General features: G+C 37.0%; 2 protein-coding genes across 2 annotated transcripts; both read right to left on the bottom strand.

Annotated features, from left to right (window-relative positions):
- Window positions 1–2,990: 2,990 nt before the first annotated feature.
- Window positions 2,991–17,610, bottom strand: LOC130681339 (bromodomain adjacent to zinc finger domain protein 2B-like). Its single transcript, XM_057494128.1, has 6 exons — window positions 17,445–17,610; window positions 12,886–13,196; window positions 12,363–12,498; window positions 4,299–4,435; window positions 3,881–4,024; window positions 2,991–3,610 (listed from the first exon to the last, which is right to left on the bottom strand). Exons 1-6 carry the CDS (start codon window positions 17,520–17,522, stop codon window positions 3,484–3,486), a joined length of 933 nt encoding a protein of 310 aa, XP_057350111.1. The 5' UTR covers window positions 17,523–17,610; the 3' UTR covers window positions 2,991–3,483.
- Window positions 17,611–17,692: 82 nt separating this feature from the next.
- LOC130681338 (bromodomain adjacent to zinc finger domain protein 2B-like) lies at window positions 17,693–50,793 on the bottom strand. Its single transcript, XM_057494127.1, has 12 exons — window positions 50,728–50,793; window positions 41,016–41,081; window positions 39,324–39,389; window positions 35,458–35,598; window positions 32,938–33,192; window positions 31,779–31,993; window positions 30,835–30,909; window positions 29,820–30,033; window positions 24,828–24,890; window positions 22,958–23,102; window positions 18,323–18,907; window positions 17,693–18,146 (listed from the first exon to the last, which is right to left on the bottom strand). The coding sequence occupies exons 1-12, from the start codon at window positions 50,761–50,763 to the stop codon at window positions 17,950–17,952; spliced, it is 2,058 nt and encodes a 685-aa protein (XP_057350110.1). The 5' UTR covers window positions 50,764–50,793; the 3' UTR covers window positions 17,693–17,949.
- Between the last annotated feature and the right edge of the window lie 12,931 nt (window positions 50,794–63,724).

The following is a 63,724-nucleotide window of genomic DNA, read 5'->3' as shown; positions in this document are numbered from 1 at the left end:
GCCATATTATGCCGGTCATCCTGGCTAACCGTGATACAGTGTGGAAAAGGATTACACCAGGGCATGAATACCAGAAGGTGAGAATCATTTGGGACCATTTTGATAACTGGCTTCTACCCATGAGTCCACATATGACATGTATGAGAAGTCATTGCAGTGACAAGGAGCTGCAGAAAACTTAAGTTTGCATTCCTAGAGAAATCTGGATGTTACATGTGATATATCCCTGTGATGGAGTACCTTGCAGCATCAAAGTCATTAACTAGATTTATATATTTTATTCAACTTGAAACAAAAACAGAACGAGGTTTCTAGTATAATGCAACTGATAAGTCTAAAAACATTGCATGTACATATATCCTTCACACTATTTTTTTTTAATTTTAAGGTTATTGATATACTCATAAAGGTTTCCAATGAAAACAATGTGGTTACTACATTCACTCATATCAAGTCCCCACCCATACCCCAATGCAGTCACTGTCCATTAGGGTAGTAAGATGCCACAGATTCACTATATGCCTTCTGTGCTACACTATTTTCCCCGTGACACCCCACACCATGTGTACTAAACATAATACCCCCTCGATCCCCCTCCTCTCTCTCTCCCCACCACCCCGCCCCCACCCCTTCCCCCTCTGGTAACCACTAGTTCCTTCTTGGAGTCTGATGGTCTTTTGTTCCTTCAGTTTTGCTTCGTTGTTATACTCCACAAATGAGGGAAATCATTTGGTACTGACACTATTTATTTTTTTTTTTGAGAGGGCATCTCTCATTTATTGATCAAATGGTTGTTAACAATAAAATTCTGTATAGGGGACTCAATGCACAATCATTGATTAACCCCAAGCCTAATTCTCAAAAGTCTCCAATCTTCTGAAGCATAACGAACAAGTTCTTACATGGTGAACAAGTTCTTACATAGTGAATAAGTTCTTACATGGTGAACAGTGTGCAAGGGCAGTCATATCACACAAACTTTCAGTTTTCATCACGCATCATGAACTATAAACAATCAAGTCAGATATGATTATTCGATTGATTTTTATACTTCATTTATATGTGAATCCCACATTTCTCCCTTCTTCTTTTTTTAATAAAATGCTGAAGTGGTAGGTAGATGCAAGATAAAGGTGGAAAACACAGTTCAGTGCTGTAAGAGGGCAAATGTAGATGATCAGGTCTGTGCCTATAGACTAAATATTAATCCAAGCTAGACAAGGGCAACAAAACATCCACGGATGCAGATTTCTCTCAAAACGGGGGGTGAGGTTCTAAGCCTCACCTCTGTTGATCCCCAATTTCTCACCTGATGGCCCCCCGGCGACTGTGCCTGTCTTAGGTTGTTCCTCCCTTGAGGAATCTTACCCGTCTCTGGCTAACCAGTCATCTTCCGGGGCCATACAGGGAAATGTAAAGTTGGTAAGTGAGAGAGAAGCAATATTCCTTGAAAAGGTTAGCTTTTTACTTCTTTACAGATTTATGCCCTGTGACTTCTATGCCCAGCATTTCACACTACATATTTTTAAAGATACATGTGGCTAAACAAATATATAAAAGGTTGACTGGGAAGACATTAAAGTTATCTATATATGGGGGAAGGAAATTGAAGGGCTCAAGGAAATTAGGGGAATTACCTCAATTGTATATAGTTGAAGTTTTAAAAAAAATGTCTTTTTTTAAAGACAGATGCACCCCTATGTTTATCGCAGCACTATTTACAATAGCCAAGAATTGGAAGCAACCTAAATGTCCATCAGAAGATGAATGGATAAAGATGATGTGGTACATATACACAAAGGAATATTATTCAGCCATAAGAAGAAAACAAATCCTACCATTTGCAGTAACATGGATGGAGCTAGAGGGTATTATGCTTAGAGAAATAAGCCAGGCAGAGGAAGACAAGAACCAAACGATTTCACTCATATGTGGAGTATAAGAGCAAAGAAAAACTGAAGGAACAAAACAGCAATAGAATCACAAAACCCACGAACAGACTAACAGAAACCAAAGGGAAAGGGACTGGGGAGGATGGGTGGTGAAACAGAAAGGGGGGCCTTATAATAAGCATGTGCAGTGGGGGGGGGGGGGCTAGGGGAGGGATGTACAACAGAGAAGACAAGTAGTGATTTTACAGCATCTTACTATGCTGATGGACAGTGACTGTGAAGGGGTGTGTGGGGAAGACTTGGTGAAGGGGGGAGCCTAGTGAACATAATGTTCTTCATGTAACTGTAGATTAGTGATACCAAAAAAAAAAGTCTTTTTTTAAAGGTAGAGTTATAAAATGGCTCAAGCAAGCCTAAGAGATCTTATTGAAGTGAAATTCCTAGTAGATAAGGCTCTACTAGTTTCCCTGTGTTGTATGACAGTCATATTTCTCTGGAAGGAAAATTTTGATTCTCTTAAATACCTCCCTTAACTTCCAGTTGAAATTGAATTATTTTAACAACACAAACTTCTTTCATTTCTTAAATGGAAATACTTAAGATAAAAATAACGTTGAAAGAAGCCCACAAAGAAAACTTACAATAAGGAGTAAATGATTGATATCAGATTTCCATGTTGAGGATGTGTTTAATGAGAGGCTAAATGAATAGGATTTTAAATATTTTGAAAAGGTATTGGGGGTGGAAGAAATGGAAAAAGGAGAACAGAGGGGGTGCATAAGGTACCAAAGGCAGATTAGATACCCTCATTTTAAAATTAGTGCTTTTAACAAATTTCATTTTGAGGTTGAAACCAGGAAAAGAGATCACTGTGCATTTATGATAACTTAATTCTTCTGAGTTCAAGATATCCCCATACCCACACATAACTTTCACTTGATTTGCACTATGGTTAACAACTAAATAAACATTACTTTATTCTCTACATATTATTTCCAATGGATGATATCCTGGGTTTAACAGTAGAGCACTCATTGGTCATCATTCATTGATTACCACTTGAATGGCAATCGAAATACAAACTTGCGGGTAGGCCCGGGATCTATAATCTACAGAGCAACCAGGACAGAAATGATGACGGTTACGGCGAAGGCCTCGTGCATCCGAATGAAAGTATGCTGTGGATACCTGTAGTTGGGTGGCAGCAGAGGCTTAGGAGGACTTTGGTTATTTGAGGAGAACCGTGCCAGGGGCTTGAGGATACACTCACCCTAGGGCACCTCGAGTGCAAGTCAGTCACAGAACAAATGATACCCACACGTACAGTGACAATTAGTACTGGACCAACTGCCATTTTCATACCATGCCCACTACTTCCTGCCCAGCTGCTCCTGCTGAGTATGTACCACCAGTGATGAAAACACCAGCCCAAAGTAGCCAATATGCACACCAAGCTTTCCTTTTTTCAGGGATATTGTATTTGTTTAAAAGAAAATGATCATTCTTGAAAGACTGCTCTGTGTGTGTGTTTAACCACTTTATTTCTTGTTGACGAGACCCCCAGATATCAGACATGTTATTATAAAGCTGCTTACGCACTTTTAATAAAAACGTGTCTTCCATCCCTGAGGCGGAAACGCAGACGACTCCGTGTGCTGCACTCCGGCAGTTCTACAAAAGGCCGTGCATCTTCATGACTGTCCATTTCAGTAAGGGTACTAGAGAAAGTAATGTTTGAAATCACTATCCATGCTTTAGTTATCTACCTTTAGGAAAAGTTGAGCTTTCATTCTCTTCCAAGTAAAGACAATGCAAATTAATTCATAAAAACACATGAAAGAATACACTTATAGTACAGAGTGGACTTTACATAGGAAAATTCCTATTTACACAAACGGTCATAAAGTCACTTTTAGTATGGTGGAAGGTTTCTAAACAAATACAATGGGATGTTATGAATATATAGGACAGGGGAACAAAAATTATACCTGGAAAGAGTCAGGTCAGAGTGGTCTTGCTTCCTTTTCTTTACAGAATTAAAGCTTTCCTGGTTTGGTAAGTTAGTGAAGGTGTTTTCTTCTATTTTTCTTTTTTTCATGTCTTTATTGAGACGAGTTTGCATTTTAGTAAGGCTTGTACGAGAGAAAATAATGTTTGAAATCAATATCCATGCTTTAGAGTTATCTACCTTTAGTAAAAGTTTAGCTTTCATTCTCTTTCAAAGACAATGCAAATTAATTCATAAAAAAAGATGAAAGGATACGTTTACTTATAGTACAGAGTTTACATTACATAGGAAAGTTCCTATTTACACAGTCAAAAAGTCACCTTTAATATGGTGGACGGTCTTTAAACAAATACAGTGGGGTGTTATGAACATATAGGACAGGGGAACAGAAAGAATACCTGCCAAGAGTCGGGTCAGAGTTGTCCTGTTTCAGTTTCTTTCCACGAGTACAGCGTTCTTGTTTTACTCCAGTACCGCAGGTGTTTTCCTCTATTTTCCTTTTTCTGTTTTTGCGGCCCCTTTTCAGTGAACTTGCCTTTAATTAAAAAAATAATATATGAGGTATAAGAAAATAACTTTCTATAGCCCTTCTATTATTTTAAATTATGAAAATCTGACAGAATAAACAAAAAGAATACTCTTTCTCACCCAAAAAGTTGATAGTTTTATTATTTTCAAGAGATCTATGAATTTGATCTCCGATAATACTAGGCTAAAATCTAATGATGCATGAAAACTCTAAAGAATTCTTAAAACTCGAAGATGTTGATCTCACGGCACCATGTTTGGTGCTACAGAACTTAGCAGTTTTCCTTTAGACTTTGAACGAATCAAAGATACTATTCTTTTGAATGAACTGAATGTCACTAATGGAAGGAATATTAAGACTATCCTTTAGAGCACAATATAATTAAGAACAAAGGTGAATATACATAGAAATATAGAGAATACTAATAAGAAAGTTGAGGAGGTTATTAAAAAGGTACCCGAAACATGAAATAAGGCTCATGAAGTGTCAAATAGGAACAAAAGTCTTTTATAAACGGTCATATCTTCCGGAAACTGTTATTTTTCTCAGAAAAGCATTTGCTGTTAAGAAGAGAGTTCCAGAAACTTGTGGTTCCCAGGTGTGAACAAAGCAGTGTTATTAAAGATGAGGAGAAGAAAAAAAAAAAGATGTTTTTGGGGAAAACAGTAAAGAAATAGCATAAAATAGATCATCTTTGGAATTTAAGTGTATGAATGCCAGCTATGCTCTGTCAGTAATTAGCTATGGAACTTTGTAAAAAAATATCTGTGAGGCTCTGTTTGCTTATCTGTAGAAGAAGATAAGTCACTCAGTTGGTAAGGTCATTCTAGCTCTGAAAGTATATGGAAAAAAACAAACGAATCCCAATGTGGCCCTTATGCAGTCTAACAATTTGTAGGCAGCACATCGATGTAACAATGAGTACCCAGCCTCCTCCCAACATCCCCCAATTTAGAAATTGGGAAATAAGCATCTATTTTGAGAATTAAAGTTACAATGAATATAACAGATCAAAGAAGAGAAATATGCAAGGTCACTGGTAATATATGGTTTGTGTTTTGATTCTTTAGAACAGTGTTTATCCTCTTCTAGAAAATTATTTACTCCTTACTCAGACTGTTAAGAAATCTTGAAATAAAAATCTTAGAATGTGGAGTTAGATATTCAGTCTAGCCCTAATTAAATGTTGCCTATATTCTTGAACTGAACTTGGCGGAAAACATTACTTTAGAGTATTTCGTAACAATTTCCTTGAGGATTTCATGATTCTTTTACCAACATTTTTTAAAAACTGCTTTTAAGCAATTACAATTATTTGGTACTCTATTGGGATGTTAAATGCATAATTAAGGAGTTATTTTAATGGATTAAAATAAGGCAAACTATAAATCTAACACCTTTCCCATATCATATCAAAGAATCACTACCTCTTGCACTGATGGAAATAATTAAAATGTTTTACTAAGTCTCTTCTCCATTTAGTTTATTAATCTTTACTCAATAAAATCCGATTGAGTTTTCATATTATACTGAGCTTTTAGAACCCCCAAATCATAAAAAAAAGAGAAGAGAATGCTGAATATATAATGAGGAAAATGTCCATTTAATTAAGATTAAGTAAGACTGAATAGTTGTCTTACATAAAAAGAACATTTCATGAACAATGGGCTAACGCTTCTAGTTCCTATTTGAACTAAGATGTTACTTGAGATCATTTTCTAACAATACTCACAGTAAGAAAATGTGAAATTTAAACCACAGAATCCAAAGACTTTTGTTACAAAATGGTAATAAAGTCTCTTTTTGTTTCTTTAATTATTGATACTTGTCAGACTACTTCATTAGATTGTGCACATACACTTTTAAAAACAAGCTTTTATTCAGTTACCTGATTACTTTATTAGACAGAGATATTTCCCTTGCACCCTTTCTACCTTGTTAGAATGCACAGAGGACCTTCAGTATGTCTTAAGCAGGACCTATCAGATTGTACATACCATCGCATATTTGTTTTTGTACATTTATGTATCAGAAGTTGTAAAGCGGTGGCTCACAGACCGTAAACAGCCCACAGCATGTGTTGTTACTATGTTTGGCTCATAATGCTTGTAAAAGTTCTGAATTTGTTGCCAACATTTAACATTTGTGAGGACATGCATAAAGATCCATAATCTTGAAATATTGGCAGATCCTAGAACACTGGACCTACATGTCTACATGACAACAATTGGCAGGAGTGATGACTGACACTTAAATGGGGGCATGACTTCCCTGTCTGCCATAGTCTCAACTCTTCTGTGTTATTTGTGTGGCTTTCATAGGCACTGGACTTTGAAACTTCTCGTGTGTGTGTGTCTCTGTGAGTGTGTATAAATACGTATACATACACACATAAGGCTTTTTCATTCTATGTATATATCTTGGCATTAATATGCACATACACACAGGATAAAAATACTTAACCACAATAATGTGTATAGAAATAGCCATTGGAGTACAAGGTATACAGCATAAAAATTTGTAAATAACCATGAATTAACTAGGAAGATATTTCTAAAATTTAACTTTAAAAATCCTTATAAATCAAAATAGAATGTTTATTTTTCATTGCTACAAGAAATATAACATCTAATTCACTACATTTAAAAAACTAAGAAGAGGGAAGAGGCTCAGAAAGCTGTATTTACATAGAAGGGCTGGAATGAGGTTATAGATCTTTACATCTCCTGGTCTATACCCTGAATGAGAGAGAGCCAGAATATTATTTAACCAAATTTATCGGAACAGAAATCTCCTATAGCCTACCAGATGATACCCCAGGACTTAAAACCCTAATTTGTTAGTAATTCATAAAGTATTAGAGAAACTTTCTATAGCTTCACTGTGACTAAACTAAAAGATAATTCATGTACAACCAATAAAGGTTATTATTAAACTATAGTTGACTATAGATGACAAAGATGATCACGTAATAAGAAAGCAACTTAGTAAATATGATGCCACGTGAGACCCTCTGCTATTCTGTAAAACAGTCTAAAATACCATACACATTAATATAAATGGGTCACAGAACTTTAAATTCATAAAAATATTTACACTCGTGAACTTATTTGATCTTTACAAACCCCGCCAGGGAGATGCTATCCCACTTTACAGATGATAACCCTGAAGCTAAGAAAGCACTCCAATGCTTATCGATCAAGAAGGTAAGAAAACCAGCACAGGAAACTGAAAAGGAGCAAAGGCAGAAAGAAAACCAAGTATGGTACTAGAAGCCAAGTGAACACAGGGTTGCAAGGAGGGTGTGCTCTGGAACTGATGGGTGGGTCAGGTGAGGCCTAAGCGCTGATCCCCAGACTGACGAATGGCCACGATAGGAGCACTTTCAGAGAAGCTGTGAAGGTGAGAATCTGACTAGAAAGAGTCCCAGAGCGACTTGGAGAAGAGAAGTCCGAGAGAATCAGAACAAAGCTGTCCAGCAGGAGTTATTCTGTAAAGGAAAGGAGAGAAATGCGGGAAGTGGATGCAGGAGAAGTGAAGCTAAGGAGAAGAACCCAGGGGAGGACGAGATGCTGATGCAGGTGAAGAGAACAAGGGGGCGGGATCTGAGGCACAAGACGGGAACTGGCTTAGGGAGGGGCACTGAGCATGGCACCGAGAGAGGGGTTTTTGTATGAACGCAGTCTGATAATAAGCATATACATTTTAAGTCTCTTGCCAGTCACATTTAAATTAGAAGTGTGAAGGCTCATACCTATTGGTTAAAGCAATATGATAATATAGCAAAAAATGAGTTGGCCGAGTTATAAAGTAAGGAGTAAGAGGTGTAAGGGGCAGCATGAACTGAGGGCCAGACTCTTTACTAGATGTCCCCTCCGTCAGGCACTCTTCTCCCTGTTTACTCGCCTGACCTCATCACTACTGGCAACTACCTTTCCATAAACTCAGTCCCAAACACCCACCTGCCCATTGCCTCTTTTCCTTTCCAGACCATTCCCTTTAGCACTTGAAACTACTGTGCTAAGGGAAGGCAGATACAAAAGGCAAACTATTTTATGATTCCGTTTATATATAATGACCAGCAGAGGGAAATCCGTGGAGATAGAAGGTAGAGTAGTGGTTGCCAAAGGCTGAGGGAGAAGGGGAGAGTGACAACTAATGGGTACAAGGAAACTTTTTTACGGTCATGAAAATATTCTGGAGTTAAATAGTGGTGATCATATGTAACTGAATATATTAAAAACCACTGAATTGCACATCTAAAAAGTGAATTTTATGTGAATTCTATCTCAAAAAAATCCTCACAAAACTCTGTAACTCTATTTTGATCTGGCCATTAAAAGGTTCAGTTTCTGATCCCTCTTACGTGTGACAAGGGCCGTCATATGTACTGCCATAGACCTAAGATTACAGCTATACCACATGGATACTGCCAGTGTCCTGTATATCTGTATATCCTGGTATAGCTGTAATCTCAGGTCTATGGCAGTTCATATGACAGCCCTTGTCACAGCCATCACAAAGGAGGAGCAGCTCTTCATTATCGCCCTTTCAACAGATCTGGCAGTACTATAAAACATGAAAAATCATTTAAAATCAATACTATTATGAAGAACAGTTACTGGGATATTAAACACACCATAATTCCTAATTCATATTAGTAATCAACATTCTGCTTGCTAACAAATATACAGTAGCCATACACATCTATGTATCTCTCGTTACACAGATAGGGACCACATGACGGGGTGAGCAGTTTAGTTGGGGTAAATGCACATTTCAGGTACACTGCAAAGAACAAAGCTAGAGGCTGAATGCCTGTACACACTTTCAAAGCATGTACACATTAACATAGGAAATAATTAACATGACATTAGAGCCCATAAAGCAATGAATGGCTTTAATACAGGGTGTGTAATTTTTTAATACATTTCATTTTTTCCTTATCTTAGCATCCTCATGATCTCCTGAGAAAGAAATGAGTTAGAGTAATTTTCAAGATCAAAATTAGGAAACTTGTATTAGTATCAGAACTATGTGTAATAAAAGGATATTCCTATATTTTGACTAAAATTGTCAACCCATTTGTGATTGGTTAAAAAATCAAACATGTCCAACCCAGGAAACTTGGGAAAATCAACAAAAATCAAACAGATGACACAAGTGCAGAAAATGGACCCTACAAAATGATTTCTAAGGGAAAAAAACTTATATAAAAATTAAACCAAATAATTTAAGTCATAGATTTTCCAGAAATAAAAGTAAAATTTCTCTCTTGACAAATTTCTAATACCATTAAGAACTTTAAAATCTGTAAAGGCAATGCTTTTTTTCCCATGCATACATATCCTGTATAACAAGTTTCACAAAGGGAAAGGAGGGAACTTGGACAGTCAAAACTTTCAAGATGCCTTTAAAAAATGGTAAATACTAACATTATATATTTTGACACTTCGTTTATACTCCGTCACAGTAGAGAATATCCTGCAACCAGTATTTTCAAATAATGAAAAGACTTAAACTATAAGTTATTTATACGAATTGAAAGTTACGTATTCATAGATTCTTATAAGCAAAATAGCTTAACTATTCAAACTTAACTTCAATACACTAAGTCTTAATCCACAAAGTCTAAACAGTCTTATATAACACAGTATGTACACTAATGATAGCTTAAGAATCTTATCAAAATGGCAAATAGAAAACTATTCAATTTAGTAAATACCTACCAACTATATGAGATACATGTGTCATACTGAAATTGGCATGTGTACTAAGAGCAAAAGCTGCAGTTTAATGTTCCAACAGTTTTATTTTATGACACTTCCTAATACCATACCACTAAATATGGTATTATTTCTCCAAAACTGAGTTACATCATTACACGTTCTATTGTAAAAATACTCACTGCAAAACATTTGGAAGGTTATATTTCAACCCCTCTAACAACAGATTTAATTCATGAATATTAAGTTAATTGTTTTCTAAATATACTAAAAATACCATGAAGTCTGTTTTACTTCGCACATTTTTCATTTAAAAATAAAATTATTTTCTGACACTTATTAGGAAAGGGTGACAGATAGCAAGCTCATATCACTTTTGAAAAATCACAGTAAACAGCTCACAATATGTTAGAGCAAATGTATTAATATTGGTTTTAATTCCTTTGCTGCTACAGTAAAAAATAGTAGACGTTGCCTACTGTTTAATATTAGCAACAATATGAAGAACACCCTGGACAGAAAATTATCTAGAGGCAAATTATGCCAGCTCCTTCCTGGTAAGGCTGGTGTCTGGCAAATGGGTACTTCTAAAGGCATTGAGCACTTAAACATTCTGCTAGGACTTACGAGGATTATTACGGGCACTGTTACATCTAACTAAAGGTTACAGTGCACTCATTCATCCTGACCATGAAACTCTGCCTTCTTTTTAAGGTAGTTTCACAGCAAATACTGGATTATTGAACATTAAAAAGAGAATTATGAGAGATGGTGTTAATGAGAAATGCGTATTAATAATCTGGAAAAGGTTATGAATTTCCAAAAACAGAAAAAATTCTGTAAATTGTAGGAAGTAAGTCTACTACAAATAAGCAGCTTTTGGTACCAGTTTTGTTTTTTTGTGTAAAGGTTATAACAAAACTGACCACATTGTGATGATTCTCTTGGTGGATGAGTAAAATAACCATTTAAATTTAATTGTGTTGTAGCAATTCAATATTTTTGGATCATTATAGCCTAGACTCCACCAAACACATTTGTCTAAAGTGGCTTTAAAACTGATTTTAATAGTTTTTACAAGAAAATATTTTTATCTGGTAAGAAATGCTACCAGATAAACTGGACACTGTCTTAAAACTCATGGTAAATTCTAGTCTACATGGGGAAAGACCAAAATCTGAGGACATTGTGAAAACTGCAGATTCACTATTCTGTGGACATTTTAGGAAGAACTGAAAAAATACAGAAGAAACCGAATTTATTTATATAGAATGAATAAGGCCTTCAGTAATATAAGCACAGAGATGAGAATGAAGGAAAGAGTGCTAAATTATTTAAGGCTCACTTCTTTTCTTTGGGGAATGACTATTGTTGAGTAATCTTACTTCCAGTCATTCATGCAGACAAATGTCAAATGTTTGAATGTTAAAGCTAATCTATAATTTAAAAGCAAATGGTAAAGCAATTCACAAAAGTCTACGTATAATAAATATTTCTCTATGTGATAAGAGACAAAAGGGACACAGACATGATTTAACACATATTTGGTGTCTGGTACAAAACAGGGGTCACTACATGATAGTGACTAACTGGGCTCAAACACAGAAGATGAAAAAAATTTTTGAAATATTAGAGAAAAGACTTAGAAGATCTACTTTTCATGTGAACTGCATCTGATGTCAAATACATGATATTGGTTAAAGTAAGAGCTCTCTGCTTATTTTCTTTATTATCTAAGAATTTCTTAGCATTAAAAAAATTAAAATTGATAAAAACATAAGGAACATTTTAGGGATGCAATGAATGTATACGACAGGTAATGCTAGCAACTGCCATGTTTACAGAAGCAAAAGAATATTTGGATTAACAACTTCAGAATATTTACATTAAAAACTATTATGATTAGATTAACAACATAATTAACTATTATGCTGACTGAACACAGAAGACAACTTCAGTAAATTATAAACAATATCTAAAGGAGGGAGAATCGCGATTAAAGATAAACACATTTGATAGAGTACTTCAAAAAGCTCACAACAAGGAGGAAAGTATCAAACCGTACAGCATTTAGGAACTAAGAAAACTCAGGTACAGCATACATTATTCTGACAGTAAGAAATGTAGAATTAAGAAAAATCTGGAGGTTGGGAAAAAAACAGGCCAGTGTAAATTAGTTGTAGTATTTCTTAAATAAAAACACTTACAGCTTTCATAATGGATTTTTCCCATGCTATGGATTTCTGTAACTGCTGAATGCACAGAGCCACCTGGGCAGCACTGCGAGCTTCTGATAATGCCCATCGCCACACCCTGAGACCGGGAACAATATCCTCTTCAATTCTGCATTGAAATACAGAAAAATTAAGTAGGTCATGTCCACACTTACGGTTACCGAATCTGAAACAATCATCACACTGAAAGCCAAGTGATGATGAAACATGTAACAGCCGATAAGTATAAGGTTTAAGCAACTAAATTTGATGTAGTGCACAGACTGTGGCTACGTGCCTCAAAGCTTAGTCACAATCAGGTAAATGTAAGATCACTTCGCAGGATTATCAACACACGTAACAAAAGAAAAAACATTTTTTACAAAGCACCATGCAAATAGCATGATCCATGTGGATCACAGACATACAAGAAGATACATAGATAACAGGCAATAGAAAATAGGCTCCAATTAGCAAAGAAGCACAATAATTTTTCAAGTTAATTTCAATAACCTACCCGTCATCATCACCACTAGTGGATGGTGCAGGAGCAGGGCCAGTAACTGTGCCCACATTATCCAGTTTGATCTGAACGGTGGTACTTAAGGGGCTCTTCAGATACCTCCTTTCAATGTTTCGCTCCAACTCAGACAGCCTGCTTACAGCTATATCTAGGGGGTTGTCGCTCTTCCGCTCTAGTGCACGCGCACTGCTTTCTTCTTCGTCAGTAAATTCTCCATCGTGCTCCTTGCACAAGTTAGAAAATGACTTATGTTCAAAATAGACCAAGTCCTCCCTTTCTGATGCCGGTTCTGGACACATCCAACCCTATATATCAAGAGAGTAATGTTAGCATGGTTTCCTCTTAAAATGCCTGACGGGTGAGTTACCTTTACTTAAAATACAGCAGCCGACGCCAACAGAGCTCAAGGATCATTACTACAAGTTTTTACCTTGTGTTTCCTAATGCTAGGTAAAAATAAGGAAGAAAATTATTAGAAAGTTGTAAGAGAAGTTTGAAGAAGAAAATTTAACAACTTTTGGTGTTATGAGAGGTAGAGTGGAGATCAGCCAAGTATTCCGAGGGACTTCACACCAACTGCTGGTTCTTTCACGGGCCCACTTTAAATGGGAATCTCTCGACAGCAGGGACTTTGTGCCTCCTGTCCATCTTCATTCCTTCCGCCACTCCTCCTGCGCAGGCCCTTGCACTGCCCATCCTGGCCTCAGGAGCTCTGCAGAAGCTGCTACATTTGCCCGCAGAGCTTTTCCCCTCTCCTCTGCCCCTAGTTACTGACTCTACTCATCCTGTGGCCCTCACGTGAGAATTTATTTCTTCAGGGAACCCTTCCCTGACCTCTTTTAGGAGGGAAGCCTCCCTCTTACAGACTCTCACAGAACCATGTGATATTCCATACCTGTGGCAGTCGCAATCTGATACTGCTGTGATTATTTAATTAATATCTTTCTACTTCTAAATTCCCTGAGGGCACGGACCATGTCTACTTTTACTCATTTCATCTCCAGCAGTGGGAAGGCAAATATTAGACACTCAAAATATACGTTGATTGAATAAATGAATGTCTTATAATTCAGCTTGCTTACAATGATCCTTTAGCTCAAAACCCTTCAGAGTTCCTAATGTTCAGTAAAGTCCAGTTTTACCATGACATTCAAGTACCTCAATCTCCCTCTTTCGCTCATCTTCCCATTCAGGCATCCTACACTGCAATCAAATTCCATGACTTGTCACACACCCCAAACATGTCCTGAGCTTCCTGATCCTGGTGCTCTGCCCAGTTATTAACTCTTCCTAGTAGCACTCCTTGTTCTCTGTCAAAAGCTTCTCCATCTTCTCAAGTTCCATCTGGACTTCTACAGGCAATCTTCCTTGATCTTTCCCCTATGTTCACCACAATCAGTGTATTCCTGTCCTAAATTCATGAATGACTTTCTACATCTTCACAATCCGTTACTAGATTCTGCAGGGCTGTATACACGTACTGTTGCCCTATTGTACGGAATGCTTTCTGAGGGCAGAAACCACATTTTATTCAATTTTGTGGTGTCCACTCTGATGTACAATAGGTACTTTGTAAAAGCATATTAAGTAAAAAGTAGAATGAACATGATCCTTTTTATTAAATCACTTTAGAGAGAATTATTTTTCTTATATATCAGAATTCTTCCTCTTTACCTCAAGAGAATATTCATTATTAGAAAGTATGGATGAATTTATAAAAGGTACATACAAAACATTACTGCATCGTATATGCCATAACAAATGAACCTCAGTCCCGTATTTTGAAAGGGATCTGAAATTGCTAAATCAAGGGAATCCTATAAATGTAACACATCTTGACTTTTGCAAGCAAAAGACAAGAAAATGAGGACTGGATTAGATTTTGAGAAGGTGGATGGTTGAAAATTGTCTGCAAAGCCCTGTGACAGACACAGCTTGCCACCTCAGAAAAGGTCCTCACTGCCACTGTCAAAGGGCTCTCTCTTATTTGGCTTGTCATGTTAATATACTTGTGAACAGCTCGGTTCAACTATTAAATATGCAGGTGACTTAAACTAGGAAGGAAGTTTAATATTCTGTATGACAGGACTGTGATAAAAATAGTTTCATATGCTGAAAAATATACCCAAATGAAATTAATAAAAATAGAGCAATGATAAATGTAAATTTCAGCTTTGAAGTTTAAGCAACCAATCAAAGAAATATTGGATGTGATACAATACACTTAAAAGCACAATGAAAGATGCAGAAGGATTTTTTTCTAATAATGCATACTCAGTTTAGCAACGGTATGGTTTGGATGTTAAAAAGCTAGTCCAAATTGGCATGAAGAGAAGTATAGTGCCAGTTTAAGGGAAGTAAAAGTCCCATGAACACATTAGGCATCTCTGTGTATAGTGAGTGGTACATTTAAAGAATATAGACACTGCCGTTTAATCAGAAGAGAATCGTGCGCCTGGAAACCATTTCACTGGACCGATGGCTGAAGGAATTAATCAGCTTACAAAAGAGAAAACTGAAAGAGAGACACAGGAACTGTGTTTACAGGAGCTAGTAGAGTAATTCGGCTTTCTACAGAATCAGGACTAGATTCTTGCAGATTTTCCTACAATATAAAGCAGAATTTCCGTATTATCAGCAATACTGAAAATAGAAATGAATGCATCTAAGTAGTACCACGGCCACCTGCTTAATGTGTCTTCACAATGGCTAGTTCCCAGGGCTGACCACATAAATATTTTCTTTTCAGGAAAAAAAATCATTAAATCTTTTATAGATGGTAAAATGTTTTGTGATTATTTCCATCACTTGTTGTTTAAGATTCCTCAAGACTAATATAATTACCATTCATTTCTTTAAAAAGTCCATAATAACCCCATAATACTGTATTAATAGGATGTTAGAGCATCTCACTTAAAAAACCAATTTCATTTATCTTAGCTGGTGAGAACATGGGCAAGAACATCTAAGCAGTCGGTAATGTGATAAGGTCAATAAACCAAGATCTCAGTATGTCGCCAGGAAAACGTTAGGCCCACGCTCTGACTTTACATACAATTTCAAAATGCTGATGATATGCTTTCCCAACCAACGGCCATCTAGAACCGGCGAATTAAAACCAGAGGGGGATGGTCATGGGAGGAAAACAGGGAGAGTAGAACCAACCAAACTCAAACCAGCAAGTAGTAACAACCAACCATGAGAGATGACGAAGACAGACTATGGAAAGCAGATGTAGTCGTTTAAAAGGTAAAGCACACTAGGGCCTTTTAAATTACTGTAGGGGCAAAACCTCTTCACAGTCCCTGAGGGAATCATTACCCAATAATTGGTCTTCATACTGATGATCCGGTGTCACCAAGAGAATTTAAATCAAACTCACTATTCTCAATTTAAAAAGGCAGGGGAACGGTAACCTAAGCGATCCAACACACATGTTAAAAAATGATGGCACTAAATAGAATAATTTTTATTTCTCCAGAAAATTAACTTGTATAGAAGAAAGAGTTCATTTGTTGAAGATGCCAGATAAGTGAGGCATTTTTATATTGTATTATAATACCAGGAGGAGGATACATATAGTTGGCTAGCACAATTTCAGTAAATGATAAATTTTTGTTTCCCTAAGTGGGTAACTATGTCTGTGGTGAAAAAAGGGACATTTTTTTGTTAGCTCTGGAAAAATGACATTTTTTGAGATGAGATCCTCCAAAGTTTCTGCATGCCAGTAGTAAAGTAATTAATGCAGCTAATTTGTAATCATTGGTAGGACAGTATCATGGCGTAAGTCTCACATTCTGAGAGAAATATGAAATATTCAATCAAATTACACAGAAACGACATTTTCTAAGCCTTTTCAAGTGTCTCTCTCATGCTTATTCATCATCCATCCATTTATTCTCAGAGACATCACATTATCAATTGAGAAGAGACATTTATATTCTTTTTAAAACCAAAAATTTTTGGACAAAGGTGAAGCTTTTCTTTTGTTGTCCTTTCAGTTTCAATCATGGCTGTGACATGGTAATGCCCAGTCAATAAATAATTAAAACTTTACATATATACATAGGATGTGAGTATGTGTATCACAACATAATATTTTTAAATTAGCAATTTAAAATCATATAGAGTGAAAGTTCAACATATAACATGGCTATATAACGTGGCTTGCATACTAGACAATTACCAGGCACATATGAAACATTGCAGAAATAGTTTGCCATTACATTTATCGTGGCTGAAACTATGAAATCCTGCTTGTGGTGAAGAACTGCAGACCAGAAATGGTATTTTTCATGCCACTGAGGAGGTGGGCAGGATTTCGTAAGAAGAACTCGGGAGGACAGAGCTGGTTTGATCCCACATTTAGCCACTTACTATATTATGACCACTGACAGGTTACTTACTCTGAGCCTTGTTCCTTACCTGTAAGATGGGGGAAATTAATCAAAGTGAGAACATTTAGCGCAGTAACTGGCATGTATCAGGCATACAATAAATATCAGTTACCTTCCATTATTCTAAAAACAGATTTTATTCCAAGTCAATTTTACCTTTACTTGCAAACTTGCTGATGCGACTCTCCTTTCCAGATCTTCTACCTGTTGAAGAATCCTCAAATCCACTTCCATTGCTTGTTCTTCTACTGACCAGTTCTCCACAATATCTCGAGTTACCGGGTTTTCTTCATTTTCATTTAATTCAATAATGGTAACTATATTTGAAAGGAAATTTATTTTAAAATCCACTTTATCTCTCAATGATTTCTTCCAGAATGTGAATGAAATTCCAGGGGCACCACGTACAAGTACATTTAACACACACAAATTCACTTGTGAATAAGCAAGGCAGCTGACTCTTGCAAAAGGAGCAGTAAGTACTCTTCTTTAGAAACAGAACAGTATGTCTGCAGGTTGTAACAAACTATCAAAAGTAGTACCAATTTAAGAAAATGTAAATTGTTTTTGGGCAAGATAGGAAAGAAAAAGCCTATTAGTAATAAATTAAGATTAAGACATACTAAAATATGCTTTAAGATGAAAGAATTAATTCTCATAACTAAGCAAGAGAGCAGAAATAAATCTCTTTTAGGTGCCCACCATCCTTATTCTCGATGCAGGCTTGAGTGATGTAATCCAGGTGTTTCTGAATTTGTTTTTGTAATGCCTTTTCTCTTATGCCTCTGGGATGTAGCACTTTGAGCAAAGCTTTTAAATCCTCTGGGTCAGTAATGCTCCACCAGCCAAACTGCATTTCTAAGCCAAGATAAACATGTAGGGCATTTACAGATATTCAGAATATGAATTAATGGCATGCTACAAATGAAAAAATTTATAACTATATAAAAGCATCAAAGATTCAGCTATAATATAGAGATCTGTAACAATACAATAAAGTAAGTGGCTACAGCAAACCCTCTCAAGGTACCCACCTTCTGGAATAGGCTTTGGACTAGGATAATCTACTGGTTTGGCTACTTCAAGAGCTGCAGGTGACTTAGAGGGCGGCTGGGCCCGAGGAGTTGGTGAAGAAGCAGCTGGCGCATCGGCTTGGGTAAGGGAAGTGTCCTCCCAAGGTGTTCTTGGCAGTAACAACTGGTCCCTGGGGAGAGGACTGTAGACCTTGCCTGCACCACCTGAACCGGTACTGACCAGATTCGAGTCTGTCTCTTCCACGCCGTTCTGTGTCACCGTTGGCTGCATGCTGCCCGGTGAGTGTCTCCCACGGTTCTGGTGAGGCAGTGCGCACCCATCTGCACCGCTCTTTGGTTTGGGGGTCGTTACATCTGACTCAGGAGGCACCTTAGCTACTTCTAAAAGCTTGCTTAGTTTGGAAAAAGAGCCAGGATTCTGAAGAATTAGATTTCTGTTATCTTTTTCGTTAGGATCTTCCTTTTGCTCACAATGATCCGGATTTGAACAATTTAAAGTGTCGTCAGAAGTATCAAATATTTCTTTGGTCTGGATGCTTTCTGCTTTTTTTCGTTTTTTTCTTTCTTTTGCCATTTCTTTCAGCCCTACAAAATCCAAAAGCATTAAGAAGATCAGTTCCTCTAGATCAAACCATACTATATTTACTGCTATTTATCAAATCATATGCATAAATACTTTAACAAATTTCTCTAGCTTACTTAATACTCTTCATTTTTTTCTTTTATACACTAGCTTGTTACGCTCATTGGAAAAAATTTTGTAATTTTGTAACTAACCACAAAAAATTACAATAATAAAAAATATTAAAAGCCATAATATACAAATTACTGCTAACATTTTTGTATTAATTTTTCCAGGAATTCTCTATGCACACATGAAATCCTATTTTACAGATTTCCAACCTGTACGTTTTACTGAATAATACTCTTTAATTATTCTGATGTGTCAATAAATATATACCTACGCCTTAAATTGTAATTACTATATTCAGTGGAATATATCATAAAAAATCAACCTTCTATTGATAGTTATTAATAGGGTCCGATTATTCATTAGTAGAAACAATGCTAGAAATGATGAATGATCTTAGATCTGTGTTTGGATTTTTTTTCTCCTGATTTACTTCCTTAGGATACATTTCCAGAAAAAAACTGAGTCCTAAGATATTACTTTTCAGAGTTTTTGAAATATATTGTCAAATTGCCCTCCAGAAAGTCTAGATCAATATACAATCATACTTACACGAGGGCATCTGTTTGCCTACACCCTCAACGAAACTGAAGACTATCAATAACTTTTGTCTTTGGAAATATCCGGGAGGTGAGAATCTAAACTCTATTTTTTTCTGATCATTAATAAGACTGGATATTTTTCTGTAGGATAATAGGTATTTCTCCTTAGTGAACTTCTTGTCCATATTTTTTACCAGTGTTTTAATAATAATTGATAAGAAGTGTTAGAAAAATATAAACCTACTTTATTTAATTTGAAAAATGATGTATGTTCACAGTAAAATATTCAGTAATAAGAGGCTAATGTAACCCTTTCCTGCCCTACTCCCTCAGTTCCTATTTCTAATCTTCAGATGTAACTGCTTAATCAATCATGTCCATACATCCTTTGGGAAATCTTACATGCATGCATATGACTATTAGTTTGTGCTGTTACATAAATGGGATGCTACTGTTTTCTGCAACATTTTTATTTGGATAAAATTCAAATGCCTAAGCAAGGCCTCCAACACTGTATGATCTGGTTCCTGAAAACCACTCTTGTCCTTGCTAACCTTGCTCACCTTTCTCCCTTTTTTCAGCTTCTCAAACATGGTAAGTTATGTCCTTTCTTGGGGCCTTTGCACTGGGTGTTCCTCTGCCTGAAATCCTGTTTTGTTGACTGGCTCCTTACCCTTCAATGTTTCAGATTAAGTATCACCTATTCACAAAGGTTTTCCCTGACTACTCTATTTCAAGTAGGGTCCCCATCTTATTATTCACCTTAGAATATCATCATCCTATATGCTTCTTTTGCAGAATTTACCATTATACACATTAACCTGCTAATTTTAAAATATTTCATTCCATACCCCACCCCACACACTACAATTTAACTCAACAAACGTTACTTAAAGGCAGAGCAATGTTTATATTGCTTTAACAGGATCCCAGCTACCTAACATGGTGGCTGCTATGAAACTGGGGCTCAATAAATACTTTTTGGATGATGAAATAAAAGGATGACTTTACTATTTTCACTATATACCTTAGATTGCTTTCCATGGTGATACATAGAACTGTATCACATTTTCCTTCAATCAGCTGTATAATATTCTTATATGGATATCATAATTTATTTCATATATCCAAAGCTCGCAAATTTCCTTAATTTTGTACAAGTTACTAGCTAGCAAGGAAGTACTAATATTTGTGCTTGATTTATTCTGAGAACTAGTATCTCAAAAATCACTTTCATATATCCAAAAACAAACAGATCGACTAACCACACTAGGTCTGAGACTAGTAGGGGATTTCAGAGGTGATACATTTTAATAGCCTATTCATGGGGTCGTTAACTTTAATATCCAAATTCTTACTTATAGACAGTTAAACCTCTCATTAAAATGTAAAAATTATTTTTAAAATCTTGGAAGTTTATAAGGATGTTAAGTACACAGAGATTTTTTAGATAGTTTTTCTTTCACCAATTTCACACAATCCCCTGTTCTTTCCAGCCCTTACTATGCTTCAACAGACACTTAGATTGGTCCCCTATCTTGGCTATTGCAAATAGTGCTGCAATGAACACGGGGATGCAGATACTGATTTGAGTTTCCATTTTCATTTGTTTGGATAAGTACCCACAAGTGAAAGTGCTGGGTCATATGCTAGTTCTAACTTTTCTGAGGAACCTCTATACTGTTTCCAATAGTGGCCGCAACAATTTACATTCCCTGCAACAGTACCCAAGAGCTCCCTTCTCTCCACATCCTCACCAACACTTATTTCTTGTCTTTTTGATAAGAACCACTCTAACAGGATGAGGCGATATCTAATGTAGTTTGCATTTCCCTGACAGTTAATGATGTCGAGCCTCTTTTCAGGTACTTGTGGCCATCTGTGTGTCTTCTTTGGGAAAATGTCCACTGAGATCTTTAGATTGTTTATTTTGCTATTGAGTCATATTTGCTTTTGAGTTCTTTATAGACTTTGGATAACAGGCCTTTATCAGATATAAGATTTGCATATATTTTTTCCCATTTAGTAGATTGCCTTTTCATTCTGTTCATGTTTTCTGTTGCTGTTCAGGGGCTTATTAGTATGACAGTCCCACTTACTTATTGACTTTTTAGTTACTTAGTTTATGTTTTCCATGCTTTAAAACATTTTTATGTTTAAATATTTTAAGCAATCAGTTAAAAAAAGAACTCACTACACTCTCCTGTTTAACTAACATTCTGACCCATTCATATCAATCTTTAAAAATAAACACAACTGAAGCCTCTAAGTGCCCTCCCTGATTCTCTCTCTATCAGCAACTTTTACCCTGGGAAGGCAGACCATGACTTTCACGCATCATTCCAATATACGATTTTATACCCATTCTTCATATTCTTTGACTCACAAGAAATAAATTACTGTGCAGAAGAGTAACTCTGCTTGTTATAGGCCAACAATATTTACATGCCAGCCACTATTCTAAACCATTTTCAATTATTATTAACCGTCCTTTGTGCCCCAAGGGTACTTACATTGTTATATAGTACCTGTTCTAGACACCTATGTGATTAATCAGTCCCTTCTTTACATTGGACTGTTAAACATCTACATGGATGGCATGGACTAATGTTTTGTTTATCTTTGAACATCCAGTGCCCAGAAATGCCCGACACATACTGCGTATTCAAAAAAAACGAGCTGAAAGAAGTTTTCGCCTCCCTACACCACCCTCGGGCAATGGCTACATGTAAGCACTGACTTGACGCTGTGGCCCCATCAGAATCTAAGCATTTGAAAATGCCCAGACATAGTATTCTGAAACATTCAATTCAAGACAGTTTACCGGGCCTATAAATGCACTGTGTACCGCGCTAGTTAATTCACAGAAACGGAGCCAGAAAAGCAGAGTCTAAAGGTAGAATATGAAGGATGTGTGATAATACTTAAGAAAGTAAGAAGTTTAATGGAGAAGAAGGTAATCACAAATTTCAAACACATACAAGACTTCAAGATGAATGAGTCTTATGCTAAGGGTCTTAGATTTCAGCAGTTTACCTCCAGGGCTACCGTCAGGATGGATGGTTGCTGCAAAGGTTAAAGAGTAAAGCACATGTTGGAAAATTTGACAGTGCGAAGGAAGAGAAACGGACCAGCAGCTACACAGTACAATACAGGTAAAGATCTGTGTCCACTAAATGGGTGGATGTCAGAAAGTGCAGAAGAAGAAAAATCATGGACTGGAAAGGAATACTTATCAGTGAAAGGGGCATTATGAGTTCAAAAGAAATGAAAAACAAGGTTTTACAATGTTTATCCACAATGCACATTTGATTCTGGAAGCACACAATATATCGAAGGAGTAACAGGGTTTTAAAACGTATGGTTTGTTATATTACTTTGTAACAGATTAATGGCTCCTACCTGCAGCGCTCTCCATGCCTTCTACAAAAATCCCCCCACACTGGGGAAAAATCCAATACCGACGTCTGTAACGATCCTGGCCAAACATCACTGAACGTAAAGAGTGAGACGCATCGAAGAGCTCCCTTCTGTACTGACTCTGTTGCTGTTAAAAAATGATGCATACAATTATGCTATGGGTGTTAAGTGCTTTAAAAATGGATATTTAAGTGACTTTATACTTATCATGGCTTTAGAGCAGCTAGATTTCACTATTGAAGAAAGGCAGCAAAAGAACTAATATCACACGTCTGACTTCAGTTCCAGTAACAGTTGTAAAGACAGAAATTACTTTGAGGGTAATTAGAATATTTTTGTTGCCAAGGATTAAAAAACGTTTTGTTTTATTAGATATCTTATCGTAAAGCATGTCTTATATTTGGTAATAAACAATGTGATCAAGTGTTTCACTGAGCCAAAGACAATTGGCTCAATTCTAATGATTACAGTGTGTAATAAATAATACTCACATATACCTGTATTTGCCTATTTTTATACTCATGCTGCAGACCTTAGGCAGCATATGACTAAATTTTGGAATAACTGTGTGATGAATCTAATGACATAAAATGCAGATATCTCATAATACTAATCCTGAAATACTTCACTAATGCTACTGAAATTCAGTTTTACATGAGAAGTACATACATATACAGTCTATAGATCCAGTGCAAAGAAAACCCACAAGTACACTAATGTAAAATAAAACACAGGACAGGTGAGAAATTGGGGATCAACAGAGGTGAGGCTTAGAACCTCACCCCCCGTTCTGAGAGAAATCTTCTGCATACGTGGATGTTTTATTGCCCTCGTCTACCTTGGATTAACACATAGTCTACAGGCACACACCTGATCATCTACATTTGCTCTCTTACAACACTAAACTATGTTTTCTACCTTTATCTTGTATCTACCTACCACTTCAGCATTTTATTAAAAATAATAATAATAAAGAGAGAAATGTGGTATCCACATATAAATCAAGTATAAAAATCAAATGAGTATTCCTATTTGAACTGACTGTTTATAGTTCATAATGCATGAGCAAAACTGAAGGTTTCTGTGATGGCTGCCCTTGTACTGTTCACCATGTAAGAACTTGTTTGTTATGCCTCAGAAGATTGGAGACTGACGAAAATTAGGCTTGGAGTGGATTAATGATTGTGCATTGAGCATTGACTCCCCTATACAGAATTTTATTGTTGTTAACAACCATTTGATCAATAAATATGAGAGATGCCCTCACAAAAAAAAAAAAAAAAAGTACACACTTCTAATGGTAAAATAATAAGTAACCGGGATATAATGAATATAGTCAAGATATTGTAACAGCTTGGTATGGTGATAGCTGGTACCTAGAATTGTCATGTATATAAATGTGGAATCACTATGTTGTACACCTGAAACTAATGTAATGTAATACTGTGTGTCAACTACCCTTCAATAAAAAATAATTATCTAGAAAAAAATAAATAAATAAATAAATAAATAAAACACAGGATGCTGAAACTATTAACATGAAATCTGACTGAATTTTAAAAGTTATGAATTCCAAGAAATAAAACCATGCATTTATTGATATTTTGTATTTAAATAAAGAGCTAAAGAATATAGCTCTTGATTAAGTTAGTACCATGTCTTAAGAGGGAGGACTTTAACATTGGCAAGAAACTTTTACGGTTTAATTGTGAGAATGTTTCTGGAGCTCTCCATTTTAATTACTTACAAGAAGCTTGCTTTTATTTAGCAGTCACAAAAAAGGAATCCCATACAAGGTGGATTTTTAAAACACTGCCAAAATGATGTAAGCTATAATCTGAAAACTGCTTACTTTACTCAGCTTTTCAATCTGTCTTTCTAGCTCTTCAACACTTGCTGCTTGGTCACCTTCATCCTATACATGACAAAATACAGTATCATTTAAAGTTTTAAGATTTATTCAATCAATCTGTGGGTATTTAATGAAGGCCTCCTTTATGCAAAGCACTAGGATAGGCCCTATGGGAATGAGTAAGCCTCAGCTCTTGGTTCTTTGTAAACTAATAATCTGGTAGGGAGACACATGCACATCACACTATGGAAATAAAAACCACTACACAGAGGAAGCCATAGGGACCCCAAAAGAGGTAGAGATTTAAGAGTCATGGAGTTCAGGAGAGGGTGAGATTACTTTTAGTGGGAATCTTTACCGAGAGAGGCTACATGGAAGAAGTTGTGTCTTAATTAGCTACCGAAGAATGGTTCGGATTCGATCAATCAGAGAAAGCGCAGGGCATTCCAGAAAGAGTCTGATGTATCTTGACATGAAAGGTACATGAAGAGGTAAGACAGGAGATGAGGCAAGGATGAGTTCAGGGTTAAACGATCTAGAGCTATAAATGCTTGACCATGGTCAATAACGTGATCCTTTGAGGGAGGTTAAACGTGAGAACTACGCTTACAAAGACAATACGGCAATAGTCCTAAGATGGCCTGGAGCAGGGAAAGGATGAACATTGTCAAATCTGGTTAGTATTCCACTGCAGTGACTCAAGAGGGACGGAGAATGTGGGACTTACATAGGTAAAAGAAACAGAAACGGAGAAAAGCAAATGGACGAAAGAGAGTATTACCTAATTAGAAATGTTAAGTCATGGCCACTCATGGGTATGAGGCAGAGAGGGGTGAGGGAGACAAAGGAAGTAGTAAATTATGGTAAGAGTTTAAATCTGGGAGACTGCAAAACTACTGGTACCATTCATTTGGTACCAGTGACTCACTGGAGTCATTTTGAGGGCAAAGAAGGTAAGTTATATTTTGAACACATTGAGCTTTTATAAGAAAAATAATCCCTACGATATATAATACTAACTTCGTAAGTGGTACTTTACTGGTGATTACATGAAATTTTTCATTCTAGAAAATGAATATAGGAAAACAACCACCAAATTATATGTTTTAGAGGGAAAGCATAAAGTAAAAGGCACATGTATTTTCTTTGTATCTTAGCCACGCTACTTCCTATGGGCAAACTACTTAACTCTTCTAAGACTATTTCCTTATCTGTAGATTGATAACAACATTTCCTGTAACATGGGGGCATCTGTGAGGGCCGAGGAGAACAGATCTGAAAGTAACCAGCAAACTTCCAGGCACACAGTGTGCAAACTGGTTACTTTCCCTCTTTCTGAAAATTGTATCTAGAAAATGCAGGTACCTCTTAGGTTTAAAAAAGTAAAATTTGTTTCCGGTGCTCATTTTCTAGAAGCATTTTTAAAAAGCCACACTGCCACCAACCACTCATGAGCAGGTATTTCTGGATGAGTAGTTATCTCCCCAACAAAAGGAAATGGAAAGAAGCTTTAGTATAAGCTATCATTTATCTACTTCTCATCCAGTTTAGGGGAGCAAGTTACAGAGGCATTTAGGCATACTGTTTGTGCTAACAGTAACACAAATTTCCACTTCAGGAAAGAAGTCTTAAAAGAGAACAGGCCCAATGACCCTCAAATAGATAATTACATAATTACATGTCTGTATGGTTCTAAAGTGATCTTTTGACTCGCAGGGCAAATGTTTGATAATATGCTTACACAAAAATACAATTCAAGCAACAGTAATAAAAAATACTTGCAAAAGACATCAAAGTAACTATGTATGAGTCAAATAAACTTAGTGCTGTTTCTAAGACTCTCCCTAAGATGAAAAGGAAGTAAAGTGTCTACTAAGGTTTGTTTAAAGCAAAGGAGTTTTGACTAATAGTCCTTATAATTTTAAGAGATGTGTAGAACTTAAAAGGTCAGAGAGAAAGGCAAGGAGACTAAGCACAAAGAACTCATCTCTGCCGTGGTTCTCCATGATTTCCCAACCAAAAGAGAGGCCACTGTATGTCCCTATGTGTCAAAGTTCAATCATCCACATAACCTGTTACCAGGCCAACTTGTGAAGTTAGAGCTCACGTAGGTTTCAACACAATTCTAAGGTTTAGGTATACAGACTCCATGTGCTGAAGGAATGAGGAGTGTGGAGAAGAGGGAATCATCTTTGAGACAAAGGGGGATGGACTTAGTCAAGGGCAGGACCTTCTAACAGAGAGCGATCACACGGGTCTCAACGGAAAGGCTCCCTGAAATGCATCTTCTAGGGAGTTTTAATTCCTGGCACTCTCCCCAAACTTTAATCAAGAATCTAAACCTACTTTTTGAGGAATAATGTATCTATCCTATCATTGGGCTCATTAAATAGTTAAAATTTTTAACGCAATTGATAAGTGGCTACCAGTTCTTCATCATAACAGATAACTCTAAAATCACTTAAAAGAAATGTTATTTTGACTTGTTAGGTCCTAAAATTATTATCTTAAAAAGTTTTTAAACTGTTTTCTCACATTAATAACATATACATTTGCCAGGATTTTACTCAATGAAACCCTATAATCTAACTATAAATCAATTAAAAAGTCACTTTAAATGATATATGTGGTTAAGAGACATTAATGATATTTAAATAAGTAGTAACAAATTTTAGTAGAGTTTATCTACCTTGCCCCATTGATTATTTTCTTTATATCTTCAACCCCCTCTCTTACTGACTCCCTTCAACCCGAAATCATATTTAGCCTTTCACATCTGAGTAACCCTTGGTTGTCTGTCCCCTTTAGGAACCACCTTTTCCTCTGAGGCACAATGCTTACAGAAGTCATCTCACCTCCTCACCTTCTACGGTGCTCGATCCTTCGCCACCCGGCTCCTGCTCTGACCCGACTAACGACTGTGCTGCCACTGGTCCCCAGTGACCTCTGCCTTGCCCGATCCCACAGACACTTTCGATCCTCATCACACTAGACTCCTGCTACGTTAACATTGTTTATCACTCCCTCCTTTGAAATGTTCAGTTTTCTTGATTTTTGCTACTATTACATGTGTAGAAAAGAGCTGACATTGCAGGTCTGACTGCTCTATTTGAAAGGCCCGCGTACAAGGCTGGTCCCTGGCTGGTGTCTGGGAACCTGGATTTCAGAGGGTTTCCTCCCACGCTGATAGACTGGCTCACTGGAACCCAACTGTGCTAACAATGGGGTGTATACTGAACACCTGTCTTTCTCCTGGGAGTTTTATACTTGTCATAACTCATTCCTAGGAGACTGAAGCCCATCATGTGTGACTCCACTGGGAAAAGACTCTTAACAGTGTGGGTCTGGTTTCCTCTGGGCTGTGGCTCACACGCCTTTTCTCTCTGATTCTGATGTGTGTCTTCCTAGTGAGTCACTGACTCTGGTGATGGCCTCAGAGATCCTTGAACCATTACAGACACCTCCTACCTCTACGACTGCTCCTTCTTCAACAAGAAGCCCTACGGGATCTTCTGAAATATTGACATCCCCTGGGGTTCCAACTTCAGTCTACTGCTCTGTTCCCTAAACCAAACCCCCTGTACAGAAATCACCCACCTCATGATTTTAAACTACTGTCTGTGTGAATAACTTCCAGATCTATATGTTCATGACTGAACTCATCTTTAGGCTTCAGATTCTTATATCCAACTTACTGCAGAACTGCTGCAAAGGCACCTCAACCTTAACATGTCCAAAATGAACCCACCATCGTTTCTTGTCTTCCACTATCTGATCTGCACTCCCCTCCTCCTCTATCATCTATTTATTCTGTTCCTCCTGATTTCTCTAACTCAGTTAATGGCAAGAATACCACGCAGCCTCCCAAACCAGATGGTCGGGCATCAATCCTACCCTTCCATCAACCTACCAGTTCAAATACTACTCATTCTTCTTCCTAAGTATTTACTGAAATCGTTTCCTCCTTCTTCCCAACTACCATCGGGCTCGTTTGGGACCCTACAACTCATTAAACTCTTGCAACATCTCCTGACCGACCTTCCCACCTCTGATCTTGCCCTACCCCAAATCTACTTCTATTTTCCATGGAGCTGCCATAGGGAGCCACTAAAAAAAGCAAGTGTGACTCTGTCATTCTGTCACTTACAAAGAGGAAGCAATGGCTTCCTCCTACCAAAAAAGTGTAAATCCTAGTTCACAGTTGTTGCTACGAGGCTCTCTAATAACAATGAAGCACTTGTCAGTCACTTAAGGCGCATCGTGGTTTCAGATTCCTACGTCCGTTTATGCTGTGCTTTTTGCCCGAGCACTTCTCTACGGGTTCTTCCCCAGGTTAACATTCAGCCCACCTTTTAGCCTCAGCCAGTGGGCCCAGAAAGCCTTCGTTGAGGACCTATTCCTCATAAAGGTTCAATGCCCTTCCTTTCCGCCTGCCTAGCACAGAGTAAATACCACCGGCAAAGCAGTTAACATGTAGTACATTACATTTTCTTACGGCAAATCTTCCTCAATGAGACTGCAAGTTGAGAAAGGACTTTCGGTACCTTACTCATCTTGGATCAAAAGTGCCCAGAGCGAGGCACATAATAAACTGATGATGCTTGAGAAATACATCAGTTTCACTAAATGTGACAATACTTTCAAGGCATGAAGTATTGTACACATATAAGCTAGGATTTTACCAGAATGAAAGAGGATAACTGAAATTAAGAATCTACATGGTTCTTTGAAGAACTCTCAATATGTTCTATAAAAAGAAAAACTTGCCTTTGTTTATTCAGTGTAAGCCCATCCCATGTGTGGGCAATTATTAAACCATCACAAAAAACTTTACAAGGTGATTGTTATAAATATTCAGTTTTCAGATGAAGAAACTGAGGCAAGTAAGTGTCAAAATGGAATTCAAACCCAAATCCACCTGACCCCCAAATTCTGTTTTCAGTATGTTATGTTATCTTTGTCAAGTAATAAAATCTACCTAAACTTGATTACCTCATCTTCACAGACATCGGTTTTCTTTCCTTTTCTGTCTTCCTTGTCTTCCTCCTCCTCCTCCTCCTCGTTGCCATCAGCGTCACTGTCGCCGCCCTTCCTTCTTCGCTTGCATCCTGCTGTGGGGGTGGCCGACGCGTGCTGCTCTTCTCCAAGATCGATGCCACCTGAAGTGTCTCTCTTGCCTGCTTTCTTAGCATAAATGATTCGGAGCCTTTAAAATGTAACAAAATTAGGATGTACAAGAAAACCTTCTCTTCATACATTTTAGAGAAAATAACATGAGTTTTAAACCAAAATTCCTTACGGTGAGTATTAAGTCAATGGCAATAAAATTAGAATTAAAGAAATTTAAGAAATATGTTTCCAGAAATTACAGAATATATTGACTTTTAAGAATTATTCTGGATCTCTCTGGAATTAGAATATATTTTAAAAATAAAACTTAGCTGAAAAAATTAACTCTAGCAATGACCAATGATAATTCCTGATCCCATGCTTTCAGACTGAAAAAATTTCTGTTCAAATTATACAAAGAAATCTCCTCTTACATAGAAATTGAGTAATTTCAGCATTATATTTCCTGGCGGGAAACTAATTAAGCTTTAATTCTGAATACATTTGGATATTTTGGACTCTATGAAAGCAAACTTTAATTAGAAAGCAATTTTTAAAAGTGGCAGTTCTAAACAGATTCTACTTATGACAAAACTAACTTGATAGCCAACAACAATCTTAGAAAACGTGATTGCTTGACTTCTTTGGGAGCAAAAATGTAAACTGACTTTTTTCTAAGTCTGAAGCATAAGATGTTCAATGACTCTAATTACAACTTTTGTCCATTGCAGACTCTCATCCTAGGTTTTATTAATTTCTTAATTCATCTTAATTAAGCTTTACCTTTTTTTATTTCTTACACATAATAAACTTTAAATTCTGTGTTTGGAATTTATGTTTTACTGGGGAATTTGTACAATGGGAAACAGTATACTAACTTTAATAAAACAGGACTTACTTGCGGAGTTTACCTTCTACCATCCATTTATCTCTCCTCAAGTTTGACATATAATCAGTGTTCCTGTCAATTTCACTGTCAATGCAAAAGTTTATTAGAAGACAGAAATTAATCCATTATGCAATATGTTAACTTGGTGAGTAAACTGTTGCCATTTCTTGCTAACTAAAAGTGATGTCAATGAGTAGCGAAAACAAGTGAAAAATTATATCAATACAGTATCACAGCTAAGAGATATACAGAAGACTTAGTATGTCCACCAATGGTAGAAATGCATGGCTCTGAAATATACAGATTGATCCTTTTCCTAGAAAGGAAAAGAAGTAAAAGTAACGATAATTAAAATATGTAAAATAATGAATAGAAAGAACAAGATGAATATAGATTTGTTCACCAAAACTTGAAATACTAGAGTGCAAAATTTACTTTGACTCTTAAATGTAAGTTTTTAAAAAGTACAATACATCAATAAACTAATATTAAATTGTTATTAGCACATAATAAAATAAAAAGCTGGATACTTCTATTAATGGCTATGAAGGAAAATCACGTAGTTATTTATCACTGAAAGATGTCAAAGAAAGAAAAAATTCCGGATTCTTGCAAAGGTGCTACCTTCTGGTGCCATGGTAAGAAAAAACTATTTTTATGTTTCCTTATATGAATAATTAACAGAATTATTAAGTAAACAAAATGGTAGCAAAGAACATGCAGTAAGATCCAAATTTTCTTTTCAACAGACTGCAGTAAATACATTAAAATAGTAGTAGTAGTAGTAGTCATCTCTGAATGGTGAGGTTAAGTGTAATTTTGTTTTCTTTGTGCTACTCTGTAAACTTTGGATTTTGCATGGGTAATTTGTGTTACTTTGTCATATAAATTATTTCGATTAGACAAATTGAGAACAGGAAGGAAGCGCCAGAGAAGTCTAGGCACGGGCTCACCTCACCACCCTCCTGCTGCACGCCAGCTCACTGATCAGGAAGGCCAGCGCCGAGGCTTTCTGGGCCGGAGTGTGGGCCTGGAAAGCCTTGGTCCTCAGGCTTTCGGTGAGCTCAGTCTGTCCACAACGGGCCTCCATAAAGATCTGCAAGATCTCGGAAACATTGTCTCGATTCATACCAACATTCAGCAAATGTTCTCCAAGAGCTGTTTCGGCCTATAAAAGTTTGGCATTTTTGTCAGTATTGATCCTAACCGTACAGAACATAAAAACAATTAAGATTTTTAAATGTTTTTATTATATTATCTATGTATTACTGAAAAGGGCTTAATTCACACTTGAAATGAAGTAAAGATAAAAATAGACAACAGATGATAGACAGGTATTTGAGTACTTGCGTCTTTCTATTCCTTCTTTAGACCCTTGGTTAACAGGCAGGAAGGAGAGTATGTGAACTCATGAGTAGATATCATACCTTCTTTGACTATAGAAACTATCTCAAGCTTTCTAAGGCTTTATCTAGGCGTTCTATCAGTACTGGTTGCGGGAGGCCCAGGGGCACTACTGTTGTGTTTTCCAGCTCTAGAGTGTCATGGACTTTATTGTCTGGTATCCTAAATAGGAAAATGGAAGAACAAGCAACTGGTGCACCTGGAAACTTCTCTCTCCATCATATTATCTACAGTAAAGCTGACTGAAATGTGTATCTTAGCTGGAATTATGATCCATTTGAATTTCTTGAGTATCCACTGAGAGGTACAGAGTCTTAACATGCTGATCTTAGAGGTGCTGCCATTCGCCTCAATTGTTCACAGTGATTGAGAGCACACAGCATAATTTCAGAAGGCATACATAAATTTTAATTCTTTATGATTTATAAATTCTCTTTTGCTGAATATCACTTTCCTTAAGTCACTTGGTTTTGGCCAAAAGCTAGAGAAAAATAAGAGTAATCTGGGAATATCTACATTCTGTAGGCTTTATGAACCAGGTTTTCCTAGATGTGGACCATTTGCAACTGAAAGCAAATCTACACTTAACTTTGTGAGATGCGGAAAAAACTAGATCAGTGTATACACTCTTCTGCTAATATGCTAAAGCCAGTTATCAGTGCACTGAGGGTACAAATTAAAATCATTTTTTGTATTTTGTTTTTTTACCTTGTATCCTGTAATTAGACCTGGATCACACACAGCAGCTGACAGGAGCCTCACAAGCAGGTCTTGTACCTCAGCCATGCTGTCCCCTAGATTCAGCAATCCCTCTTGAAGAATACTCAGGTCTGGAACATCAGTATTCCCATTAAAGCCTAAAGCTTTACCGAAGACTCGTAAGAACTGCACCACAATGAGACAGTTTGAAAATGTACTTCCAGAGAGGACAAGTCCTGGAATACGAGGCAACTCTGGCAAAGGCTGAAAAATAAAATAAAATAAAAAACTAATTAACTAAAACGGCTATGACTTCAGATTTTCTGAAATAGAACAAGTTGCCGTCTTTCTTTGCTCTTGAATTCTGCCAGTGGTTTTCCGTCTAGACTGTGGATTCCCTGAGGGCATTTCTGCAACCCCATAGTACTAAGCACGGGATTTTGAAACCAAGCAACCATCAATAAGTTTTAGTGGAACTCAATACGAACTCAGAATTCTGAAAAAAGAACACAAATTTTAATTAACATATTGATAGAACATGGGTTCCATAACTGGAGCAACAGAAGAAGTAAGCATTTCAAAAGTACTTGGCCATGGACATACTACGTAGGGCACGTGTACTAATTTCTTCTAATGATGGAGACTGATTAATAATTCATGCTTTTTTGGTTGCTCAGAAACTACCGTGTATCTATGGGCCGATGGGAGAATGGTACCATCTTTGGCTAATTAATGCAGATAAACTATTTGGTCCACATGACCAGAACCCATGATCCTATCAAGAACCCAGTTACACTGCAACTAACAGTCTCTAGGCTTGTAGCAAAACACTAATATTGAATTTCAATACTCCCATTAGAAAGCAGCTTCTTTTGCTACTTCTCAAATGTGCTCACATAGTAACATTTTAATGACAAAACTGTAGTACCAGTTGTCATGAATATTTAAGAAGTAAGTAAATAAGGCAATAAGGCCATGAATGAGACTTAATAATAGTATTTCAAATTTTGATTAGAAAAAAATGAACTTTTACATATTTCTATTTCACTGGTCTTTGTTAAACAATGTTCCTCCACCCTGCACTTACTGAAACAACTAACCAAGGACCTTTTCTAGTGATACTGTGTGGAAACAGAACTGCAGATAATATCTGATAGCACACAAACCTTACAGGTTCCATTTGAAAACCATCTAAGTCTGAATCTTTTTTCTTGAACCATATCATACACATACCATGTGATTTAAAAAATTTATATAACAAAGCTATCAAAAGGCTTAAAATGGACTTCTATATTTGATTTACTGCATATGGATTTAAACAGAAATAACAAATTCAAGAAAATAGAGGTCTTTTAGGATTTTTCAAAAATTGCTCACTGTGAGCCTACTAAATGTGTCAACTAACCTATGTACCCTCTCTGGACATAGGAAAATTTAAACATGCAGTTTTACTAAAACTAGTGTTTATACTTTTATTTGTAGTTAAAAGCATTTGTGCTAAGTAAGAATATTATTATAACTAAATCCCCACTAGGATATTTTTGCTTTAAGTGCTTTAGAAAAAGCTGAAAAGAGACAATCACTCTTTGTATTATCAGATGAACATGGCATATAATATAGATCCTATTGACTAATTATACTATTATTGACAGTATTACAGAAATATGTATTATTGACAATTTTCTACAAATACCATCTTAACTATAGCCAAACATAATTGATTTCTTCTGATAAGTATATAAATTATGCCAGTTAACATGATTATCACGCTCTTTCCAAATTTCTACTTTTACGTATTTTAGCAACACCTGTGAAAACAACAGGAGAGAAAACACATGAGGTCCTCTCACTGGACACATTTCTTGGCTTTCAAGGTGATAAACAGTATGGACCCTGGAGTTTAACAAATTGGAGTTTGGATCCAAGGTGCCACTTATGAGTTGTGTCATCTTGGGCAAGTTCCTTCACCTCTTTGTGTCAAAGTTTCTCACTTGTAAATGGGCATAAATACCTCTTCAACAGGATTGTGGTGAGGGTTAAATGGGAGAATTCATACGTAAAAAACACTTAGCACAGTGCCTGGAAAGTAGTCAACATACTCAATGAAGTTAGCTAACAAGTCTAAAGCACTGAAGGAGGTTACAGATTATAAATCCTGATTTATTTAAATATCTAAGGGGGTTTGAGGAGAAGGTAGATCTTTCTGTATCTAAACATATAGGAAGGACCAAATGAAACAGAAATCTTATCTACTTTTATCATTCCCCCTTGTACATTTGTACAGTGTTTTTATTTCAATGAAAAAGATTGGCAGCACTCCACCACTTATATATTTAGAACTTCCATTTCCAGCGCAGGAGGTCAATAGACTTATTGGTGGCCATCAGGAGAAGCACACTGACCTAGACTTGGAAATCCACTGCTCAGCTGAAAGTGAAAGCCTTCGTACTGGCAGCTCGGGCAGACGAATGAGGTGAGAACACAGGAAAAATTAAACTTATTAAGGAAATGGTTTACATGATAACTTACCTTTTGGTCTGCTAAGCACATGTCTTCATTAGGCTTCTTTAGTTCTTTTGCAATTTCTAATTCTAATCTTCGTTGCTCTAGTTTAAGCTCTTTCTTTAATCGTTTCTCATCACGTTTTTCTTGCTTCGACCGTTCTTTTTCCTTAAAAAGAAAACCATGCCCACATAGTCTCTTTAACCATTATTATGTTTGAAAAGCCTTTAGTTAAAATTTAAAAAGTGATCTGTGTTATGTCCATGAACAGAACTGTCCAAGCAGGTTTAAGCGACGGACTTAGGACTGCATAGAAATAACTTATTTTGCTTTTCAGTATTGTCACTCTTTGATTTTCAAAATAATCTTATGACTGTATATATTTTTGTGCAGTTGATCCTTAATCAGCACAGGCTTGAACTGCATGGGTCCACTTATATGCAGGTTTAAAAAAAATACACACACTGGTAACTTTTTTGAGATCTGCAACAATTTGAAAAAACATTTTCTTTTCTCTAGCTTTATTGTGAGAATACAGCGTACAATACATACAACATAAAAAATATGGTTGATGATCTGCTTATGTTATCAGTAAGGCTTCCCAGTCAATGGTAGGCTATTATAAGTAGTTAAGTTTCTGGGGAGTCAGGTGTTATATGCAGAGTTGTTTCCTTAATGTCACATTGTTCCAAGGCCAGCTGTGTGTTCTGTGTGTGTGTGCATGTGTATTCTTGGGCATCATTTTTAACTAGTGATATGCAGTACTTTTTCCAATTAAAAAATCATACCTATAATATGGAACAGAAGGTAAGAGTGTGGTCAATTTTTAGGATAAAACGGAGATTTCCAAGAAATCTTTGAAAATAGTAGGATCTTTAAAACTTGGTGACAGGCATCCATTTTTGTTTACTAATAAAGATACTTCAAGGGAAACATGGCGTCTCTAAATTCAGTGAATTTAGTGAACTTATCCACTATTTTAATTTATTAGTCAAATTAGTCACTAATTTATTTACTGAATTTTAATGAACTGTATGGGACTAATGCAAATCCTGTGGTTCTCGTGTAAGATGACTCAAAGAACCAGTTTCAAATGGCATATATAGACAGTCACAACCTAGGCCCCCACAAGGTCAGTCTCACGTCTTACTCTCGGTGCATTCGCCAGGCCCTAGTGACACTGACACAGCTGGGTTGGGAAAAGTCTGCGTGACAGTTTGAGGCACTGCTTGGATGATGATGTGATGATGCTGCTGAAGATGGAGGAGGAGGAGGAGGAGAAAGAGGAGAAGCAGCAACAAAGCTAAGACAGGTGTACATACAAGGTTAAAACTGACTCCCTCTGCCCCTTGTCTTCCTCACCCCAAGGGCCCTAACTCAGTCATCAGGCTGTACCTTAGTGTATGTCATCCCCGCCCTGCTTAGAATTCACAGCTCCTCCTCCTCAACACATATGCCTTTTTTTTTTTTTTACTCTTCCCACAACTACTTCAGGCACTTTAATATTTCTTTTTTGGCTCCCACATAACATAGCATTTATTGAACTCTGGGACAATTATTTGTTTAATGTCTCTCACGTTACTGTGAACTTAGAGTGGTCAGAAGAACTAATTTATTCACCCATTTCTTAATGCACCTATTCAATTCTCAGCTGTAAAATTTGCCAGGCACAGTTTTGAGGGATTTTTATCCTTTTCCCTGACTCTCATGTCTGTATCATTTCAACATTCCTCACCAACTGATCTAAATATTGTTTTTATTTCTGACTATAGTAATTATCATCTGACTCTAACGGACATATTTGGTGTGCTTTAGCATATAAAACTTATTTAAGCATGAATTAATGATTAATTCTACAAATGCCACATAAATAAAGATACGTTAACATCTGTACTAGTAGTCATTGAAAATATTCAATAGCCAGTCTTTTTCTCTACTTTTTACATTTTATATCGTGGACAAACATAATTGATGTTTTCAATTTTCATCTATACACAAACCTTGTATCCAAAAGCAGAGATAAACACATTTGTTAATAATACTCAAGTTATATTTAGGAATTTTTAAGTATCTGAAATCACAGTCATGAAACCAAATTTTAACCCCTCAAAAGACCCTCAAACAACATCCCGGTAATTAATGGTAACTCTTTTTATTATTGGTAAATAACTGATAACGTTAGGCTTTTGTTTCTATAGGCTTCACTTTTTAATATTGAAACAAAGAGAAAGTTATAATCCAAGGACATAATCAGATTTCAGATGCCATTTGAAACTTATAAACAACACAAAGTAGCTTTAGGGAGATCATTCTGATCGAGAGAAACACCACACAGTACAAAGCATTATCCAACAGTTTGCATTTCTGAGTTGGGGGTCTGCTACTTAAAGAGCTAAAGACATCACAAAAAAACCCATATATAAAGAAACAAATATAAACATACAATAAAAGCACACATTATATACATTTATCTGTGCTAAACATTATTTCATATAGTCATTTTGAGTTTTTATTTTTAATATAATTGATACTGGTATACCATCGCAGCGTTTACTTAAAAAAAAAATAACATGCTGATTCAAAATGGATCAAAGACCTGAATGTAAGTCATAAAACCAAAAAACTCTTGGATAAAAACATCGGGAAAACTCTTTTGGACATAAACATGAGCGAATTCCTAGTATCTCTCAGGGCAAGGGAAACAAAAGCAAAAATGAACAAGTGGGACTATATCAAGCTGAAAAGCATATGTACAGCAAAGGACACCTTCGTTAGAAAAAAAGGAACCCTGCAGTATGGAATATATGCATGAATGACAGATCTGATAAAGGGTTGACATCCAACATATATAAAGAGCTCGTGCACCTCAACAAACAAAAAGCGAATAATCCTATTAAAAAATGTGCAGAGGAGCTGAACAGACAGTTCTCCAAAGAAGAAATTCAGATGGCCAACAGACACATGAAAAGATGCTGCACATCGCTAGTCATCAGAGAAATGCAAACTAAAACCACAATGAGATATCACCTCACACCAGTAAGGATCGCCACCATCCAAAAGACAAACAACAGGAAATGTTGGCGAGGTTGTGGAGAAAGAGGAACCCTCCTACATTGCTAGGGGGAATGTAAATTAGTTCAACCATTGTGGAAAGCAGTATGGAGGTTTCTCAGAAAGCTCAAAATAGACATAACATTTGAACCAGGAATTCCACTTCTGGGAATTTACCCTAAGAATGCAGCAGCCCAGTTTGAAAAAGACAGATGCTCCTCTATGTTTATCGCAGCACCATTTACAATAGCCAAGAAATGGAAGCAACCTAAGTGTCCATCAGTAGATGAATGGATAAAGAAGAGGTGGTACATACACACAGTGGAGTATTATTCAGCCATAAGAACAAAATTAATCCTACCATTTGCAAGAACATGGATGGATCTAGAGGGTACTATGCTCAGTGAAATAAGCCAGGCAGAAAAAGACAAGTCCCAAATGATTTCACTCGGATGTGGAGTATAAGAACAAAGAAAAACTGAGGGAACAAAACAGCAGCACAACCACAGAACCCATGAATGGACTCACAGCTACCAAAGGGAAAGGAACTGGGGAGGATGGGTGGGAAGGGAGGGATAAGGGCAGGCAAACAGAAAGGGGGCCTTATCTTTACCATGTATAATGTGGGGTGGGGGCCCGGGGAGGGCTGTGCAGTGCAGGGAAGACAAGTGGTGATTCTACAACATCTTACTATGCTGATAGACAGTGACTGGAAAGGGTTTTGTGGGGGTGACTTGGTGAAGGAGGCAGCCTGGTAAACATAATGTTCTTCATGTCATTGTGGGTAAAGGATAACAAAATAAATAGAAAAAAGTAAGAACTCTGACTGTCCTCTAAATTACCTGTTCTCGTTTCTCAGCCTCCAATAACTTGGCTTTTGCAGCTTCTTCCTTCTTTATCCTCTTAGCCTGTGCATATAAAATAGGTCTCAAAGTCATGCAACAGCACCACCACAACCTGAATATGACCTTACACTTGGAAACGGAGCTCCATGCCTCGCAAGGTTCAAACAGTATGTAACATGTATGTAGACAATTACAGATTTCCCCTCAGTTTGTTACGTTTAACATACTGATTTCATTTCTAACGTATAGATTACAATTAAGATATACAAAAAAATTCTTAAATTCGTAAGAGAATGTCAGGTTTTTTTCTTCAAACTCTGTAAAAAGTCTGAAATAATTTGAGTGTTACTTTACCTTAAAACTTAATCACAGAAAAAAATGATGTTATGGCATTTTTTGCTTTTTCTGATTTTTGAAAGTAAATTATGATCACTGTAGAAACTTTACAAAAACGGGATCGATTTTAACAATAAAGGTTAAAGGACAAATAAGTAGCATTTAAAAATGCACGTGTCTACTTTACTTGAAGTTTCGTTTGTAATACTTAAAATTTGAGATAAATCCATTACTTAAATAACATTAACTCTATTTAACGTACGGTGGTTAAATTCAAGGTTTTTTCCCTAATATAATAGAAACATAACCTTTAATGAAGCACATTATGAATATCAAGCTCATGCTATCAAATTTGAGCTTTATAATCTTACTCATTAACTAGTAGCTTCATAATTATCTAGTAGTAATTGCCAATGTACTTGAATATTTTCAATTTGGAGGGTTTTAAAATTAATTTGAAATGGGTAAGGGAATATGTGTACATGTTTTTAGAAGGAAAAAACCTGCAACTGTGAAAACCTCAGCTAACCGTATTGCTCAGGGAATAAGCCAATTTTTATGGCAACAGTTTCCTGAACAGCTAAGGGTTTGGATTATAATAATTTTCAACATTAAAAAGCTTGTTTTGGACAAAAGTACTTTGGATAATTTTGAGACATATACACGTACAGCTCAGATAGACACAGTACACTTAACATAATTTGGCTTTTTCTTGAAGACTTGAGCAGTTATTCTTGACATCAGTTACTATACACAGTTTGATAACAGAAATGCCTTTGGGCCATTGAGGTGTTGAAAATTGCTTCCTTTTTAACTACCAGATTACAGACTGTTGCTAGGCTTTGGAGTTTCTGTTTATCCTATTTTCCCTTGCTGTCTTGCAGCTATTCCTTTTGCTGTTGCCAGCATGTCCTTGAGCCCTATTCTGTCAGCCCAGTTCTGTCCGAACTCAGAAAACAAAGCTGGTTAAACTGTTTCCACATTGAACACTCCTACATTTGTCATGTTTCATTTCTAAATGAAAAGCAGGTATGACTATAAGACTTAATGACGTTGTGAAAAGTAAGGAACATGAATTTTAGCGTATGATCTTTATGACTATATTGGCTATTGAGAGGTTTCCCCTTTCTTTTTTTTCCTTTACTTATTTCCTGGATTTTTACTATTAGGATTAGATAAACTTGCTAAGTAAGGTTCAGAGAGGTCCTTATTCTATACATTATGTTTACAGATAATTTGTGATGGACATGTTAATTTGTATGAGTGAGAGAACAGACTGATAAAATTTTCATTTTTCAGACTTTAAAATACATGACTATATTACTTTAATCATATCAAATTTAAGAATTCTACCTCCAGAATTTGCTGGGCTCGAAGACCTTTTTCCATTCTCATTTGTTGTATTCTCTTAATTCTTTCCTGTAGGAGAAATTATGACAATTTTAGATAATAAGCTAAGTATCTAGGTGGAAGGTATTTAAGTAGAATCAAATAATTAAAGATATAAGTATAGATTTACCAAATGTTACCCATGCTGGATATAAATTTTAATTATTTACTTTAACATTATATATATGCCACCTGTCTTAAATTGGAATGACTTTATAAAATGTCTCAAAACAATTTTAAAATACAAATGCTAAATAAGTATATAAAAACAACATAAACCAACCTGGTTAAACTCAAGTCTTTATAAATATTTGCAAGTACAAGTAATACTCATTTGGAAATAAATATTGGACAGACAAGTAGGATAAAACAGTCTATCAGGAAATCAGGCCCCTAAGGCTGGTCCTGAGTTACTGTCACTCATTGCATGAACTTGGACAAATAGAACTACTCTTGCATAAAATAGGGGAGGCACTTGCTCTTTTTCTCACTGTCACAATTAAATTAAAAACGATTTAAAAAGTGCACAGTACATCACGATTGTACGAAGTATTAACAATTGCCATAACGTGATAAATTACATTACTTTCAATAACTACAGTAAGCCAAATACAGAAATAATTTGTAGTAACTTATAAGTGGTGCTCAAATTATCTAAATGTAATGTACTAGTTATTGTTTGAATTCAGCAACCTAAATTTTGTTAACCTTACATTCTCATTTCAAAAAATCACTCCATATGCTATAAGCACATCGTTAACAATTTTACATACATAAATCCCTTTGAAAGTCCTATATTGGCCCTGATGAGGATACAGTTTTAAAAAAATACACCTAAATTGCCCTACTTGTAAATTGCAGCTGTCCTAGGATTTTCAGAGCCAACACATTCTATACTACCAAATATTACCATACCCACCCCTACTTCCAGATGCTAGTTGTACCTTTTGAAGCAATACTTTAATACATTTTTATTTCGTTTTTTGCATTGATGTTATTGATTTCCTGCAGGGATCCACTGTAGGATAATGAGATTTCTGGAATTTCTGCTGTGATTTTAGAAGACTGATCACTTTCTATGACTTTGCTCATTGTGAACCTAGGTTTTGATTATAGCTCACAATAATAAAAATACAAGTGTATATTTTCTTTTATTTCCAAGTTTTAGAGAACGCTGCATTTGATCTGCATTTGAAATATTTATTTAGATTAGAACTTGAGACCAAAGTGTTCTCTGAATTTAATCTTTAATCATGTCTACAAAAGCCATTCATTAATCTCTTAAGCACAGAAATAGGTATAGAACCTTGGGCTTAACTCACCCAGTGTAGAGCTGTTGTTTTAGTCTGAGTGATTTATACGGATGTACATATATATACTTGGTAGTGCTTTCATTAGCAATAGCAGAGATAAACATTATTTATAAATCAGTGCAGGGGAAGGAGCCAAGATGGCGGCGTGAATAGAGCGGTGGAAATCTCCTCCAAAAACCCTATATATTTTTGAAAATACAACAAATACAACTATCCCTAAAAGTGAGACCAGAAGATACAGGACAACAGCCAGGCAACATCCACACCTGTGAGAACACAGTGCCTCCGAAGGGGGTAAGATACAAGCCGCAGCCCGGCAGGACATGAGCGACTCTTACCCCAGCTCCTAGCGGGAGGAGAGGAGTCACAGCAGGGAGGGAGAGGGAGCCCAGGACTGCTAAATTCCCAGCCCCAGCCATAAGCACTAGGAGAGCAGACACACAGCGAGTGGCGAGCTGGATGCTAGAGAAACGGGACAGTAAAACCTGCGAGCTGCCCCCACAGCCGGAGCCCCAAGGACAGAGAAAAGCGAGTGCTTTTTGAAAGTCTTAAAGGGACAGGAGCCTCAAACTGTAGGAAACACCCCGGTGCAATCAGCCCAGTTACTGGGAATCCCGGGAAACTCGGGGCGCCCCGAACCCCTGGGTGGCAGCGCTACTCGGAGGCCCCTCACGGTGACAAACAGCCTCCCTCCCATTTCAACGCCGACGTGGCTCCGCCATAGCAGAACAGTAGTCTGAGGCCGGCCTCTCCCATGGCAGCAGGGCAGAGCTTCCTCCAAAACCGCCGGGCAAGAATAAGAAACCCAGTATGCGTGCAGCTGCCCAGCACAAGCCGCTAGGGGTCGCCGTTCTCCCAGGAGAGGAAGGCCACAAACCAGCAAGAAGGGACGACCTCCCAGCGACATACACACCAGCTCCCCAGAACTACCTCTATCGCCATGAAAAGACAGAAGAATTTGATGCAGACCAGACTAATCCAGACATCCTCCCCTGAGAAGGAACCTCGGGAGATAGACGTAACCAATCTCCCTGAAAAATAATTCAAAATAAAGGTCATAACCATGCTTATGGATCTTCAGAGAAATATGCAAGAGCTAAGGTATGAAGTCCAGAGGGAGATTACAGAAATAAAACAATCTCTGGAAGGACTTAAGAGCAGACTGGATGAGGTACAAGAAGCCTTTAATGGAATAGAAATCAGAGAACAGGAACGCAGAGAAGTTGATGCAGAGAGAGATAAAAGGATGTCCAGGAATGAAAGAATATCAAGAGAACTGCGTGGCCAAACCAAACGGAACAGTCTTCGCATTATAGGGGTACCAGAAGAAGATGAGACAGAAAAAAGGGATAGAAAGTGTCCTTGAAGAAATAATTGCTGAAACCTTCCCAGAAACGGGGGAGGAAATAGTTCCTCAGACCACAGAGCACACAGAACTTCAAAGAGGACAGCACCAAGACACATAATAACTAAAATGGCAAAGATCAAGGATGAGGATAGAGTTTTAAAGGCTGCTACAGAGAGGAAAAAGGCCACCTATGAGGAAAAACCCATCAGGCTATCATCAGACTTCTGAGCAGAAACTTTACAGGCCAGAAGAGAATGGCATGATATATTTAATGCAATGAAACAGAAGGGCCTTCAACCAGGAATACTATATCCAGCACGTTTATCATTTAATATGAAGGAGGGAGTAAACAATTCCCAGACAAGCAGAAGATGAGGGAATTTAACTCCCACAAACCACCTTTACAGGGTATTGTAGACGGACAGCTCTAGATGGCAGCACTACCAAGGCTAAACAGATGTCACTGGAGAAAATAAAATCACAGCAAAGAAAGCAGACAGACCAAATTCGAACTAAAGGCAAAAAATAGAATCAACTACACACAAAGGCAATTAAAGGAAACACAAAAGAGCACAGAATAAAACACCCAATTTATAAAGAATGGAGGAGAAAGAATAAGAAAGGAGAGAAATAAAGAATCACCAGACAGTGTCTACAATTGCTCAATAAGCAAGTCAAGTTAGGCAGTAAGATACTAAAGAACCTAACCTTGAACCTTTGGTAACCACAAATCTAAAGCCTGCAATGCCAATAAGTACGTATCCTTCAATAATCACCGTAAATGTAAATAAACTGAATGCACCAATCAAAAGATGCAGAATAATACAATGGATAAAAAAGCAAGACCCCCAGCAAAACTGAAAGTTTCTGTGATGACTGCCCTTGTACTGTTCACTATGTAACTTATTCATTATGTAAGAATTTGTTCTCCATGTAAGAACTTGTTTGTTATGCCTCAGAAGATTGGAGACTGACAAAAGTTAGGCTTGGGGTGGATTAATGATTGTGCATTGAGCATTGACTCCCCTATACAGAATTTTATTGTCGTTAACAACCATTTGATCAGTAAATATGAGAGATGCCCTCACAAAAAAAAAAAAAAAAAAAAAAAAAAAGGACAGACTTCCAATGGTAAAATAAATAAGTAACCGGGATGTAATGTATAGCATAAGGAATATAGTCAAGATATTGTAACAGCTTGGTAGGGTGATAGCTGGAACCTCGAATTATGTATATAAATGTTCTACCACTGTGTTGTACACTTGAAACTAATGTAATGTAATACTGTGCGTCAACTACCCTTCAATAAAAAATAATTATTTAAAAAAAAAAAAAAAAAAAAAGCAAGACCCATCTATTTGCTGCTTAAAAGAGACCCACTTCAAACCCAAAGACATGCAGTGACAAAAAGTCAAGGGATGGAAAATGATATTCCATGCAAACAAAAGGGAGACAAAAGCCGGTGTGGCAGTACTAGTAGCAGACAAAATAGACTTAAAAACAAAGAAAGTCACAAGAGATAAAGAAGGGCATTACATAATGATAAAGGGGTCAGTGCAACAAGAGGATATAACCATTATAAATATATATGCACCCAACACAGCACACCAGCATATGTGAAACAAATACCAACAAAACTAAAAGGAGGAAATAGAATGCAATGCTTTCATTTTGGGAGACGTCAACACACCATTCACTTCAAAGGACAGATCCACTAGACAGAAAATAAGTAAGGACACAGAGGCAATGAAGAACACACTAGAACAGACGGAACTAATAGACATCTATAGAACTCTACATACAAGAGCAACAGGATACACATTCTTCTCAAGTGCTCGTGGAACATTCTCCAGAATAGACCAAATACTAGGCCACAAGAAGAGCCTCAGTAAATTCCAAAAGATTGAAATTCTACCAACCAACTTTTCAGACCACAAAGGAATAAAATTAGAACTAAATTGTACAAAGAAAGCAAAAAGGCCCACAAACACATGGAGGCTTAACAACATGCTCCTAAATAATCAATAGATCAACGACCATATTAATATAGAGATCAAGCAATATATGGAAACAAATGACAACAACAGCACAAAGCTCCAACTTCTGAGGGACGCAGCAAAAGCAGTCCTAAGAGAAAAGCACATAGCAATCCAGGCATATTTAAAGAAGGAAGAACAATCCCAAATGAATAGTCTAATGTCACAATTATCAAAATTGGAAAAAGAACAAATGAGGCCTAAAGTCAGCTGGAGGAACATAATAAAGATCAATGAACAAATAAATAAAATAGAAAAAAAAATCAATGAAACCAAGAGCTGGTTCTTTGAAAAAATAAACAAACTAGATAAGCCTCTAGCAAGACTTATTAAGAGAAAAACAGAATCAACACACATCAACAGAATCAGAAATGAGAAAGAAAAACTCACGACAGACCCCATAGAAATACAAAGAATTCTTAGAGAACACTATGAAAACCTATATGATAACAAGCTGGAAAACCTAGAAGAAATGGACAACTTCTTAGAAAAATACAACCGTCCAAGACTGACCAAGGAAGAAACACAAAATCTAAACAAACCAATTACCAGCAAAGAAATTGAAGTGGTAATCAACTACCCAGGAACAAAACCCCAGGGAGAGATGGATTTTCCTCAGAATTTTATCACACATACAGAGAAGACATAATACCCATTCTCCTTAAAGTTTTCCAAAAAATAGAAGAGGAGAGAATACTCCCAAACTCATTCTATGAAGCCAACATCACCCCAATACCAAAACCAGGCAAAGACCCCACCAAAAAAGAAAATTACAGACCAGTATCCCTGATGAACATAGATACAAAAATACTCAAAAAAATATTAGCAAACCAAATTAAAAAATACATCAAAAGGATCAAACACCATGACCAAGTGGGACTCATCCCAGGGATGCAAGGATGGTACAACATTCGAAAATCCACCAACATCATCCAACACATAAACAAGAAGGACAAAAACCACATGACCATTTCCATAGATCCTGAAAAAGCATTGGACAAAATTCAACATCCATTCATGATAAAAACTCTCAGAAAAATCGGTATACAGGGCAAGTACCTCAACATAATGGCCATACATGATAAGCCCACAGCCAACATCATACTGAATAGCAAGAAGCTGAAAGCTTTTCCTCTGAGATCGTGAACAAAACAGGGATGCCCAACCTCCCCACTGTTATTCAACATAATACTGGAGGTCCTAGGCACGAGAGTTAGAGAAAACAAAGAAATACAAGAAATTCAAACTGGTAAAGAAGAGGTTAATCTGTCACTATATGCAGATGACATGATATTGTACATAAAAAACCATAAAGACTCCACTCAAAAACTACTAGAACAGATATCGGAATACAGCAAACTTGCAGGATACAAAATTAACACACAGAAATCTGTGGCTTTCCTATACACTAACAATGAACTAATAGAGAAATCAGGAAAACAATTCCATTCACAACTGTATCAAAAAGAATAAAATACCTAGGAATAAACCGAACCAAGGAAGTGAAAGTCCTATACCCTGAAAACTATAAGACTCTCTTAAGAGAAATTAAAGAGGACACTAGCAAATGGAAACTCATCCCATGCTCCTGGCTAGGAAGAATTAATATCGCCAAAATGGCCATCATGTCCACACCAATAAGCAGACTTGTTGCAAACCCTATCAAATTACCAACAACATTCTTCAATGAACTGCAACGAATAGTTCAAACCTTCATATGGGAACACCAAAGACCCAAAATAGCCAAGGCAATCCTGAGAAGGAAGTATAAAGTGGGGGGGATCTCACTCCCCAACTTCAAGCTCTACTACAAAGCCACAATATTCAAAAATTGGAAAACAGTATGTAAGAGAAAGAAACCGTATTATTGTCGACCACCATACAAAAAAGTAAACTCAGAATGGATCACAGATCTGAATGTAAGTCATGAAACCATAAAACTCGTAAAAGAAAACATAGGCAAAACTTTCTTGTACATGAACACGAGCAACTTCTTCATGAACGTATTTACCCGGGTAAGGGAAACAAAAGCAAAAATGAACAAGTGGGACTATATCAAGCTGAAAAGCATATGTACAGCAAAGGACACCTTCATTAGAACAAAAAGGTAAACTGCAGTATGGGAGAATATACTCATAAATGACATATCTGATAAAGGGTGGACATCCAAAATATATAAAGAGCTCATGCACCTAAGGAAACAAAAAGCAAATAATCCAATTAAAAAATGACCAGAGGAGCTGAACACACAGTTCTCCAAAGAAGAAATTCAGATGGCCAACAGACACATGAAAAGATGCTCCACATCGCTAGTCATCAGAGAAATGCAAATTAAAACCACAATGAGTTATCACCTCACAACAGTAAGGATTGACACCATCCAAAACACAAAGAACAACAAATGTTGGTGAGGTTATGAAGGAAGGGGAACCCTCCTACACTGCTGGTGGGAATGTAAATTAGTTCAACCATTGTGGAAAGCAGTATGGAGGTTCCACAGAAAGCTCAAAATACAAATACCATTTGACCCAGGAAACCCACTTCTGGGAATTTACCCTAAGAATACAGCAGCCCAGTTTGAAAAAGACAGATGCACCCCTATGTTTATCGCAGCACTATTTACAATAGCCAAGAAATGGAAGCAACCTAAGTGTCATCAGTAGATGAATGGGTAAAGAAGAGGTGGTACATATGCACAGTGAAATATTATTCACCCAAAAGAAGAAAACAAATCCTTCCATTTGCAACAACATGGATGGAGCAAGAGGATATTATGCTCAGTGAAATAAGCGAGGCGGAGAAAGACAAGTGCCAAATGACTTCACTCATATGTGGAGTTTAAGAACAAAGAAAAACTGAGGGAACAAAACAGCAGCACAATCACAGAACCCAAGAATGGACTCACAGTTACCAAAGGGAAAGGGACTGGGGAGGATGGGTGGGAAGGGAGGGATGAGGGCAGGGTAAAATTAAAGGGGGCATTACGATTAGCATGTATAAGGTGGTGTGGGGGCCCGGGGAGGGCTGTGCAATGCACGGAAGACAAGTAGTGATTCTACAACTTCTTACTACACTGATGGACAGTGACTATAATAGGGTTTGTGGGGGGGACTAGGTGAAGCGGGGAGCCTAGTAAACATAATGTTATTCATGTCATTGTGGATTAAGGATAACAAAATTCATTTAAAATAAATAAATAATATTTAATCAATAAATTTCAAAAACTAAATAAATTTGAAAAACTAAAAACTCTGACTGTCCTCTACATTTACCTGTTTTCGTTTCTCAGCCTCCAAAAATTTGGCTTTTGCAGCTTCTTCCTTCTTTATCCTCTTAGCCTGTGCATATAAAATAGGTCTCAAAGTCATGCAACAGCACCACCACAACCTGAATATGACCTTACACTTGAAAATGGGGCTCCATGCCTCGCAAGGTACAATACAGTATGTAACATGTATGTAGACAATTACAGATTTCCCCTCAGTTTGTTACGTTTAACGTACTAATTTCATTTCTAAGGTATAGATTACACTTAAGATATACAAAAAAATTCTTAAATCGTAACAGTATGTCAGCTTTTCTTCTTCAAACTCTGTAAAAATTCTGAAATAATTTGAGTGTTATTTTACCTTAAAACTTAATCACAGAACAGTGATGTTAGGTCATTTGTTGCTTGTTCTCTGATTTTTTAAAGTAAAACATCATCAGTGTAGAAAGTTTAGAAAAACGGGATTTTAACAATAAAGGTTAAAGGACAAATCAGGAACATTTAAAAATGCACGTGTATAGTTTATTTGAAGTTTCTTTTGTAATACTTAAAATTTGAGATAAATCCATTACTTAAATAACTTAAATGAAAAATTAAACCCGACTTAACCTACTGTTGTTAAATTCAAGGTTTTTTTTCCCTAATATAATAGAAACATAACCTTTCGTGAAGCACATCCTGAATATCAAGCTCATGCTATCAAATTTGAGCTTTATAATCTTCAAGTCATTAACTAGTAGTTTCATAATTATCTACTAGTAATTGCCAATGTACTTTAATATTTTCAATTTGGAGGGTTTTAAAATTAATTTGAAATGGGTAAGGGAATATGTGTATATGTTTTTAGAAAAAAAAGATCTGTAACTGTGAAAACGTCAGCTAACTGCCTTGCTCAGGGAATAAGCCAACTTTTATGGCAACAGTTTCCTGAACAGCTAAGGGTTTGGGTCATAGTAATTTTCAACATTAGAAAGCTTGTTTGGGACAAAAGTACTTCGGATAATTTTGAGACATATACATGTACAGCTTAGACACAGTACACTTAACATAATTTGGCTTTTTCTTGAGGACTTGGGCAGTTATTCTTGACATCAGTTACTATACTACACAGTTTGATAACAGAAATGCCTTTGGGCCAGTAAGGTGTTGAAAATTGCTTCCTATTTAACTACCAGATTACAGACTGTTGCTAGGCTTTGGAGTTTCTGTTTATCCTATTTTCCCTTGCTGTCTTTTAGCTATTCCTTTTGCTGTTGCCAGCATGTCCTTGAGCCCTATTCCTTCAGCCCAGTTCTGCTGAACTCAGAAAACAAACATGGTTAAAATATTTCCACATATAACACTTACTTTTACTTTTGTCATGTTTTATTTCTAAATGAAAAGCAGGTATCTAACTGTAATACTTAATGACATTTTGAAAAGTAAAGAGCGTGAGTTTTAGCATATGATCTTTATGACTATATTGGCTATTGAGAGGTTTCCCCTTTCTTTTTTTCCTTTACTTATTTCCTGGATTTTTACTATTAGGATTAGATAAACTTGCTAAGTATGGTTCAGAGAGGTCCTTATTCTATACATTATGTTTACAGATAATTTGTGATGGACATGTTAATTTGTATGAGTGAGAGAACAGACTGATAAAATTTTCATTTTTCAGACTTTAAAATACATGTCAATATTACTTTAAACATATCAAATTTAAGAATTCTACCTCTAGAATTTGCTGGGCTCGAAGTTCTTTTTCCATTCTGATTTGTTGTATTCTCTTAATTCTTTCCTATAGGAAAAATTATGACAATTTTAGATAATTAACTATCTAGGTGGAAGGTATTTAAGTGGAATCAAATAATGAAAGATGTAAGTACAGATTTACCAAAGGTTGCCCATGCTCGATATAAATTTTAATTATTTACTTTAACATTATATACATGCCACCTGTCTTAAATTGCTATGACTTTATAAAATGTCTCAAAACAATTTTAAAATACAAATGCTAAATAAGTATATAGAAACAACATAAACCAAGCTGGTTAAACTCAAGTCTTTATAAATATTTGCAAGTACAAGTAATACTCATTAGGAAATAAATATTGGACAGACAAGTAGGATAAAACAGTCTATCAGGAAATCAGGACACCTAAGGATAGTCCTGAGTTACTGTCACTCATTGCATGAACTTGAACAAATAGAACTACTCTTGCATAAAATAGGGGAGGCACTTGCTCTTTTTCTCACTGTCACAATTATATTTAAAAAGTTTTAAAAAGTGCACAGTACATCACGATTGCGTGTAACAATTGCCGTAACATGATAAATGACATTTCTTTCAATAAATGCAGCAGGCCAAATACAGAAATAATTTGTAATACATTATAAGTGGTGCTCAAATTCTCTAAATGTCATGTACAAGCTATTGTTTGAATTCAGCAATCTAAATTTTGATAATGTGACATTTTCTTTTTAAAAAACCATTCCATATGCTATAAGCACATCGTTCACAATTTTAAATTCATATATCCCTTTGAAAGTCCCAAATTGGCACTGATGAGGATACTTTTAAAAGAATACACCTTAATTCCGCTACTTGCAAATTGCAGTTTTCCTAGGACTTTCAGAGCCAACACATTTTATACTACTGTTTATTACAATACTAACACCTATTTCCAATGCTAGTTGTACTTTTTGAAGCTATACTTTAATACATTTTTATTTCTTTTTTTCAATTGATGTTATTGATCCCCTGCAGGATAATGAGATTTCTGGAATTTCTGTAGTGATTTTAGAAGACTGATCACATTGTATGATTTTGCTGATTGTGATCCTAGGTTTTGAATATTATAGTTGACTAAAATAAACATACAAGTGTATCTTTTGTTTTATTTACAAGTGTTAGAGAAGGTTGCACTGGATACACATTTGAAATATTTATTTAGATTAGAACTTCAGACCTAAGTATACTCTGAATTTCATCTTTAATCAAGTCAACAAAAGGCATTCATTATTCTCTTCAGCACAGAAATAGGTATAGAATCTTGGCCTTTACTCACCCAGTGTAGAGCTTTCTATTAGTCTGAGTGATTTATATGGATATACGAAAATATACTTCGTAGTGCTTTCATTAGCAATAGCAGAGATAAGCATTATTTATAAATCATTACAGTGGAAGAAGCCAAGATGGCGGTGTGAGTAGAGCGGGTAAACCTCCTCCAAAAACCACGTATATTTTCGAAAATACAACAAATACGACTATCCCTAAAAGAGAGCCCAGAAGATACAGGACAACAACCATGCTACATCCACACCTGCGAGAACCCAGCGCCTCCGAAGGGGGTAAGGTGGAAGCCACAGCCCGGCGGAACACGAGCGCCCCTCACACCAACTACGGGCGGGAGGAGAGGAGTCAGAGTGGGGAGAGAGAGGGAGCCCAGGACTGCTAAATACCCAGCCCCAGACATCCGGACCAGGAGCACAGACACACAGCGTGTGGTGAGCTGGATACTAGAGAAACGGGAAAGTAAAACCTGAGAGCTGTCCCCACAGCCAGAGCGGCTGGGACAAAGAAAAGTGAGTGCTTTTTGAAAGTATTCAAGGGACAGTAGCCTCACAGGTGGACAGAACTGCCCCGGAGCAATCAGCCCAGTAACTGGGAATTCTGGGGAACTCCGGGCACCCGAACCCCCTGGGTGGTAGCGCTACTCGGAGTCTCCTCACGGTGACAAACAGCCTCCCTCCCATTTCCCCTCCGACGTGGCTCCGCCATAGCAGAACAGTAGCCTGAGGCCGGCCACTCCCACGGCAGCAGAGCAGAGCTTCCTCCACAACCGCCGGGCAAGAATAAGAAACCCTGTCTGCGCACAGCTGAACAGCACAAGCCGCTAGGGGTCGCCGTTTACCCAGGAGAGGAAGGCCACAAACCAGCAAGAAGGGACCTTCACCCAGCCGACATACATGCCAGCTCCCCACAACTATTTCCATTGACATGAAAAGACAGAAGAATTTGATACAGACCAGACTAACCCAGACATCCACCCCTCAGAAGGAACCTGGGGAGATAGACCTAAACAATCTCCCTGAAAAATAATTCAAAATAAAGGTCATAACCATGCTGACGGATCTTCGGAGAAATATGCAAGAGGTAAGGGATGAAGTCTGGAGGGAGATTACAGAAATAAAACAATCTCTGGAAGGACTTACGAGCAGACTGGATGAGGTGCAAGAGGCCTTTGATGGAATAGAAACCAGAGAACAGGAACGCAGAGAAGCTGACGCAGAGAGAGATAAAAGGATGTCCAAGAATGAAAGAATATTAAGAGAACTGTGTGGCGTGGCCAAACGGAACAATCTTCAGATTATAGGGGTACCAGAAGAGGAAGAGAGAGAAAAAGGGACAGAAAGTGTCCTACAAGAAACAATTGCTGAAAACTTCTCCAAAATGGGGGAGGAAATAGTTGCTCAGACCACGGAAGCACACAGAATTCCAAAGAAGACAACACCAAGACACATAATAATTAAAATGGCAAACATCAAGGACTAGGACAGAGTCTTAAAGAGAGCTAGAGAGAGGAAAAAGGTCACCTACAAAGGAAAACCCATCAGGATATCATCAGACTTCTCAGCAGAAACCTTACAGGCCAGAACAGAATGGCATGATATATTTAATGCAACCAAACACAAGGGCCTTGAACCAAGAATACTCTATCCAGCACGATTATTATTTAAATATGAAGGAGGGAGTAAACAATTCCCAGACAAGCAAAAGTTGAGGGAATTTACCTCCCACAAACCACCTTTACAGGGTAATGTACAGGGGCAGCTCTAGATAGGAGCATGCCTAAGGCTAAACAGATGTCACCAGAGAAAATAAAATCACAGCAGAGAAAGCAGACCAACCAAATACTAACTAAAGGCAAAAAATAATATAAACTACACACAAAAGCAGTTAAAGGAAACACAAAGAGCACAGAATAAAACACGCAAAATATAAAGAATGGAGGAGCAGGAATAAGAAAGGAGAGAAATAAAGAATTACCACACAGTGTCTGTAACTGCTCAATAAGCAAGTGAAGTTAGGCAGTAAGATACTAAAGAAGCAAACCTTGAACCTTTGGTAACTACAAATCTAAAGCCTACAATGGCAATAAGTACATATCTTTCAATAATCACCGTAAATGTAAATAAACTGAATGCAACAATCAAAAGACACAGAGTAATACAATGGATAAAAAAGCAAGACCCATCTATTTGCTGCTTACAAGAGACCCACCTCAAACCGAAACACATACAGAGACTAAAAGTCAAGGGATGGAAAATGATATTCCACGCAAACAACAGGGAGAAAAAAGCAGGAGTTGCAGTACTACAAGCAGACAAAATAGACTTAAAAATAAAGAAAGTCACAATAGATAAAGAAGAGCATTACGTAATGATAAAGTGGTCACTGCAACAAGAGGATATAACCATTAAAAATATTTATGCACCCAACACAGGAGCACCACCATATGTGAAACAAATACCAACAGAACTAAAAGGAGCATATAGAATGCAAAGCATTCCTTTTGGGAGACTTAAATACACCACACACTCCAAAGGATAGATCTCCCAGACAGAAAATAACTAAGCATACAGAGGCGCTGAACAACAAACTAGAACAGATGGACCAAATAGACATCTATAGAACTCTATATCCAAAAGCAACACGATACACATTCTTCTCAAGTGCACATGGAACATTCTCCAGAATAGACGAAATACTAGGCCACAAGAAGAGCCTCAGTAAATTCAAAAAAATTGAAATTCTACCAACCAACTTTTCAGACCACAAAGGAATAAAACTAGAACTAAATTGTACAAAGAAAGCAAAAAAGGCCCACAAACACATGGAGGCTTAGCAACGTGCTCCTAAATAATCAATGGATCAACAACCAGATTAAAATACAGATGAAGGAATATATGGAAACAAATGACAATAACACAATGCCCCAAGTTCTGTGGGATGCAGCAAAAGCAGTCTTAAGAGAAAGTATATAGCAATCCACCATATTTAAAGAAGGAAGAAAAATCCCAAATGAACAGTGAAATGTCACAATTATCGAAATTGGAAAAAGAAGAACGAATGAGGCCTAAAGTCAGCAGAAGGAGGGACATTATAAAGATCAACGAAGAAATAAATAAAATTCAGAACAATATATATAAAAAAAAAAATCAATGAAACCAAGAGATGGTTCTTTCAGAAAATAAACAAAATAGACAAGCCTCCAGCCAGACTTATCAAGAGAAAAAGAGAATCAACACACACCAACAGAATCAGAAACGAGAAAGGAAAAATCACGATGAACCCCATAGAAATACAAAGAATTGTTAGAGAATACTATGAAAACCTGTATGCTAATAAGCTGGAAATCCTAGAAGAAATGGACTTCTTAGAAAAATACAACCTTCCAAGACTGACCAAGGAAGAAACACAAAATCTAAACAAACCAATTAAAAGCAAAGAAATTGAAGCGGTAATCAAAAATCTTCCCAGGAACAAAACCCCGGGCCAGATGGATTTACTTCAGAATTTCATCAGACATACAGAGAAGAAATAATACCCATTCTCCTTAAAGTTTTCCAAAAAATAGAAGAGGAGGCAATACTCCCAAACTCATTCTATGAAGCCAACATCACCCTAATATCAAAACCAGGCAAAGACCCCACCAAGAAAGAATATTACAGACAAATATCTCTGATGAACGTAGATGCAAAAATACTCAACAAAATACTAGCAAACCAAATTCAAAAATACATCAAAAAGATCACACACCATGACCAAGTGGGATTCATCCCAGGGATGCAAGGATGGTACAACATTCGAAAACCAGCCAACATCATCCACCACATAAATAAAAAGGACCAACACCACATGACCATCTCCATAGATTCTGAAAAAGCATTCGACAAAATTCAACATCCATTCATGACAAGAACTCTCAACAAAATGGGTATGGAGGGCAAATACCTCAACATAATAAAGGCAACATATGATAAGCCCACAGCCAACATCATACATAACAGTGAGAAGCTGAAAGCTTTTCCTCTGAGAGCGGGAACAAGACAGGGATCCCCATTCTCCCCACTGTTATTCAACATAATACTGGAGGTCCTAGGCACAGGAATTAGACAAATCAAAGAAATACAAGGAACCCAAACTGGTAAGGAAGAGGTTAAACTGTCACTATTCGCAAATGACATGATACTGTACAAAAAAAACTCTAATATGCCCACACCAATATGCAGGTTTGATGCAATCCCTACCAAATTACCAACAACATTGTTCAACGAACTGGAACAAAGAGTTCAACAATTCATATGGAAACACCAAAGACCCCGAATAGCCAAAGCAATCCTGAGAAGGTAGAATAAAGTGGGGGGGGGGGGGAATCTCACTCCCCAACTTCAAGCTCTACTACAAAGCCACAGTATTCAAAAACTGGACAACTACATGTAAGGGAATGAAACCAGATTATTGTCTAACCCCATAAAAAAAAGAAATCTCAGAATGGATCAAAGATCTGATTGTAAGTCATGAAACCATAAAACTCTTTAAAGAAAACATGGGCAAAACTTTCTTGGACATAAACATGAGCAACTTCTTCATGCACGTATCTCCCCGGGCAAGGGAAACAAAGGCAAAAATGAACAAGTGGGACTATATCAAGCTGAAAAGCCTCTGTACATCAAAGGACGCCATCATTAGAACAGAAAGGTACCCTGCAGTATGGGAGAATATATTCATAAATGACAGATCCGATAAAGGGTTGACATCCAAAATATATAAAGAGCTCACGCACCTCAACAAATAAAAAGTGAATTATCCAATTAAAAAATTAGTAGAGGAGCTGAACAGACAGTTCTCCAAAGAAGAAATTCAGTTGGCGAACAGACATACGAAAAGATGTTCCACATCGCTTGTCATCAGAGAAATGCAAATTAAAGCACAACGAGATATCACCTCACCCAGTAAGGATCGCCACCATCCAAAAGACAAACAACAAATGTTAGCGAGGTTGGAGAGAGAGGGGAAGCCTCCTACACTGCTGGTGGGAATGTAAATTAGTTCAGCCATTGTGGAATGGAGTATGGATGTTCTTCATAAAGCTCAAAATAGACATACCATTTGACCCAGGAATTCCACTTCTAGGAATTTACCCTAAGAATGCAGCAGCCCAGTTTGAAAAAGACACATCCACCCCTATCTTCATCACAGCACTATTTACAATAGCCAAGAAATGAAAGCAACCTAAACGTCCATCAGTAGATGAATGGATAAAGAAGAGGTGGTACATATACACAGTGGAGTATTCTTCAGCCATAAGAACAAAACAAATCCTACCATTTGCAACAATATGGATGGATCTAGAGGGTATTATGCTCAGTGAAATAAGCCAGGCGGAGAAAGACAAGTAACAAATGACTTCACTCATATGTGGAGTATAAGAACAAAGAAAAACTGAAGGAACAAAACAGCAGCACAATCACAGAACCCAAGAATGGACTCACAGTTACCAAAGGGAAAGTAACTGGGAAGGATGGATGAAAAGGGAGGGATAAGGGCAGGGGAAAAATAAAGAGGGCCTTACGATTAGCATGTATAATGTGGGGTGGGGGCCCGGGGAGGGCTGTGCAGTGCAGGGAAGACAAGTGGTGATTCTACAACATCTTACTATGCTGATAGACAGTGACTGGAAAGGGTTTTGTGGGGGGGACTTGGTGAAGGAGGGAGCCTAGTAAACATAATGTTCTTCATGTCATTGTGGATGAATGATAACAAAATAAATAGAAAAAAGTAAGAACTCTGACTGTCCTCAACATTTACCTGTTTTCGTTTCTCAGCCTCCAAAAATTTAGCTTTTGCAGCTTCTTCCTTCTTTATCCTCTTAGCCTGTGCATATAAAATAGGTCTCAAAGTCATGCAACAGCACCACCACAAACTGAATATGACCTTACACTTGAAAATGGGGCTCCATGCCTCGCAAGGTTCAAAACAGTATGTAACATGTATGTAGACAATTACAGATTTCCCCTCAGTTTGTTACATTTAACGTACTAATTTCATTTCTAAGGTATAGAATACACTTAAGATATACAAAAAAATTCTTAAATCGTAACAGTATGTCAGGCTTTCTTCTTCAAACTCTGTAAAAATACTGAAATAATTTGAGTGTTATTTTACCTTAAAACTTAATCACAGAAAAGTGATGTTATGTCATTTGTTGCTTGTTCTCTGATTTTTTAAAGTAAAACATCATCAGTGTAGAAAGTTTTGAAAAACGGGATAGATTTTAACAATAAAGGTTAAAGGACAAATCAGGAACATTTAAAAATGCACGTGTCTACTTTATTTGAAGTTTCTTTTATAATACTTAAAATCTGAGATAAATACATTACTTAAATAACTTAAATGAAACGTTAAAGTCGATTTAATCGACTGTGGTTAAATTCAAGGTATTTTTCCCTAATATAATAGAAACATAACCTTTAATGAAGCACATCCTGAATATCAAGCTCATGCTATCAAATTTGAGCTTTATACTCTTCAAGTCATTAACTAGTAGCTTCATAATTATCTAGTAGTAATTGCCAAAGTACTTTAATATTTTCAATTTGGAGTGTTTTAAAATTCATTTGAAATGGGTAAGGGAATATGTGTACATGTTTCTGCAAGGAAAAAACCTGTAACTGTGAAAACCTCAGCTAACCGCCTTGATCAGGGAATAAGCCGATTTTTACGGCAACAGTTTCCCGAACAGCTAAGGGTTTGGGATATAATAATTTTCAACATTAAAAAGCTTATTTTGGACAAAAGTACTTTGAATAATTTTGAGACATATACATGTACAGCTTAGACACAGTACACTTAACATAATTTGACTTTTTCTTGAGGACTTGGGCAGTTACTCTTGACATAAGTTACTCTACTACACAGTTTGATAACAGAAATGCCTTTTGGCCATAAAGGTGTTGAAAATTGCTTCCTTTTTAACTACAAGATTACAGACTGTTGCTAGGGTTTGGAGTTTCTGTTTATCCTATTTTCCCTTGCTGTCTTAGCTATTCCTTTTGCTGTTGCCAGGATGTCCTTGAGCCTTATTCTGTCAGCCAAGTTCTGTCCCAACTCAGAAAACAAAGATGGTTAAACTGTTGGCACATTGAACACTCCTACTTTTGTCATGTTTCATTTCTAAATGAAAACCAGGTATCTAAATATAAGACTTAATGAAGTTTTGAAAAGTAAAGAGCATGAGTTTTAGCATATGATCATTATGACTATATTGGCTATTGAGAGGTTTCCCCTTTTTTTTTTCTTATTTCGTGGATTTTCACTATTAGGATTAGATAAACTTGCTAAGTATGGTTCAGAGAGGTCCTTATTCTAAGCAATATGTATACAGATAATTTGTGATGGACATGTTAATTTGTATGAGTGAGAGAAGAGAAAAGACTAATAAAATTTTCATTTTTCAGACTTTAAATTACATGGCTATATTACTTTAAACATATCAAATTTAAGAATTCTACCTCTAGAATTTGCTGGGCTCGAAGTTCCTTTTCCATTCTGATTCGTTGTATTCTCTTAATTCTTTCCTATAGGAAAAATTATGACAATTTTAGATAATTAACTATCTAGGTGGAAGGTATTTAAGTGGAATCAAATAATGAAAGATGTAAGTACAGATTTACCAAAGGTTGCCCATGCTCGATATAAATTTTAATTATTTACTTTAACATTATATACATGCCACCTGTCTTAAATTGCTATGACTTTATAAAATGTCTCAAAACAATTTTAAAATACAAATGCTAAATAAGTATATAGAAACAACATAAACCAAGCTGGTTAAACTCAAGTCTTTATAAATATTTGCAAGTACAAGTAATACTCATTAGGAAATAAATATTGGACAGACAAGTAGGATAAAACAGTCTATCAGGAAATCAGGACACCTAAGGATAGTCCTGAGTTACTGTCACTCATTGCATGAACTTGAACAAATAGAACTACTCTTGCATAAAATAGGGGAGGCACTTGCTCTTTTTCTCACTGTCACAATTATATTTAAAAAGTTTTAAAAAGTGCACAGTACATCACGATTGCGTGAAGTATTAACAATTGCCGTAACATGATAAATGACATTTCTTTCAATAAATGCAGCAGGCCAAATACAGAAATAATTTGTAATAAATTATAAGTGGTGCTCAAATTCTCTAAATGTCATGTACTAGCTATTGATTGAATTCAGCAATCTAAATTTTGATAATGTGACATTTTCATTTTAAAAAACCATTCCATATGCTATAAGCACATCGTTAACAATTTTAAATTCATATATCCCTTTGAAAGTCCCAAATTGACACTGATGAGGATACTTTTAAAAGAATACACCTAAATACCCATACTTGCAAATTGCAGCTTTCCTAGGACTTTCAGAGCCAACACATTTTATACTACTGTTTATTACAATACTAACCCCTATTTCCAATGCTAGTTGTACCTTTTGAAGCTATACTTTAATACATTTTTATTTCTTTTTTTCAATTGATGTGATTGATCCCCTGCAGGATAATGAGATTTCTGGAATTTCTGTTGTGATTTTAGAAGACTGATCACATTGTATGATTTTGCTGATTGTGATCCTAGGTTTTGAATATTATAGCTTGACAAAAATAAACATACAAGTGTATCTTTTGTTTTATTTACAAGTGTTAGAGAAGGTTGAACTGGATACACATTTGAAATATTTATTTAGATTAGAACTTCAGACCTAAGTATACTCTGAATTTAATCTTTAATCAAGTCAACAAAAGGCATTCATTATTCTCTTAAGCACAGAAATAGGTATAGAATCTTGGCCTTTACTCACCCAGTGTAGAGCTTCCTATTAGTCTGAGTGATTTATATGGATATACGAATATATACTTGGTAGTGCTTTCATTAGCAATAGCAGATAAGCATTATTTATAAATTATTACAGTGGAAGGAGCCAAGATGGCGGTGTGAGTAGAGCGGGGAAACCTCCTCCAAAAACCACGTATATTTTCGAAAATACAACAAATACGACTATCCCTAAAAGAGAGACCAGAAGATACAAGACAACGACCATGCTACATCCACAACTGCGAGAACCCAGCACCTCCGTAGGGGGAAAGATGGAAGCCACAGCCCGGCAGAACACGAGTGCCCCACACTTCAACTCCAGGCGGGAGGAGAGGAGTCAGAGCGGGGAGGGAGAGGGAGCCCAGGACTGCTAAATACCCAGCCCCAGACATCCGCACCAGGAGCACAGACACACAGCGTGTGGTGAGCTGGATACTAGAGAAACGGGAAAGTAAAACCTGAGAGCTGTCCCCACAGCCAGAGCCGCTGGGACAAAGAAAAGTGAGTGCTTTTTGAAAGTATTCAAGGGACAGTAGCCTCACAGGTGGACGGAACCGCCCCGGCACAATCAGCCCAGTAACTGGGAATTCTGGGGAACTCCGGGCGCCCCAACCCCCTGGGTGGCAGCGCTACTCGGAGGCCCCTCACGGTGACAAACAGCCTCCCTCCCATTTGAACTCCGACGTGGCTCCGCCATAGCAGAACAGTAGCCTGAGGCCGGCCACTCCCACGGCAGCAGAGCAGAGCTTCCTCCACAACCGCCGGGCAAGAATAAGAAATCCTGTCTGCGCACAGCTGAACAGCACAAGCCGCTAGGGGTTGCCGTTTACCCAGGAGAGGAAGGCCACAAACCAGCAAGAAGGGACCTTCACCCAGCCGACGTACACGCCAGCTCCCCACAATTATTTCCATCGCCATGAAAAGACAGAAGAATTTGATACAGACCAGACTAACCCAGACATCCACCCCTCAGAAGGAACCTGGGGAGATAGACCTAACCAATCTACCTGAAAAATAATTCAAAATAAAGGTCATAACAATGCTGACGGATCTTCGGAGAAATATGCAAGTGCTAAGGGATGAAGTCTGGAGGGAGATTACAGAAATAAAACAATCTCTGGAAGGACTTACGAGCAGACTGGATGAGGTGCAAGAGGCCTTTGATGGAATAGAAACCAGAGAACAGGAACGCAGAGAAGCTGACGCAGAGAGAGATAAAAGGATGTCCAAGAATGAAAGAATATTAAGAGAACTGTGTGGCGTGGCCAAACGGAACAATCTTCAGATTATAGGGGTACCAGAAGAGGAAGAGAGAGAAAAAGGGACAGAAAGTGTCCTACAAGAAACAATTGCTGAAAACTTCTCCAAAATGGGGGAGGAAATAGTTGCTCAGACCACGGAAGCACACAGAATTCCAAAGAGGACAACACCAAGACACATAATAATTAAAATGGCAAACATCAAGGACTAGGACAGAGTCTTAAAGAGAGCTAGAGAGAGGAAAAAGGTCACCTACAAAGGAAAACCCATCAGGATATCATCAGACTTCTCAGCAGAAACCTTACAGGCCAGAACAGAATGGCATGATATATTTAATGCAACCAAACACAAGGGCCTTGAACCAAGAATACTCTATCCAGCACGATTATTATTTAAATATGAAGGAGGGAGTAAACAATTCCCAGACAAGCAAAAGTTGAGGGAATTTACCTCCCACAAACCACCTTTACAGGGTAATGTACAGGGGCAGCTCTAGATAGGAGCATGCCTAAGGCTAAACAGATGTCACCAGAGAAAATAAAATCACAGCAGAGAAAGCAGACCAACCAAATACTAACTAAAGGCAAAAAATAATATAAACTACACACAAAAGCAGTTAAAGGAAACACAAAGAGCACAGAATAAAACACGCAAAATATAAAGAATGGAGGAGCAGGAATAAGAAAGGAGAGAAATAAAGAATTACCACACAGTGTCTGTAACTGCTCAATAAGCAAGTGAAGTTAGGCAGTAAGATACTAAAGAAGCAAACCTTGAACCTTTGGTAACTACAAATCTAAAGCCTACAATGGCAATAAGTACATATCTTTCAATAATCACCGTAAATGTAAATAAACTGAATGCAACAATCAAAAGACACAGAGTAATACAATGGATAAAAAAGCAAGACCCATCTATTTGCTGCTTACAAGAGACCCACCTCAAACCGAAACACATACAGAGACTAAAAGTCAAGGGATGGAAAATGATATTCCAAGCAAACAACAGGGAGAAAAAAGCAGGAGTTGCAGTACTACAAGCAGACAAAATAGACTTAAAAATAAAGAAAGTCACAATAGATAAAGAAGAGCATTACGTAATGATAAAGTGGTCACTGCAACAAGAGGATATAACCATTAAAAATATTTATGCACCCAACACAGGAGCACCACCATATGTGAAACAAATACCAACAGAACTAAAAGGAGCATATAGAATGCAAAGCATTCCTTTTGGGAGACTTAAATACACCACACACTCCAAAGGATAGATCTCCCAGACAGAAAATAACTAAGCATACAGAGGCGCTGAACAACACACTAGAACAGATGGACCAAATAGACATCTATAGAACTCTATATCCAAAAGCAACACGATACACATTCTTCTCAAGTGCACATGGAACATTCTCCAGAATAGACGAAATACTAGGCCACAAGAAGAGCCTCAGTAAATTCAAAAAAATTGAAATTCTACCAACCAACTTTTCAGACCACAAAGGAATAAAACTAGAACTAAACTGTACAAAGAAAGC

The sequence above is a fragment of the Manis pentadactyla genome, chromosome 16 (genome assembly GCF_030020395.1).
Source record: "Manis pentadactyla isolate mManPen7 chromosome 16, mManPen7.hap1, whole genome shotgun sequence".
NCBI lineage: Eukaryota > Metazoa > Chordata > Mammalia > Pholidota > Manidae > Manis > Manis pentadactyla.
This window is presented reverse-complemented; position numbering and strand designations above follow the sequence as displayed.

Excerpts from the sequence above, each read along its gene's own strand:
- LOC130681339 (XM_057494128.1), bottom strand. The coding sequence starts at position 17,522 with ATGGAAGTGGATTTGAGGATTCTTCAACAGGTAGAAGATCTGGAAAGG. Across the intron at positions 12,499-12,885 it reads ACTAGTGGTGATGATGACGG|AATTGAAGAGGATATTGTTC; the intron begins GTAGGTTATTGA and ends ATTTCAATGCAG. Across the intron at positions 3,611-3,880 it reads TCTGACCTGACTCTTTCCAG|TACCCTTACTGAAATGGACA; the intron begins GTATAATTTTTG and ends TACTTTCTCTAG.
- LOC130681338 (XM_057494127.1), bottom strand. The coding sequence starts at position 50,763 with ATGGAAAAAGAACTTCGAGCCCAGCAAATTCTAGAG. Across the intron at positions 41,082-50,727 it reads GAGCCCAGCAAATTCTAGAG|GAAAGAATTAAGAGAATACA; the intron begins GTAGAATTCTTA and ends TTTCTCCTACAG. Across the intron at positions 33,193-35,457 it reads TGTGCTTAGCAGACCAAAAG|CCTTTGCCAGAGTTGCCTCG; the intron begins GTAAGTTATCAT and ends TTTATTTTTCAG.